The sequence below is a fragment of the Entelurus aequoreus genome, linkage group LG08 (genome assembly GCF_033978785.1).
Source record: "Entelurus aequoreus isolate RoL-2023_Sb linkage group LG08, RoL_Eaeq_v1.1, whole genome shotgun sequence".
NCBI classification, from domain to species: domain Eukaryota; kingdom Metazoa; phylum Chordata; class Actinopteri; order Syngnathiformes; family Syngnathidae; genus Entelurus; species Entelurus aequoreus.
Window position 1 is genome coordinate 1,773,790 of NC_084738.1, and position 72,089 is coordinate 1,845,878.

General features: G+C 39.4%; 3 protein-coding genes across 9 annotated transcripts in view; 2 read left to right on the top strand and 1 right to left on the bottom strand.

The window, feature by feature from the left end:
• The first annotated feature begins 11,018 nt into the window (after window positions 1-11,018).
• Window positions 11,019-17,654, top strand: hcar2 (hydroxycarboxylic acid receptor 2-). Of its 2 annotated transcripts, none has more exons than XM_062055312.1 (2): window positions 11,019-11,394; window positions 13,525-17,654. In XM_062055312.1, exon 2 carries the CDS (start codon window positions 13,539-13,541, stop codon window positions 14,424-14,426), a length of 888 nt encoding a protein of 295 aa, XP_061911296.1. In that variant the 5' UTR covers window positions 11,019-11,394; window positions 13,525-13,538; the 3' UTR covers window positions 14,427-17,654. The 2 variants fall into 2 exon arrangements, with proteins under 2 accessions (XP_061911296.1, XP_061911295.1); XM_062055311.1 differs by having other exon boundaries at window positions 11,021-11,481.
• Window positions 17,655-19,543: 1,889 nt separating this feature from the next.
• Window positions 19,544-41,403, top strand: LOC133655298 (PH and SEC7 domain-containing protein 1). Of its 5 annotated transcripts, XM_062055315.1 has the most exons (18): window positions 19,544-19,745; window positions 20,103-20,219; window positions 20,413-20,566; window positions 26,586-27,038; window positions 31,870-31,990; window positions 32,063-32,282; window positions 35,160-35,744; window positions 35,959-36,039; window positions 36,153-36,265; window positions 36,339-36,397; window positions 36,470-36,559; window positions 36,624-36,667; window positions 36,739-36,896; window positions 36,972-37,042; window positions 38,914-39,059; window positions 39,132-39,276; window positions 39,347-39,493; window positions 40,560-41,403. In XM_062055315.1, the coding sequence occupies exons 4-18, from the start codon at window positions 26,637-26,639 to the stop codon at window positions 40,851-40,853; spliced, it is 2,676 nt and encodes an 891-aa protein (XP_061911299.1). In that variant the 5' UTR covers window positions 19,544-19,745; window positions 20,103-20,219; window positions 20,413-20,566; window positions 26,586-26,636; the 3' UTR covers window positions 40,854-41,403. The 5 variants fall into 5 exon arrangements, with proteins under 5 accessions (XP_061911299.1, XP_061911298.1, XP_061911302.1 ...); XM_062055314.1 differs by lacking the exon at window positions 20,103-20,219; XM_062055318.1 differs by lacking the exon at window positions 20,103-20,219 and having other exon boundaries at window positions 31,870-31,954.
• A 21,788-nt stretch (window positions 41,404-63,191) lies between these two features.
• pax8 (paired box 8) overlaps window positions 63,192-72,089 on the bottom strand; it is a 25,218-nt gene continuing 16,320 nt past the window's right edge. For both annotated transcript variants that reach the window (XM_062054791.1, XM_062054790.1), the window contains exons 7-12: window positions 71,671-71,831; window positions 71,466-71,586; window positions 71,176-71,388; window positions 70,923-71,024; window positions 70,032-70,121; window positions 63,192-63,824 (exon numbers count right to left, since the gene is read on the bottom strand). In XM_062054791.1, the coding sequence (XP_061910775.1) occupies window positions 63,754-63,824; window positions 70,032-70,121; window positions 70,923-71,024; window positions 71,176-71,388; window positions 71,466-71,586; window positions 71,671-71,831 (758 nt within the window). In that variant the 3' untranslated portion in view covers window positions 63,192-63,753. The remainder of the gene's footprint in view (window positions 63,825-70,031; window positions 70,122-70,922; window positions 71,025-71,175; window positions 71,389-71,465; window positions 71,587-71,670; window positions 71,832-72,089) is intronic.

The window sequence follows — 72,089 nt, forward strand, 5'->3', positions numbered from 1 at the left end:
TGCGCATATGAAACTGGTGGGGTTTCGTACCTCCAACAAGGTTGAGAACCACTGCTTGAGAGGTTAAAATAGCATCTAAAAAGCCAGGCAGTCTCTAGCAAGAACGTTACCAGTCCATCAACAACAAGCTGCGTAGTATAATCGTGACATTGTTGCCAACAAAAGTACCGCAGATAAGTTAAGCACTACTTTAGTTGCAATTGTGATTAATCCAAATTAAGCTGATTAAAAGAATAATCAATTGACGACACTAGTTTTAAGTCAAGATACTTACTTACCGTATTTTTCGGAGTATAAGTCGCACCGGCTGAAGATGCATAATAAAGAAGGAAAAAAACATATATAAGTCGCACTGGAGTGTAAGTCCCATTTTTTGGGGAAATTTATTTGATAAAACCCAACCTGCCTGGTATGTGAACGTAACATATTATGGTAAGAGTCATTCAAATAACTATAACATATAGAACATGCTATACGTTTACCAAACAATCTGTCATTCCTAATCGCTAAATCCGATGAAATCTTATACGTCTAGTCTCTTACGTGAATGAGCTAAATAATATTATTTGATATTTTACGGTAATGTGTTAATACTTTCACACATGAGTCGCTCCTGAGTATAAGTCGCACCCCCGGCCAAACTATGAAAAAAACTGCGACTTATAGTCCGAAAAATACGGTATATGTCTGGTAATTATTAGACTTTTGACCTGAGCTACTGTTGCTTTGAATGTTAAAAAGGTCTAGCGACAACAAACATCACAACATGCAATGTCAGAAAGGTTCTTCCTGTAAAAAAACAATAGGATCCTTCAACAAATCGGGACCACAACTCAAACTATAAGCCATGTAAACTGTAAATGGGCTATTTTCTATTGAAGCAGCAATGTTAATATTTGGTTACATGTCCCTCGGAAAGTTTCACTGCAATAAGGCGCTTTTGGTAGCCATCCACAAGCTTCTGGCAAGCGTCTGCTTGAATTTTTGACCACTCCTCCTGACAAAATTGGTGCTGTTCAGCTTAAATTTGTTGGTTTTCTGACATGGACTTGTTTCTTCAGCATTGTCCACACGTTTAAGTCAGGACTTTGGGAAGGCCATTCTAAAAACTTAATTCTAGCCTGATTTAGCCATTCTTTCACCACTTTTGACGTGTGTTTTGGGGTCAACACCCAACTGCGCCCAAGACCCAACCTCCGGGCTGATGATTTTAGGTTGTCCTGAAGAATTTGGAGGTAATCCTCCCTTTTCATTGTCCCATTTACTCTCTGTAAAGCACCAGTTCCATTGGCAGCAAAACAGGCCTAGAGCATAATACTACCACCACCATGCTTGATGGTAGGAATTGGTGTTCCTGGGATTAAATGCTTCACCTTTTCTCCTCCAAACATATTGCTGGGTATTGTGGCTCAATTTTTGTTTCATCTGACATCACATGGACAAAGATAAGACCTTCTGGAAGAAAATTCTGTGGTCAGATGAAACAAAAATTGAGCTACCTATTTCTATATCCTGTATAAAATAGTGATTGTTTTTATTTCAACTGGTCCTAACTAGAGATGTCCGATAATATTGGCCTGCCGATATTATCGGCCGATATATGCGTTAAATGTAATATCGGAAATGATTGGTATCGGTTTTTTTATTATCAGTATCTGTTTTTTTTTATTTTATTTTTTTATTTTTTATTTTTTTTATTAAATCAACATAAAAAACACAAGATACACTTACAATTAGTGCACCAACCCAAAAAACCTCCCTCCCCCATTTACACTCATTCACACAAAAGGGTTGTTTCTTTCTGTTATTAATATTCTGGTTCCTACATTATATATCAATATATATCAATACAGTCTGCAAGGGATACAGTCCGTAAGCACACATGATTGTGCGTGCTGCTGGTCCACTAATAGTACTAACCTTTAACAGTTAATTTTACTAATTTTCATTCATTACTAGTTTCTATTTAACTGTTTTTATATTGTTGTACTTTCTTTTTTATTCAAGAACATGTTTTTAATTTATTTATCTTATTTTACTAATTTTTTAAAAAAGTACCTTATCTTCACCATACCTGGTTGTCCAAATTAGGCATAATAATGTGTTAATTCCACGACTGCATGTATCGGTTGATATCGGTATCGGTAATTAAAGAGTTGGACAATATCGGAATATCGGATATCGGCAAAAAGCCATTATCGGACATCCCTAGTCCTAACCAAACCTTGCTGTTGTGCAATACTAAAAGATTCAAATAGTACAGTATTCGCCGCTAACAGCAAGATGACAACTGGCGCGCTAAACACCACCTAGCAGCTTACTCTGCTAATTGCTAGCTGGCAACTGGAGCGCTAATCGCTGGATATCTTAAATACTACCACAAATATAGAAATATAATGATTTATTTTAAACCAAGGTGCAGTGAGTAGGGTAACCACGCCACTGCCATTTCTTAACTACACGGCAATTTTATGTGTAGTCAAAGACATTTACATTTGTGGAAAAATATATCAAAATTGAGTCTAATCAAGCAAAAATGTCATGACCCCCCTGCAATACCTCTGTGGAGCCCCTGTTACAGTGTTTCCCACAGGACTGCAATCTGGCGGGGTGAAGGGTAAGTGTGACCACACTGTCTAATTTGCATAATTGGCCATATTGCTTGATAATAAAAATCATGAAAGTATTAAGTATGTTTTTTATTTATGTTTTTAGATGGCTTGGAGTGTTACGTCCTTTCATATTAGCGTCCAATAAGATCAGACTTGTTGCTTTTTTTTGTTAATAGACAAACTAGAGGGGTCTGAATACTCGCTAAATATAGCAACCAAGTTGCTAAGTTGGCAACACCGATCCCACGTCTTTATTCTCTGGCAGTCCAGGTGCGTATGAGCGTTAAGAGGTGAGTGAGTTACGATCCCATCTGCTGTATTCATTTGTAACGACCAGCTCTATTCAGACAGTCCCATTATAATGTGTCGATGACACATTATAATGGGACTAGCGCAGAATCTAAAGGTGGCGGTCCAAAAATATGCATGGGAGGCCGCCACACAAAAATGAATTTATGAGAATTTATGCTTTACCTTTCCACAGGGAGGACCTGACAACAATCCGAACAAGCACAGAAGACAGACGTGCACAAAAAGGTACCGTATTTTCCGGGCCATAGGGCGCACCGGATTATAAGGTTCACTGCTGATGAGCGGGTCTAGTCAGGTCTATTTTCATACAAAAGGCGCATGAAAGGGGTTATATTATTATTATTTTTTCTAAATGCAAAACACTTCCTTGTGGTCTACATAACATGTAATGGTGGTTCTTTGGTCAAAATGTTGCATAGATGATGTTTTACAGATCATCTTCAAGTCGCTTTCTGACAGTCGCTTCAGGATGCGCCGTTTTGTGGGCGGTCTTATTTACGTAGCTCACCGTCGGCAGCGTCTTCTCCCCCGTCATCTTTGTTGTAGCGGTGTAGCGTGCAAGGAAGAAGTGTCAAAGGATGGAGCTAACTGTTTTAATGACATTCAGACTACTTAAAACAATAACGGAGCAGCATCTTCTCATCCATGGCTCACTAGTGCAACAACAACGGCGGAAATGTGTCCTGTGAAAAACCGTCCAACTGGAACTCTCTAATAACTAAAGTTCCTTGGGTGAATAATGTAAACTCACTACACCGGTATGTTTTAGCGCTTTCATGGTGAGTTTACTGACAGATATAAGTAACAACTTTACACTACTTTGTATTAGAAATGGCAACAGCGAAGGATGAATGTCCCATAACAAGAAGATAGAGAAAAAGAAGAAGCTTATCGATTATGGCATTGGCACGGACTACAAAGGCTGACCAGCGCAAATTTTCAGGACTTATGCAGATCCCAAATACAGATCAGCATGTACCAGAAGGTAAGAAAAGTTTCTTACAAAACGCCAGATAAAATGTCTTACCTTATACACACACACACACACCATAATAATCATCATCGGCGGTCACTCGAACGAGTATGACGATCCTCCTGGTAGGGGGGTATCCCTTTATGGACGATGCCCGTGCGTGACTTAGTTTAACGTGGGGAGACTGGTGCACAGACAGTCACCAAACGATCCTTGACAGAATCGGGTCAGGGTCCAGTGGCATGGAGTCCAAGACGACCGGGGACCCTTTTCTGCTGCAGCCTTCTTCCGCCATCGCAGCCGTTGTGGTAGTTCCAAGGGCCACCTGGTGTAACAGTAGTAAAGGGGTTAACCTTCTAGTGCCCCAAGACCCCCATAGAGGAGCCTCCACTGCCGGATGCACTTTAACGTCATGCCATAATAATACTCTTATGTTGAAGCACAGTACAATCCATCAAGCGGTGCGGCTTCATAGCTTACCAAAGTCGTACTAAAACATTTTGATAGATTTTTGAGCGCCGTGTGTAATGTTCTATATTTTCAATGGAACATATAAAATGTTGGTGTTGTTTACGTGAGTCATATTGCAGTCTACACGTATCTCTTATGTGTGACTGCCATCAACTGGTCACACTTATCAGTTCCCCATGTACCAAATTAAATAGCTTCGAGGTCGGTAAGCACAACCAAAATTATTCCGTACATTAGGCGCACCGGGTTATAAGGCGCACTGTCGAGTTTTGAGAAAATGAAAGGATTTTAAGTGCGCCTTATAGTCGGGAAAATATGGTAAACAAACTTTTTCAAAGCGACAACAGCATCGTTGGCATGCACTTTATATTTCAACGTACGGGTTCTGGTCCTTCATTTCAACAACCTGCCGAGGGACTGCAAATGGAAATGAGACATTAGCTCCAGTCGCACACATTTACATGTCAAATGTTTATTAATATTAGAGATGTCCGATAATGGCTTTTTTGCCGATATTCCGATATTGTCCAACTCTTAATTACCGATTCCGATATCAACCGATACCGATATATACAGTCGTGGAATTAACACATTATTATGCCTAATTTTGTTGTGATGCCCCGCTGGATGCATTAAACAATGTAACAAGGTTTTCCAAAATAAATCAACTCAAGTTATGGAAAAAAGTGCCAACATGGCACTGACATATTTATTATTGAAGTCACAAAGTGCATTATTTTTTTGAACATGCCTCAAAACAGCAGCTTGGAATTTGGGACATGCTCTCCCGGAGAGAGCATGAGGAGGTTGAGGTGGGCGGGGTTGAGGTGTGGGGGGTAGGAGGTAGCGGGGGTGTATATTGTAGCATCCCGGGAAGAGTTAGTGCTGCAAGGGGTTCTGGGTATTTGTTCTGTTGTGTTTATGTTGTGTTACGGTGCGGATGTTCTCCCGAAATGTGTTTGTCATTCTTGTTTGGTGTGGGTTCACAGTGTGGCGCATATTTGTAACAGGGTTAAAGTTGTTTGTACGGCCACCCTCAGTGTGACCTGTATGGCTGTTGACCAAGTATGCGTTGCATTCACTTGTGTGTGTGAAAAGACGTACACTACCGTTCAAAAGTTTGGGGTCACATTGAAATGTCCTTATTTTTGAAGAAAAAGCACTTTAAACTAGTCTTAACTTTAAAGAAATACACTCTATACATTGCTAATGTGGTAAATGACTATTCTAGCTGCAAATGTCTGGTTTTTGGTGCAATATCTACATAGGTGTATAGAGGCCCATTTCCAGCAACTATCACTCCAGTGTTCTAGTGGTACAATGTGTTTGCTCATTGGCTCAGAAGGCTAATTGAGGATTAGAAAACCCTTGTGCAATCATGTTCACACATCTGAAAACAGTTTAGCTCGTTACAGAAGCTACAAAACTGACCTTCCTTTGAGCAGATTGAGTTTCTGGAGCATCACATTTGTGGGGTCAATCAAACGCTCAAAATGGCCAGAAAAAGAGAACTTTCATCTGAAAGTCGACAGTCTATTCTTGTTCTTAGAAATGAAGGCTATTCCACAAAATTGTTTGGGTGACCCCAAACTTTTGAACGGTAGTGTAGATATTATGTGATTGGGCCGGCACGCAAAGGCAGTGCCTTTAAGGTTTATTGGCGCTCTGTACTTCTTCCTACGTCCGTGTACACAGCGGCGTTTTAAAAAGTCATACATTTTAGTTTTTGAAACCGATACCGATAATTTCCGATATTACACTTTAAAGCATTTATCGGCCGATTATATCGGCAGTCCGATATTATCGGGCATCTCTAATTAATATGCATTGTTTCTTGTGTAAATACATCTATGAATAGTATGAGCCAGTAGCACACCTGCAGCATGTCAATAATGAGCAGGCCTTTGTTGTGCATGAGGGACTAATGACTGGACTGACACTGCACAAAGTCTAATTGGGGTAAAAGGTCACCAGAGATGTCATTCCATAACCTGTGTCACCTGGATTGTGTCAAAAACATGTCAGCCTGGCGTAACACCCTCCAAAGTGTTACGGCAAATTGAATCATGAGTGACTTTTCTGGACGGTTGCATCAGTTGTTTACTGCCAATTTTCCGTCAGGCCCCATTGCTTGGTTGCATCATTGCCAATCGGTGTTGAATGGATGACGGCTTGCCACGACACGTCCCACCACGCGGCGCCTGCTGCGTGCAAACCCCCGACCCCACCCCCGCCTTCCCTTTTATTCTTTCCACCTGCATCGTTTTCCACACTTTCATCCAAGTGTCATTGTTTGAAAGTGTATATTTGTGTTTATCTGCGTGCACAGGCCCAAAAAGACAAGATGGTGGTGATTGCCAGCGTCCCGACGATCTGATTGGATGATGGATGGAGCAGCAGATCCCTGAAGTGCTGAAGTGTTGGTACATCTTCCGCAAGGAGGCAGTAAATCAGGATGTCTGCGCACTGAGATGAACATACGGAGGAATTGCAAAGTTTAGTTCCATTTTTGGTTCATTCATTCAGAAGGTAAGTCTCTTTTTTTCAAATTGTTTACACATAAAAACAACACTTTACATTAGAATATTTGAATATTTAACTCTTGATGTACATTGCAAGACTTTTAAAAACGTAGACTTTTTTTCATTTAAAATTGTATTTAAACTTTATTTTATTATTATTATCATTTTGACATTGTGTGCCTTTTTTAAATTCTAGTCCCTAATTGATTATCATTATTCTATATTTCTTTCTGATTGGTTTCAGTATTATTATATATTTTTTATATTCCTTTACTCATTGTGAGGGTATAAAAATAATACATTTTGCAGAATATATATTTATGAATTTATAAATGTATGTATTTTTTCTTTTTTTTTCTTGCTGCAGCTGTTACATATACTGTAATATTGTACATGGTAATTGGGATTTGTTATATATTGTATATATTATATAAAAATATAATATGATATAACAATATAATATATCAGTATATATTATATACTGTATATATAATATGTCAATATTACATATATGTTATATTTTATATTGCTACTATGCTACTTTATACCTGCATTATCCTTTCCATCCTTACCCTTTCCAACCTTACCCTTTCCATCCTTTGTAACTGAGCCACTATGTGGAACAATTTCCCTTGTGGATCATTAACGTTTGTCTAAGTCTAAGTCTATATAAGTTACCTAATCAAATATTTTATGCAAATACATTAAACCAAATAATTGTAATATTTCAAAAAATAAATTACAGTGTAAACCACAAACTCGGTGCCAATTCTAAACATATATTTTCATTTTTTTAAATGTATATATTTTTTTCTTTTAAATGTAGTGTAATTTTGTTTTTGTTTTCTCAATTTGTAATAATTTATAGGTAATTTGGGAAAAAAATATCCTTTTAGACCCTCAGTCAAGCTTGCTAAAAAAATCATAGCCTGAATAAATTAAATATATATTTGTGATATCATCTTTTGTTGTACATTTTTATGTAATTATTTTATGGCTTTTTAAACAATTTTTAAATGTACTTTTTTTTTTTTTTAAGTAATAATGTCATGTTTATAAAAGGAATGCTTTAAAATGCAATTAAATTGGAAATAACATAAATACATATTGAAAATAATGACATAATTATATGTAAAATAGTTTTATATTTGTATTTTTTAAATAAAAAAAATGTAAAGACTTTTTCATCTAAAGAAACATTTTAATGGTATTTTTTTATCACTTTTAAAATATTGTTTATTCTTATGTCATTTTTGGAACAAAGTTGTTTTGACAGTTTGACACGTTTTTCAAATGGGATAAATGCTAAAAAATCACATTTATAAAATGTATTTATTTTATTTAATATTTTATTTGGTCTATTAAAAAAAAAGTTATTTTAACTCCACATTCAAATTACATGATGGAAAATAATCCCAACACAAAAATACGTTAGTCATTGATTTTTTCCCTAAACTTTTCCTGACTACTTCTTCCTCCGTCAGCCACTAAATGGCCGTCATCCCACCTTGTATTCCAGACTATAGTGACGCACAGTGACTTTATTAAAAAGTGTGTGTGTGTGGCGGCTTACCATCTGGATGTTGCCCTGTGATACACAGATGGTAAATCTTTACTGAGTGTTGACATGGTGGATGCGTAAGAAGACTTGCAAACAATTCATATAAGGACTACACACACAGACCAATGCAGTTGTAGAGAAGGGAGAAGCTAACTTAATTAGAAGAGTTAAAGGTAAGAAGCTTCTCAGAGATGTTTCTGTTACAATTAAAAAAAATAGTTAGTGCACTTTGTTTCAACTTAATCATAACACACGTGAATTAAAAAGGCTGTAAAGAGTTGTGGTGTGTTATGTTTATGATCTAATATGACAAATATTATTGGGATTTTTGGAATGTTATATGCAGATGAATGTTTTAACTTACACAGGACATTTAAGTGGAGGAAGTATGCTGGACAATGACTTGGTTTCAAGACAAAAAAGTAATGAATAATAACACATATCAATAGTAATATCTGAGTATTAGTAATGCAATGCAAGTAACACAATGTCAATCGAAATAACCTGTTCCAGAGTCAAGCTGTCCCCATTGATTTTTTTCCCCAACTTTATATGGTTTTAAAAAACATGTTCACCTTAATAATGGCCATAAAAGTGCCAAAAAAAACCCTCAACATGAATTTGTTGTCCATCAGGTTTTCAACATTAGCTGCAACACAAGTGTGAAATAAAGCACTGCAACATAAGACATATAAAAAATGCCTTTGAAAAGAAGTGATGGCGGCCAGATTCATATTTTTTGATGACTTCAACAACCCGCAATTCAATTGAAGAGACTTTGAATGAACATTTTTATTATAGCTAATTAGTGATTTGATGACATCACAGACTGATCGACACCTTCATTGAATTGATTCTACAAAAATTGGTCAGCAAAAGCAAATATGTTAATTTAACATGCATTGGCATTAAGAGCTGTGGCTGAAGGTGACCCCCTGATGTAGTTTAAAAAAAAAATCTACATAATGGCCTTAAAAGCGTCATGAGTCTACAAAACCCAAAACCAGTGAAGTTGGCACGTTGTGTAAATCGTAAATACAAATAGAATACAATGATGTGCAAATCCTTTTCAATTTATATTCAATTGAATAGACTGCAAAGACAAGATTTTTAATGTTCGAACTGAGAAACTTAATTTTTTTTTTCAATTAATCATTAACTTAGAAAAAGTTGGCACAGAACACTTTTACACTTTGCATCAGTCCATCTTGGATGAGCTCGGGCCCAGCAAAGCTAGCGGCGTTTCTGGGTGTTGTTGATAAATGGCTTTCGCTTTGCATAGTAGAGTTTTAACTTGCACTTACAGATGTAGCGGCGAACTGTAGTTACTGACAGTGGGTTTCTGAAGTGTTCTTGAGCCCTTGTGGTGATATCCTTTACACACTAATGTCGCTTTTTGATGCACTGCCGCCTGAGGGATCGAAGGTCCGTAATATCACCGCTTACGTGCAGTGATTTCTCCAGATTCTCCGAACCTTTTGATGATATTACGGACCTTAGATGGTGAAATCCCTAAATTCCTTGCAATAGCTGGTTGAGAAATGTTGTTCTTAAAGTGTTCGACAATTTGCTCACGCATTTGTTCACAAAGTGGTGACCCTCGCCCCATCCTTGTTTGTGAATGACTGAGCATTTCATGGAAGCTGCTTTTTTATACCCAATCATGGCACCCACTTGTTCCCAATTAGCCTGTTCCACCTGTTAGGGATGTTCCAAATAAGTGTTTGATGAGCATTCCTCAACTTTCTCAATCTTTTTTGCCACTTGTGCCAGCTTTTTTGAAACACGTTGCAGGCATCAAATTCCGAATGAGCTAATATTTGCAAAAAATAACGTTTTCCAGTTCGAATGTTAAGTATCTTGTCTTTGCAGTCAATTCAATTGAATATAAGTTGAAAAGGATTTGCAAATCATTGTATTCTGTTTTTATTTACGATTTACACAACGTGCCAACTTCACTGGTTTTGGGGTTTGTACCACTGCATGCGCTTTAAAGCGTTGGTGTGAAACTCACAACTCTACTGTTGTTTACAATGAACTCCTCATCGGTATTAAAGCTGACTGAGCAGTTTTAACTTCATCGCTATGGCAACAGTGGTTCTGATGCTGTGTTGTTCATTCGCTTCCACTTTCTCATGCACTCCTAATCATTATTAAGGTATGATAATGAAGTTTAGAATGTCCAATGCAGACCCTGGGCAAATTAAGGCCCGGGGGCCACATGCGGCTCGTTAAGCGTTTCAATCTGGACATTCCCAAATAATGTTTTTAGATCTTTAAGATGGAAACTGTAGCTGCCATTATGATGTTTTCAAATGACCGTAAGTCTTAAACTATACGAAGTATTTCAATGGTTGGAATCTGCGCTTTTGCATGATATACTAGTTTTTATGGTAATCAGAATCAGAATCAGAAATTCTTTATTAATCCCTGAGGGGAAATTAAAATTTTCAGCACAATCCCATTCAAGATCGGACAAACATTACAGGGAGACAGAACAGGATCGCTGTCGGGTCTGCCAACTTCCGGCGCCCCTTACAAAAGGGGGGTGAGAAGAAAAAAGAAATCGGTCCAAGCCTGGGCCCTTGGAGAGGGGGTCCAGACTGAGGCCAAGGAAAAAAACAACTCAAAGCCATAGCACACGTAAGAGGGAAACATCCAACATCAAAGAACAAAGGACATTAAAGACATTAAAAGAGCAGAGCTTATGCAACCAGCCACTTCTACATACAGCTATGATTAAAAAGTAAAAGAAAGCTATACACTGTGGTGGCCTCTGCGGTGTTCCACGCCATCGTCTGCTGGGGTGGAGGGAGCACGGCCAGAGACAGGAGCAGACCCAACCAATCAACCAAGAGAGCCGACTCCACTCTCGGCCGCCCACTAACTCGGCCGGTGGCCAGCCCCGCATGGATGAGCGAGGATACGTCTAAGGAGACTGATGTAAGTCACAGCAGCTCGGACGAGGCACCAAGCAGTGTTGGTGGCGAGCGTTTCCACAGAGTGTTTCCAGAGCGGCCAGCCTGAAATGTGAGTGTCAGGGACAGACGCGGAAGGAGGTTTTTACAACAAAGTTCTAAAGCTTAGTGATATATTAGATTGTAGGTGGTTTTTTTTTACCCTTTGCGTTCATATTTTGCTGTTTGTTGCATTTTTGTTGTGTTTTGCTTGATTGTAAAATACGTCGATTGAAAGGGGGTGTGACGTTCATATGTTGTCAATATTCAGTGTTTTATCGTTCATAGTTAAAATTGTAAATCTCACATTCTTTATTTTCATGTACAAACCCCGTTTACATATGAGTTGGGAAATTGTGTTAGATGTAAATATAAACGGAATACAATGATTTACAAATTCTTTTCAACCCATATTCAATTGAATGCACTACAAACACAACATATTTGATGTTGAAACTCATAAACTTTATTTTTTTTTTGCAAATAATTAACTTAAAATTTCATGGCTGCAACACGTGCCAAAGTAGTTGGGAAAGGGCATGTTTACCACTGTGTTACATGGCCTTTCCTTTTAACAACACTCAGTAAACGTTTGGGAACTGAGGAGACACATTTTTGAAGCTTCTCAGGTGGAATTATTTCCTATTCTTGCTTGATGTACAGCTTAAGTTGTTCAACAGTCCGGGGGTCTCCGTTGTGGTATTTTATGCTTCATAATGCGCCACACATTTTCAATGGGAGACAGGTCTGGACTACAGGCAGGCCAGTCTAGTACCCGCACTCTTTTACTATGAAGCCACGTTGATGTAACACGTGGCTTGGCATTGTCTTGCTGAAATAAGCAGGGGCGGCCATGGTAACGTTGCTTGGATGGCAACATATGTTGCTCCAAAACCTGTATGGACCTTTCAGCATTAATGGCGCCTTCACAGATGTGTAAGTTACCCATGTCTTGGGCACTAATACACCCCCATACCATCACAGATGCTGGCTTTTAAACTTTGCGCCTATAACAATCCGGATGGTTCTTTTCCTCTTTGGTCCGGAGGACACGATGTCCACAGTTTCCAAAAACAATTTGAAATGTGGACTCGTCAGACCACAGAACACTTTTCCACTTTGTATCAGTCCATCTTAGATGAGCTCAGGCCCAGCGAAACCGACGGCGTTTCTGGGTGTTGTTGATAAACGGGTTTCGCCTTGCATAGGAGAGTTTTAACTTGCACTTACAGATGTAGCGACCAACTGTAGTTACTGACAGTGGGTTTCTGAAGTGTTCCTGAGCCCATGTGGTGATATCCTTTACACACTGATGTCGCTTGTTGATGCAGTACAGCCTGAGGGATCGAAGGTCACGGGCTTAGCTGCTTACGTGCAGTGATTTCTCCAGATTCTCTGAACCCTTTGATGATATTACGGACCGTAGATGGTGAAATCCCTAAATTCCTTGCAATAGCTGATTGAGAAAGGTTTTTCTTAAACTGTTCAACAATTTGCTCACGCATTTGTTGACAAAGTGGTGACCCTCGCCCCATCCTTGTTTGTGAATGACTGAGCATTTCATGGAATCTACTTATATACCCAATCATGGCACCCACCTGTTCCCAATTAGCCTGTTCACCTGTGGGATGTTCCAAATAAGTGTTTGATGAGTATTCCTCAACTTTATCAGTACTTATTGCCACCTTTCCCAACTTCTTTGTCACGTGTTGCTGCCATCAAATTCGAAAGTTAATGATTACTTGCTAAAGAAAAAATGTTTATCAGTTTGAACATCAAATATGTTGTCTTTGTAGCACATTCAACTGAACATGGGTTGAAAATGATTTGCAAATCATTGTATTCCGTTTATATTTACATATAACACAATTTCCCAACTCATATGGAAACGGGGTTTGTACATTCTGGGTGTCTCAATCAGTAAAAAAATGTAAAATTCCATTCCGTTTTTAAGGCTGTCTGTCATAACGTTTTTAGCATTCAATCAGACATCATTGTGATGTTTTGTATTAGTGCTCCTAAAAATAGAAATATCGGCCCCCGGACACATTTTTGTCTCTAAAATAATTGCCCAGGCCTGGTCTAATGTGTGTGTTTTTTTTTGTGGTGATTTCAGTTCCTCCAGCCGTCATGGGGGCCGTCTTCCTCAACCTGTCTGCGCTTTTCATCGCGCAGCGCCCTGTCAACGACACGCCGCCCGAGAAGACGGTGTACGAGGGCTGCAGGGACATGCCGGCCGTCCTCATCTGGTACCTGGGCCTGCAGTTCATCAACATGTTCCTGGGCATACCGGCCAACATCATGGTGCTGTGGCTCATCCACAAGAACAAGGGCGACTCGTCCACGTCGGACATCTTCATCATGCACCTGGCCGTGCTGGACGTCCTCTTCTGCCTCATCCCTCCCTTGGAGCTGGCCAACATCATCTTCCTCACCACCAGCAGCACCTGGTACGTGCTGCGCTTCTTCTACGGCATGAAGGACTCCTCGCCGCTCTTCCTCTCCTGCATCTGCCTGGACCGCTACGTGGCCGTGGTGCACCCCCTCACCTTCACCCGGCTGAAGGACCGCCAGCACCGGGCGGCCCTCGCCGTGCTGGTGTGGCTGGTCACGCTGGCGTACGCCGCCGCCAAGTGCGTGGGCAACATCGTCAACTTCGAGAAGGTCTTCACGGCCATGATCCTCGCCGCCTTCGCCCTCATGGTGTTCTGTAACATCGCCATCCTGTGGGTGCTGCGGCAGTCCGGGCCCGGCCGAGACGAGATGCACCCGGTGAAGAAGAGGGCCTTCAAGATGGTGCTCATCATCTTAGCCATCATCGTGTTCAACTACTTCCCGCCCGTGGCGCTGTTCCCCTTCCAGCACTACTTCTCGCCCGACGTTTTCCGCTGCTACATCCACTACGTCGCTTTCGGCCTGATGGACTTCAGCAGCAGCATCCAGCCCATGCTCTACCTGTCCAAGGAGAAGATGTCCTGTCCCAGATGTTGCCGGGCCAACTCCACACGCCTTCAGTAGCTTATCCAATGTCTACCTTTTTGTTGTAACAAAGCCTTTTTTTTTAAATGTTTGAAGACACAACCTAATGAAATCCATTACAAGACATGTACAAAACCCAAAACCACTGGAGTTGGCACGTTGTGTAATTCGTAAATAAAAACAGAATACAATGATTTGCAAAGCCTTTTTAACTAATATTCAATTGAATGGACTGCAAAGACAAGATATTTAACGTTCGAACTGAGAAACTTAATTTAGTTTTTGCAAATAATAATTAACTTACAATTTAATGGCAGCAACACATTGCAAGGGGCATTTTTACCACTGTGTTACATGGCCTTTCCTTTTAACAACCCTCCGTAAACATTTGGGAACTGATGAGACCATTTTTTTTAAGCTTTTCCAGGTGGAATTCTTTCCCATTCTTGCTTGATGTACAGCTTAAGTTGTACCGTTGTGGTATTTTAGGCTTCATATTGCACCACACATTTTCAATAAGAGACAGGTTTGGACTACAGGCAGGCCAGTCTAGTACCCGCACTCTTTTACTATGAAGCCACGCTGTTGTAACACGTGGCTTGGCATTGTCTTGCTGAAATAAGCAGGGGCGTCCATGATAACGTTGCTTGGATGGCAACATATGTTGCTCCAAAACTTGTATGTACCTTTCAGCATTAATGGTGCCTTCACAGATATGTAAGTTACCCATGTCTTGGGCACTAATACACCCCCATACCATCACAGATGCTGGCTTTTCAACTTTGCGTCTATAACAGTCCGGATGGTTCTTTTCCTCTTTGGTCCGGAGGACATGACGTCCAGTTTCCAAAAACAATTTGAAATGTGGACTCGTCAGACCACAGAACACTTTTCCACGTTGCATCAGTCCATCTTAGATGAGCTTGGGCCCAGTGAAGCTAATGGTGTTCCTGGGTGTTGTTGATAAATGGCTTTCGCTTCTCATGGTAGACTTTTAACTTACACCTACAGTTGTAGCACTTTTCCATGTTGCATCAGTCCATCGTAGATGAGCTCGGGCCCAGTGAAGCTAATGGTGTTCCTGGGTGTTGTTGATAAATGGCTTTCGCTTCTCATGGTAGACTTTTAACTTACACCTACAGTTGTAGCGACCAACTGTAGTTACTGACTTTGAACTTTGCGTCTATAACAGTCCGGATGATTATTTTCCTCTTTGGTCCGGAGGACATGACGTCCAGTTTCCAAAAACAATTTGAAATGTGGACTCGTCAGACCACAGAACACTTTTCCACGTTGCATCAGTCCATCTTAGATGAGCTCGGGCCCAGCGAAGCTGATGGTGTTCCTGGGTGTTGTTGATAAATGGCTTTCGCTTCTCATAGTAGACTTTTAACTTACACTTACAGTTGTAGCACTTTTCCATGTTGCATCAGTCCATCTTAGATGAGCTCGGGCCCAGCAAAGCTGATGGCGTTTCTGGGTGTTGTTGATAGATGGCTTTCGCTTCTTATAGTAGACTTTTAACTTGCACTTACAGTTGTAGCGACCAACTGTAGTTACTGACAGTGGTTTTCCGAAGTGTTCCTGAGCCCATGTGGTGATATCCTTTACACACTGATGTCGCTTGTTGATGCAGTACAGCCTGAGGGATCGAAGGTCACAGGCTTAGCTGCTTACGTGCAGTGATTTCTCCAGATTCTCTGAACCCTTTGATGATAGTACGGACCGTAGATGGTGAAATCTCTAAATTCCTTGCAATAGCTGGTTGAGAAATGTTGTTCTTAAAGTGTTTGACAATTTGCTCACGCATTTGTTGACAAAGTGGTGACCCCCGCCCCATTCTTGTTTGTGAATGACTGAGCATTTCATGGAAGCTGCTTTTATACCCAATCATGGCACCCACCTGTTCCCCAATTAGCCTGTTCACCTGTGGGATGTTCCAAATAAGTGTTTGATGAGCATTCCTCAACTTTCTCAGTCTTTTTTGCCACTTGTGTCAGCTTTTTTGAAACATGTTGCAGGCATCAAATTCCAAATGAGCTAATATTTGCAAAAAATAACAAATGTTAAGTATCTTGTCTTTGCAGTCTATTCAATTGAATATAGGTTGAAAAGGATTTGCAAATAATTGTATTCTGTTTTTGTTTACCATTTACACAACGTGCCTACTTCACTGATTTTGGGGTTTGTAGATGACCACTTTGTTTTATTTTTTTCCAAAACGGAAGGACACGGTGGCCTTTTTTACGTTTTTCACATTTTATTAGTAAGCATGTAACAAACAAATTAATTTCTGTCGAGAAAAAGCAAAAAGTAATTGGTATAATTGTATTATATTTAAAATTGTATTTTACTTGTAGCCTTTTTCTTTTCGGTGTGATCCTCCTTCATAAAGTTTTGATGTAAGAAATCTTTAATTTGGAACCTGCGTCGATGTGCATAGATGTGTCGTGGGTGTATTGACTGTATGTTTTTTTTTTTTTTAAAGGGAATATTTATCAGTGTGCTTGTGATTTGACACCAAAATTTAATTTTTTTTAAAAAGCCTTATAAAGTTCCAAATATGATACCATGCATCATCATCATCATTTCTTTTTATTCCTTTCATGAAAATGCATCTATACAAGCCACATACAGTTGACACTTTCATTGTTTTTGTGTTTCTTATACATTTCCATGATCAGAAAGGAGCAGATGGAAGAATAATATTCATATATTTATCTGCCCCCTTTTTTAACACAAATTATTTTAGATGACTTTATCACTGTTCCCTCCACCAACACCCGAACTCCAACATACTTTTTTAATTTTCGTTTAAGCATTTTCACAATGACACGTCCAATCAAAATCTAAAATCAGTTTGACATAATTCCAGTTGTCTCTTTTTGTAACTCTTTTTAAATTCAAAGATATTCTTGCAACTTTTTAAGTCTTTCTTTAGAGGATTCTATGCTTTCACACCAGCAACAGACAAGCACATTTGTTTCAAATTTGTTCGCAGTCTTGGATGTTTAAAAATTATACGGCCTTCTGTGGTTCTCATCTTCAGACATGAACACAAATAACTTTTGTAAGTCCTTTGGAAGAACTTTTATTTCTAGCTTTGAACATCACTAATAGAGTATGCAATTCTACAATGTCTTTTAGTTTTAATAATCCTGCCCTAATCCCACATGCATACACAAAATAAACATGTATACCGGTAGTTGACAAACTGATATCAAACCACAAATATTCTATTCTGACACTTTTAGGTATAAATGTGAAATAGAGCAATGAAATAAAGCACTATCAAGTTGCAAATGCTTTGTCTTTTATTTTATTTTATATATATACACCTTTATTTATAAATTTCAACATTTACAAACAGTTGAAAATAATAATCAAAGTAAGTACAAAAAAAGTACAAAAACCGTACAAAACAGCGCCAGGGAGTTATAAATTCAAAGTAACTAAAATAGAATGCAAAATATATACACTACCGTTCAAAAGTTTGGGGTCACATTGAAATGTCCTTATTTTTGAAGGAAAAGCACTGTACTTTTCAATGAAGATAACTTTAAACTAGTCTTAACTTTAAAGAAATACACTCTATACATTGCTAATGTGGTAAATGACTATTCTAGCTGCAAATGTCTGGTTTTTGGTGCAATATCTACATAGGTGTATAGAGGCCCATTTCCAGCAACTATCACTCCAGTGTTCTAATGGTACAATGTGTTTGCTCATTGGCTCAGAAGGCTAATTGATGATTAGAAAACCCTTGTGCAATCATGTTCACACATCTGAAAACAGTTTAGCTCGTTACAGAAGCTACAAAACTGACCTTCCTTTGAGCAGATTGAGTTTCTGGAGCATCACATTTGTGGGGTCAATTAAACGCTCAAAATGGCCAGAAAAAGAGAACTTTCTTCTGAAACTTCACAGTCTATTCTTGTTCTTAGAAATGAAGGCTATTCCACAAAATTGTTTGGGTGACCCCAAACTTTTGAATGGTACTGTATATATATAATAAACAAAGTGCAAAGCCATAGGCTCGCTCAATCTCAGTAAATAACTTAAATTTGGAACACAGCATCATCGTTTTCACAGATTTTTGGTTAGAGGTATAGAGTGTTTTAATGTAGAGTTCTAAATCCTTTTCAAAGGCACAAAAAACAGGTCGGGTATTGAGAAACTTACATTTATGAATATATAACTTAGCCAATAGTATTGTAGCCGAGTGTCCTGGGTTCGCCTGTACCGGGGGTCTGCAACCTGCGGCTCTGCAGCCACATGAGGCTCTTTCATGCCCCTGCCCGGGCTCCCTTTGGCTTGCCTTTGACACAAAAATGTCAATAAATAATGGCTATTTAATTTTAAGTAATTCTATTTTATTTATTTATTCATTTTATTTTAATGTTAGAGATTTCTGTGATATTGTAATATAAAAATAAAACATTTTAATATTTTGTGCCATCTTTTGTTGAATAGCAATTGTATTGTTTTTTTTTAACATTTAATGCTTCATGGACAGATTAATTTGCCTTCGCTGTTGACGAGGTTGGTTGGTGTGTCTTAATATGTTGGGAGGAAATTGCAAACAACAACAAATATCAAACGTTGAAGACACAGCATTTGCGAAGAAATACCCAACTGGAGATGACCGAAAAAGAGCAGTTTTGGAAATGCTGCGGAGAGCTGATCAGAGCAAAAGAAAACTTTCTGAGTCGTTTTCTGTCTAGTGTTTGATTTCATAAATGCTATTTCATAAGTGTAGTGAAACTAAGTGGCGTTATCGTCGTTTTAAGGATCAGACAGAGTTTGCGGCTCTCTGTGGGTTTTAATTGGTGGGAAATGGGCTCTTTGTATGGTGAAGGTTGCTGACCCCTGGCCTATACAGTGTACTTATCTAATAAAATAATGAGGTTGCAAAGGTAATATTCCTTTTCAACAAATGTTTTTTCATACAGTGTAAATCCAAATAGCACCTCTTTAAAACAAAGCACAAATATGTCATGAATATTGTCCAGGATGAAGCGACAGATGCAAAATGCTTTGTCTTTTTTGTCTTTGAAACAAATGCATGACGCGTAAAAGTGACGTCATAAAAGCGACGCCGGTCTGCTTTCATCACTGTGAAGTAGCTCCACAGCGCCCCCTGCTGGCCGCTCCTCAGAGTGAAGCCACGTCGGATAGCTAACCTTTATTGTGCTGCACACTATTAAAACCACGCTGATAAAATGTTGTTCCAATAACAACACAAACTCTATGCGACCACAGTTCTCTACCCTCAGTTGCTAGGCCCTTTATGAACGCGGCCACAGAAGCCAACTGATAGCTTGATATCAGCTGCAAGGACGCCCACATAAATGCTAGGTAATGCTAATATTTTAATCGCGATGCTAAATCATGCTAATGATGCTAAGATTATTATGTCTGTTTTGAATTTGCTTGTGCTTGTTAACTATGTCGCTACCGACGAATAACGCTTACGTTAACATTATTCGTAGCATAATGTTGCGAAATGTAATTTTTTATTAAAAAAAAAAATATATATTGTGCTAGCTAGACGATAGCGTTAGCAGAAATGTCGAAAGTGCTTATCGCGAACATACTGTAAACAATGCGTTTGCTAACAATGCGGAAATAAATAACATTTTTTTAAATTATGTCGAGCAGGCTCATATTTCATTTGTCGTACTTCCTAAAATATGTGCATTGCAATTTAAAAAGCCCCTGTCAAAACAAAGATGAATGACAACATTGAGTGAGTAGACAGCTTCTGGTTGTACCACATCATGACTACGAGTGCTGGAGGAATGAAGCTGAGCCACTCCCCTCACCAGACCTGTGTGTATTTATATATGAATGTGTGTGTGTGTGTGTGTGTGTTCTTGCACGCCTTCAGGCCTGTGGGTGTACACTGAGCTCAGGTGTCTTTGCTCCTGAGTCATTTACCAATCACAACGTTTCCTTTCTTCTTTGAACAGCTTTCACCCTCCTCCTAACTCTTCCCTCCTTCTTTTTTTCCCCCTCCTGGTAGGCAGCGAGACGAGCACACAGATCTTGTCCGCTCTTCGCTATTTGTAAAGGACGCCCCCGGGTCCAGTAAGCTTGCGAGGACCCGATCACCACCCGCTGAAATGCAGCATGGTGCAAAGGAAGCGGATGTGCAGCTAGTTTGCGGTGCCCAGCAGGTAAAGAAAAGACATGGGGCGATTGGTATCCTTCTTTCTCTTTTGACAGCGTGTCTGTGAAGCCATGTCTGTTTTGAACTCCCTCCTCCCATAAGACGAAACGCTTACGAGCCGGCTGATCATGTGTTGTTACTTTTAAGACCCTGCAGGGCGGTAAGTCACACTTCTGAAATATACTTGTAGTTGTCTAATGTGTATCCGCTCTGACATACTGGCTGCAACATTTGATATTAGTAGAAATGAGACTTTCCTTTTGATCACTTTTGCATGTTCCTCTTTTGTTCTGGCTACATTAAATATTTCCCTTAATTGAGCTGTGTTAAATTAAAACTCTTATAGTGTTTTCCTTGGAGCCATGAGCAGAAAATGTAAGTGTTTTAACATTGTGGCTACAGTGGACAGCAACTGCGGTCTCTCATACTCATTTTTAATGTTTTAACCCAGTGGTCCCCAACCACCGGCCCGGGAGGCCGGTACCGGTCCGTGGCGCATTTGCTACCGGGCCGCAGGGAAACATTAAAGTTCAAGTTAAAAAGTTAAAGTACCCATGATTGTCACACACACACTAGGTGTGGCGAAAATATTCTCTGCATTTGACCCATCACCCTTGATCACCCCCTGGGAGGTGAGGGGAGCAGTGAGCAGAATTTTTTGGCGATTTTAACCCCCAATTCCAACCCTAGATGCTGAGTGTCAAGCAGGGAGGTAATGGGTCCCATTTTTATAGTCTTTGAAATAATTTATAAACGACTGCATTTTCTCCAACTTAACTTTTGCCTGTCCCACTAGACCAGGCCTGGGCAATTATTTTGACTCGGGGGCCACATTTGGAGAAAAAAATGTGTCTGGGGGCCGGTATATCTATTTTTAGGAACACTAATACAAAACCTCACAATAATGTCTGATTGAATGCTAAAAACGTTATGACAGACCGCCTTAAAAAACGTAATGGAATTTTAAATTTTTCTATGAACGATAAAACACTGAATATTGACAAAATATGAATGTCACACCCCCTTTCGATCGACATATTTTACAATGAAGTGAAATGCAACAAACAGTGAAACATGAACGTGAAGGGTACAAAATAAACCCACCTGCAATCTGATATATCTGATATTTGCTGAATTTCCCCCAGGGATCAATAAAGTACTTTCTATTCTATTCTATTCTATTCTATATATCACTAAGCTTTAGAACTTTGTTGTGAAAATCTCCTTCCGCGTCTGTGGAAACGATTCCCACCCACACTGCTTGGTGCCTCGTCTGAGCTGCTGTGACTTAGATTACCATAGTAACTAATTAGATGACCGTAGTAACTAATTAGATTACCATAGTAACTGGTATATCATCCATAAGCGCAGATTCCAACCATTGAAATACTTTGTATAGTTGAAGACTTACGGTCATTAGAAAACATGACTGCACATCATAATGGCAGCTACACTTTCCATCTTAAAGATCTAAAAAAAATTATTTGGGAATGTCCGGCGGGCCAGATTGAAAAGCTCAACAGGCCACATGTGGCCCCCGGGCCTTAATTTGCCCAGGTCTGCACTAGACACACCAATAAGCTTGTTTATGGATGTACAATAAAACTCCTAATAGGAAATTGCTATTTGCTATATTTGTTATAACTTTGTGACATGATACAATGCACATAATTGAACATATAAAATATAAATGTGACAGATTGTAGCCAAAGGCTGATTTCCATCTGCATTTCATTGCAAAGAAACAAGCCCAGGGCTCCCACTAATTCAGCGTTATAGTGAGTTGTATTTTTCATGCACTTACTTTTGCTGAACTTATCTGACACAAGTGTAAAGCCGGTCCCTGAAAATAATGCCTACATTAAACCGGTCCGTGGTGCAAAAAAGGTTGGGGACCACTGTTTTAACCTGTGCTGCTAAATAACCAAAACATTACCTTAATATCGCAGTACACCATATTATTTATAAAGACAATATATGTGATACTATTTCCATGTTTGTGTAGGTATACCTAATGTTTCTATCCTTAAGATAAAAAATTTGTTTTTCTCAATAGAGATTTTGACCCCTTTTTTCATCATAAAGAATAGGGAAAGACTAAAATTGGACAAAAACGTATCCTAAGAAAATAATAAAAAATATCAAAATATATATTAAAAAAAATGTGCAGTATAATTTCCCTTTTTTTTACTGTTGTTGTATTCCTCTCTAGGCAACATCTAGACTTCTCTTTTTTCCCCACCCACTGTTACAATATATTTTAGTCTAGCAACCAAAGCACCCAGGCAGGAAGTGAGACGTGAGCGCGCACAGGAAATGCGGTCAAGGTTGGCCCCGGATGGCAGTTGCATGAGCAGAACGGTGACGCTAGACAAGTGTAAATAAGAGGAAGAAACGAAATGTTGCTATGGAGCCAGCCTCGTGTTTTTTTTTTGTTGTTCTATCACAGACCTTGGCGAGAGATACCCTTAGTCTTGTGGTGACAACACACGCGCAAGGGTTGGTCGGAGCGTACGCCGTAGTGATAAGATGATAGAAGAAAACAAACAAACTGCTCACCATGATGCCCACTGCCTCTATTTGTATCTACAACATACACCTCCACATCCACTTTATCTCCCATGCGCAGTGCTTGGACATTCTTGGGTTTTCTATTTAGACAATAATGGCTGTTTATTGATAACAAATCTATACTGCTGTATGCACTGCACATTGACTTCTCTAAAGTTTATCTGACTTTCATTTCTCTAGTAGTGTCCGGTGAGAATATATACCGCATACAAGTCAGCCCCCCCTCCAAGATTTTGCGACGTCGCGATCGCGCCAATTCACACAAATTCAACAACATTGCCACGAATTAGGCGCCCGCAACCTTCTCGCAAATTTTGGCCAATCTGCATCATTTTCGCCCCTCAAATTCGGCTCTGAGCGGTGCTAAAATGCGCACTTGAACTGTCTAATCAAAATATTTGTTTGTTTTTGTGTACACTGCAAAAAGTCAGTGTTCAAAAACAAGAAAAAAAAATACAAAAATTAGGGGTATTTTATTTGAACTAAGCAAAATTATCTGCCAATAGAACAAGAAAATTTGGCTTGTCAAGACTTTCCAAAACAAGTAAAATTAGCTAACCTCAATGAACTCCAAAATACCTGAAAATAAGTATATTCTCACTAATAACAACTGTACTACCTTACAGTATGAGTGTGTATTTTCTATTGTTTCATTGAAAATAAAACAGCAAAGTCCATTTGGCTGTCATCTGTTTTAATATGAGACACAATTGTGTCAAAGTCATGATTTTCTTTTTCATGCTTGAAATAAGAAATTATTACTTTAAAAAAGTTTTATACTTGTGAGTGTTAATGACACAGCTTTGCAACAGTTGATATTCTAGTTTCAAGCATGTTTTACTCAATATAGGTCATACAATCTCAGCAACAAGCTGTAATATCTTACTGAGATCATTTAGGACCAAAACACTTAAAACAAGTAAATCACCTAACATAAAATCTGCTTAGTGAGAAGAATTATCTTATCAGACAGAAAATAAGCAAATATCACCCTTATTTGAAATATTTAATCTTATTTAGATTTCAGTTTTTGCAGTGTAGACAAAGCAGGAACAACGTGTAGCTGATCAAACGACACAATTGTCATGATCCTGCGTAACTCAGACCCACTTTTTGTTTCTGTCTACTGCGCTAAACTTTCTGGGTAATGGAGTATATAAACATTTACTTCCTAGTCTACATCTACGTATTGTTCAACATTCATTTCTCCAGGGAAGGAGATTTAAAGAACACATTTTAATTTGCAATGTTAACCTAGCAAAGAGGCAGCATTTGCATGTTAGAGATGTTAAAGTGTGATGATAATCTCTCATTGTTTCTCTTACCAACAAAAATCAGCGCTATAGATCACTTTTAACAGTTTACAAATACTCTAAACGTGCAGGAGAAAATTTTCTAGCACATTAAAGAATGTTTAAGATGGACGGACACTTTTTAAGTTTAAAATAAACATGGAAAATGTCTGCAACAGACCAGAGAGTCTGTGTTTTTTCTATGATTGTAATTAAACATGACTATTTTTGTTATAATTAAAACAGTACAGTAATTTGACAATGAGCTCTTGAGTATGTGCTTTTACTGCCATCAAGTGTCTATTTTTAAGTCTGCGGTATACAACAAGTAAAACATCAATACAGTATTATTTTTCAAATTTTTAGGTTAATGTTACAAAGGACACTTAAAACATTGGTTAAAAATTCAAAAAAACACACGTTTATTCAATGTTACTATAAAAAAGCCTAAAAACTAGAGATGTCCGATAATATTGGACTGCCGATATTATCGGCCGATAAATGCTTTAAAAAGTAATATCGGAAATTATCGGTATCGGTTTCAAAAAGTAAAATTCATGACTTTTTAAAACGCCGCTGTACGGAGTGGTACATGGACGTAGGGAGAAGAACAGAGCGCCAATAAACCTTAAAGGCTCTGCCTTTGCGTGCCGGCCCAGTCACATAATATCTACGGCTTTTCACACACACAAGTGAATGCAATGCATACTTGGTCAACAGCCATACAGGTCACACTGAGGTTGACCGTATAAACAACTTTAACACTCTTACAAATATGGGCCACACTGTGAACCCACACCAAACAAGAATGACAAACACATTTCGGGAGAACATCCGCACCGTAACACAACATAAACACAACAGAACAAATACCCAGAACCCCTTGCAGCACTAACTCTTCCGGGACGCTACAATATACCCCCCCCCCCCCTCCAACCCCGCCCACCTCAACCTCCTCATGCTCTAAGGGAGAGCATGTCCCAAATTCCAAGCTGCTGTTTTGAGGCATGTTATAAAAAAATAATGCACTTTGTGACTTCAATAATAAATATGGCAGTGCCATGTTGGCATTTTTTTTCCATAACTTGAGTTGATTTATTTTGAAAACCTTGTTACATTGTTTAATGCATCCAGCGGGGCATCACAACAAAATGAGGCATAATAATGTGTTAATTTCACGACTATATATATCGGTATCGGTTGATATCGGAATCAGTAATTAAGAGTTGGACAATATCGGGATATCGGATATCGGAAAAAAAGCCACTATCGGACATCTCTAATTGTAATTAAACATGACTATTTTTTGTTATAATTAAAACAGTACAGTAATTTGGCAATGAGCTCTGAGTATGTGTTTTTACTGCCATCAAGTGTCTATTTTTAAGTCTGCGGTATACAACAAGTAAAACATCAATACAGTATTTTTTTTTCAAATTTTTAGGTTAATGTTACAAGGGACACTTAAAACATTGGTTAAAAATAACAAATAAACACGTTCATTCAAAGTTACTATAAAAAAGCCTAAAAACCTCAACTTTTGTAGCAACTTTCTGAAAAATCTGTTTAGGCATTTTAGGCTGCAAAAATCACAACAACAAAAAACCTGCGAAAAGCCTGAAAGGACTGACAAACGGTTACTGAAGCGTGAGGGGTGCACTCCCCTTCTGTCAGTTTTGTTTCGCAAGAGGATGTGGCATCGACCATACCGCCACTTTTAGCTATAGAAGTGGCATTTGGCAGGTGCTCCTGAAAGACATGCACTTTGCATCAAATGGCTATCTTAACTTGTGGATGCCATGGTTGTGTGAAACATCTTAAAGCTAGGAGTCACATCTAGTTTGTTTTATTTCAAATCTCGGTTGTGTTTATAAAAGATGCAACGTCATCAAAACTGTGCCGGTGTCCAAACATTTTGCTTTGGTGTCAGTTTTGCTTACGTCCGCTTTCCTCGGTTGCGTAACAAGAATGGAAACAGTACATGGCCACTGTTTTATTTCCTCGCCAACATCATCGAAATACTATGAATAGACTTATTGTCTGTCTGTTCCCTTCAGGGAGATTCTCTTGACTTTTTCTATGAGACGTTTGAGGAGCTCATGATTAACCTCTTTAATCAAATCAGGGGTTTTTGAAGTCACATGGTGTTTTCCCTTGTTGCAGATCTGTGAGTGGCACATCTTTGCAACCTAACAAAGCTTTGGGCGTCTATTAATGGAGGAGGAATATCTGGGCTCTCCTTGCGTGGATTTGACGGCGCCTTTGCGTGACTCGTGGAACTCTAAAGATCGCCAGCATTTGAACGGGGAGGCTAATTCCAAGGAGGAGCATGTCGACGAGTGGGAGGAGACGATATGGCTGCCGCGAACACTGAACTGCACAACCGCCGCCGCCGCGCTCTCCTTCGCCACGGTGCAGTGGGAGATCCCTGACGCCGCCGCAGAGAGGCGGCCTTTGGCAGCAGACGGCAGCGCGACCTGCGAGCCCGACTCTGTTACTTCTTGTTTGCCGTTGCCCAAACCTCATGATGATGAGGAGGAGGAAGTGGATCGGAGAGAGGAACAAAATGGCTCTGACTCATCAGTGAACTCCAAGTGTGTGGGAAAAGACTTCGAGGTAGGTTTTGCAGCCCTCGTTGGCCATAACATTAGGTACAAACAGTACCATTTAAAAGTTTGGACACACATGGTCCTGTTGTTGAATGTGTTTTGAAACTTTTGAGTGGGACTGTTCAATTGACTGAAATTGAATACAAAGGTAATGATGCTCAGTTGTGGGGGAGGTATTTGGTTGATACATCTGCTTTATGGTTATTTGTCTGACACAATGTTGACATTTTGTGTTGTTTGCACCAATAGTTGACATCTAAACATGGGACAAAGATTGAAGGGGTGCTCCAAAAAATCGGTTCACATCCAAATTGCGATTTTTATTATATTCTGATTCTAAATTGATTCATAGTTTTTTTTTAATTCCTAAAAAATTTCTATTTTTTTTTATTTTTAAGAATCCCATTTTTGGATTCAACTTTAAACAACTATTATTGTTTCCAAATTGTTTGTTGACTATGAAAAGGCATTCGACCGTATTTTTTGGATTATAAATCGCACCGGAGTATAAGTCGCACCGGCCGAAAATGCATAATAAAGAAGGAAAAAACATATATAAGTTGCACTAGAGTATAAGTCGCACTTTTTGGGGAAATTTATTTGATAAAATCCAACACCAAGAATAGACATTTGAAAGGCAATTTAAAATACATAAAGAATAGTGAACAACATGCTGAATAAGTGTATGTTATATGAGGCATAAATAACCAACTGAGAACGTGCTTGGTATGTTAACATAACATATTATGGTAAGAGTCATTCAAATAACTATAACATATAGAACATGCTATACGTTTACCAAACAATCTGTCACTCCTAATTGCTAAATCCGATGAAATTTTCTTCCTCGGTGTCGCTTCTAAACAACTCTGCCAACTCCAAAGGTAGACAATGCGCCGTAATGTGTTAATAATTTCACACATAAATCGCTCCAGAGTATAAATCGCAACCCCGGACAAACTATGAAAAAAACTGCGATTTATAATCCGAAAAATACGGTAATAGAGTTTTACCCACTTTTTGCTGCACTCAAAAACCAAGCATACATCCCGATCCTCCAAGACCTGTTTATTTGTTTATTCGCACAATATAAACAGTACAAAAGGTAACATTGTTAAAATACATAGACAAGACATGAGAAGTACGTAATAAGAAATAGGTGCAGGTGAGAGAAGAAACCCAAAAAAGGCTTATGCAAGGTTCTCACCTAAAGCAGTAAATTAACAAACAAAATTAAACAAAGTATATGAAAAATAAGACAATAATAAGGAGTTTACCTTGTGTGGATTGAGCCTAGGTGTGTGTGTGCGTGTGAGGAAGTATAGGGCTACATTATAAAGTAGGAACAAATACAGAATGTTGATTCATCAGGCTGGCCTTTAATCTATGTCTAAAGTTAGTGAGTGAAGATGAGGAGTTTGCAATACCTTGGTGAGTATTCCAGAGTAAAGAACCTTTCAATCAATCAATCAATCAATGTTTATTTATACAGCCCTAAATCACAAGTGTCTCAAAGGGCTGTACAAGCCACAACGACATCCTCGGTACAGAGCCCACATACGGGCAAGGAAAACTCACCCCAGTGGGACGTCAATGTGAATGACTATGAGAAACCTTGGAGAGGACCGCATATGTGGGTAACCCCCCCCCCCCTCTAGGGGAGACCGAAAGCAATGGATGTCGAGTGGGTCTGACATAATATTGTGAAAGTCCAACACATCAGCGAAAGTCCAGTCCATAGTGGGGCCAGCAGGAACCATCCCGAGCGGAGACGGGTCAGCAGCGTAGAGATGTCCCCATCCGATGCACAGGCTAGCGGTCCACCCCGGGTTGGGAGCAGAGTAGAAAAGAAAAGAAAAGAAACGGCAGATCAACTGGTCTAAAAAGGGAGTCTATTTAAAGGCTAGAGTATACAAATGAGTTTTAAGATGAGACTTAAATGCTTCTACTGAGGTAGCATCTCTAACTTTTACCGGGAGGGCATTCCATAGTATTGGAGCCCGAACAGAAAACTCTCTATAGCCCGCAGACTTTTTTCTGGCTCTGGGAATCACTAATAAGCCGGAGTTCTTTGAACGCAGATTTCTTGCCGGGACATATTGTACAATACAATCGGCAAGATAGGCAGGAGCTAGACCGTGTAGTATTTTATACATAAGTAATAAAACTTTAAAGTCACATCTTAGGTGCACAGGAAGCCAGTGCAAGTGAGCCAGTATAGGCGTAATATCATCAAACTTTCTTGTTTTTGTCAAAAGTCTAGCAGCCGCATTTTGTACCAACTGTAATCTTTTAATGCTAGACATAGAGAGACCCGAAAATAATACGTTACAGTAATCGAGACGAGATGTAACAAACGCATGGATAATGATCTCAGCGTCGCTTGTGGACAAATTGGAACGAATTTTAGCGATATTACGGAGATGAAAGAAGGCCGTTTTAGTAACACTCTTAATGTGTGACTCAAACGAGAGAGTTGGGTCGAAGATAATACCCAGATTCTTTACCGAGTCGCCTTGTTTAATTGTTTGGTTGTCAAATGTTAAGGTGGTATTATTAAATAGATGTCGGTGTTGAGCAGGACCGATAATCAGCATTTCCGTTTTCTTAGCGTTGAGTTGCAAAAAGTTAGCGGACATCCATTGTTTAATTTCATTAAGACACGCCTTTGTGTTTGATGGAAAACTGGCTAAGAGTGATACGGCCAAAGATAGGATGGAGATAGTCAGTTTGTCTGGTATTATAATCATGAACTTGCGAATTGGTCTTAAAATAATCTTTGAAAGGCGTGGGAAGCGTATTAGCGTGGTACGTACATTTATAGATTAAAGAAGAGGACTGAACTGTGTTGATATCATAGATAGATAGTACATTTAGTTTCCTAAACAAAGGAACAGATGGAGCCTAATAGTTAGAGGAGGTAGCTATTCTTACAAATGTATTTTGCATAATGAAAAATGTTTTTAAATTTGATGGATACGTTCTAGCCCAGACAATATTAGAATATATAAGATATGGATAAGTTAAACTGTAATAAAGAGTGCCACTTCAACATTGAGATTGCACCGAGATAGCAATAAGATCAACATTAAAAGAAGAGCCAGACAAGCTGACAACGTCTCGCCCAAACTCTTCACAGCCTGTCTCCAAGATGCTATTATCAACAGTATCAACTGGGAAGGAAAGGGAGTCAACATCAATGGCGAACACCTTTCTCACCTGATTTTTGCTGATGATATAATATTAGTGACACACACTTCACAAGAACTGAATGTTATGCTGAATGAAATCCACCTCAAAAGCAAGCGGGTGGGCCTAAACATGAAAATACCAAAGTAATGTTGAATAAGTACTCTACAAGGGAGCCAATCGTTGTAGATGGGATCATTTTTGAAGAAGTTGACAGCTATATCTCGGTAAGATGGGAACAAACAATGGAGATCTGCTGCCAAAGATAAAAAGGATAGGACTCGGATGGGCTGCTTTTGGGAAAGTGGACAAGATCATGAAGAACCCACAAATAAGTATGACAATTAAAAGACAGGTATCTAACGAGTACATACTCCCTGTAATGATATATGGCTGTGAGACATTGGCCTCCACGTCAAGCCAAACTGAACTCATAGCTGTGGCACACAGAAAGATGGAGAGAATCATGCTTGACATCACTCTAAAGCTAACATCTGGGTTCGACGACAAACAGGAGTCTCTGACATAAATGTTGCCATCAAGACATCCAAACACAGATGGGCAGGAGATGTAGCCAGGCAACAAGATAATCGGTGGACACTCAGAATGACCGAATGGACTCCTCGTGATCAGAGAAGACCAAGAGGACGACCAAAAACAAGACGGAGAGATGACATGACATACAAAGGCCTCACTTGGCAGAGACTGGGTCAAGATAGACGTCAATGGTTGGAGTCTAGGGAGGGGTTCCTCAAAGAGGGAAATTAACCCTTATGAAGATGATGATGAACTATTAACGATAATATTACTATTATCATTAAATGTATTTTTCTTTTTTGTATGATATTTAAATGTGTAAAAATAGTGTATAGTATTTGTATGTATTCTCAATTGCTTTGTGAATTTTGCATTTGATTGAATTTTGTGAAATATTCTAAAGGGATTGTTTGGAGTTGCTCTATTTTCTTTTATTAGATTAACATTCTGTGACTTCTATAAATAAAATATTAAAAATACATTTTCAAAAGACGTTTTTTTAGGCCAACACTTGGGCATAAAGGTCGAACATCAGCAGCCAAGAGAAGCTATTGTAACCTGTAACCCGTTTTAAAAAGGTTTTATTATAATTGATACACCAAATAATATATTATGAGAATCATGTTGAATCGAAAAATCGCTTCGGAATCGAATCTTCACCCCCAGAATCGGAATCGAATCTGCCCATAGATTCACACCTTAAAAAATTAGCATTTTTTCCCCCCAATTTTCCAGTTACGGCTCAAGAATGTGTCTGTTGTGATACATTGTGGTTGTGTACACTTTTCTGCATCCGGCAAAAGTTGTTTCTAACTAATGTTTTGTTTCCTGTAGCTTGCAGCTGCAAACCACAGCAATAAACATGTGGTTAAATTCATATATCTCTAAGCTGAGCATCATTATCTTTTTAAAGACTCTTTTGCTACATCTCTTGCATGAGGTAATGAAAGGTCTGCTGTTTGTAAATGTGCACAGCCATCTCATTTTTTTTATATCCGTGCAGAATTGAGGGTGGGATGAATGTAGGGTAAATGGCGTAGATGATGTGAGTCTCATATTGCACCCACAGTCACATGTTGTGCATGATCGATGACCCGCGTTGCAATTTTTAGCCATGTGATGCTGCAGTCGGACCAGAGCCGATGACACAACAAAGGAAACATTCAACACATCAGCCCCGCCTGAGCAGCCACGACGGTACGCATCGTGCAAAGGATTATTTCATAATTGCATGTATGTGTCGTGCATTTCTGTTACCTGGCTGGTTAGACATGCAAGGGTGATTTGCATCCGTTTCTGGTCCAGCCGCCGCGCTGAAGTCTGATTCCGAGGAAGAGGGGGAAGACTGCATCACATCCAATGCGGTTGCAATAGTGGATTTACGCCCAGAAGAACCACGGGATGATGCGCTGATGACTGGATGTGCCGATTCAGCAGGAGACAACCAAACTTCATTTCAAGGCGGAAAGATGGCGGAAAGGAGCAAAAAGTGTCCTGATGAGTGCGTCACCAACCCTGTTAACGTGTGAGTGTTTCATCATTGTTTGTTTATCTTTTCGCCTCTTTTTTTCACCAATTTATTGGCTGATGTCACAGAACTTTGCAACGTTTGTTGCAGTACCAGATAGACTAAGTGTAAAATTATTAGTGCAACCTAGGCAAAGCAAGTTTATTTAGAGGACACCATTTATTCAAAGTGCTTTACAGAGGCATACAATTACAAGAAGGAAAATCAATTCATCAAAAAAACGAGAAATTAATTTAAATAAAAGCAAAGAGTACAGATAGGATACTTTCAGTTGCCATATGCACAGAAGTATTTTTAACCTGGATTTGAACGTTGCCAAAGTTGAGGCCTGTCACATCTTCTGGAAGACTCCCAGATTTTAGCAGCGTAAAACTGAAATATAGCTTCACCATGTTTCGTCCTGACTCTGAGAACCCCATGCTGAGTTTATCAGAGTCCAAGATGGTTCATATCGGTTAGGTTATAGTTTTATTTGTCCCACAATGGGGAAATTACGTTGTGCAAGTTTTTACATACAGTAACAGAAGTAAAACTGATAAAAATAAATAAAAGCTTAAATAAAACAAAAACTCTTAACATAGCCCTAACATGTCAAAGATGTACATTGACACTGGATTATTTTATTTTTCATTATTTTCTGAGCGACATTAAGACAGTGCAGAGACCTAATATGGTCGTATTATTATTTGTTCTTGTCAGGACTTGAGCAGCAGCATTTTGGATGTACTGCAGCTTTTTTACAGCTTGTTTACAGAGCCCAGTGAGCAGGCCATTACAGATCAGCAGTCAAGCCTGCTGTTGACAAATGCATCTGTTAGATATCTAAGTCTAGTTTAGACACTACTACTTTGATTTGGGCAAAGTTTTTTACAGGGGTAAAAAGCTGCTGATGTTGACTTAAAGTGGCTGTTAAAGTTGAGTCCATTATTACTACTGTATTAGATTTGTAACCTGATTATTAATAGTCAGAGAGCGTCTCAAGGTGACTGATAACACGTTTTGATTCTGTGAGCCACAGACCATGATTTCAGTTTTGCTGACGAAAATTGTTTTGCATCCACACACTGGTCTGTTTAATGCAATGACAAAGTAAATCTACAGGCCAACAGCGTTCACCTGTGGTCAGTGACATTTAGATCTGGGTGACAACTGCATACTTGTGGTAGGACACACTGTAGCCACATATTAGCTAGCCTGATGGCAGGATGTAGAAAATGGGAACAATAGGGGTTCCACAATTGACCCCTGAGAAACCCTATAGGTCATAGCTATTTGGACACAATTACCAAATTCAATAAAGTACGTCGTTTCTCTAATATGGAGTTTTACTCTAGCCACCAAACATACAGCAAGGAATCTCCCACTGTGTTGAGCTCTTGTCTTAGTGTCCCAACCTTACCAATAATGCTCTAGTTACAGCCGAGTTGTTTATTTACGTAAACTGCAACGATGACGGTGTGTTAACTGGAAGCTGACGATAGTTGTAGAAGAGCTGTTATTTTTTAAACGCTAACAATGCGTAGTGAATGATAAAGTAAAAAAGGAAAACATAATTCTCTTTATTAAAATGTATACAAGTGCATTGTACAACACAGCATCAACACAACCAATGTTGTGATAAAGGTAAGGAGCAAACTACATTAATACAGCTGAACATTCTATTGTCAGTATGGCAAGTAGAACATGCATGACTTTCAAATTAACAGCTAAGTAGCGAAGGCAACATTTTAGAGGGTCATATATTTTCCCTACATTTAAAACACTTCCTTGAGGTATACATAACATGTCCAGGTGGTTCGTTGGTCCAAATGTTGCATAGATTATGTTTTACTGACCGCGTTCAAGTCCCTTTCTGACCGTCTCTTAAGGATGCACCATTTATGGCGGTCTTATTTACGTGGCTCCACTTCGACAGCGTCTTCTCCCTGCCCTCTTTGTTGTAGTTTTTAGCGCTTCCATATGGAGCCTACTGACAGATATAAGTTGGAACTATACGCTACTTTGTTTTAGAAATAACACCAGCGGCGGATGCACGTATGTCTGCCCCACAATAGAATAGAATAGAATAGAATGGACTTTATTGTCATTATTTTTACATATAACGAGATTAAGGACTCCAACTTAAGGTGGGAACAAATATGGGGTAAAAATAAATTACACAAGAGGAATAAAGAAAAAAACTAAGAATTGAAATAAACAGACTACTATCCAATAAAAATAATAAGCAATCCTGTACAATATACAAAACACTATACAAATACAAAATACTGTACAATATACGAATACAGGAATAAGATAGAGAAAAAGAAGTAGCTTATTGACTGCAATTTCGGACTACAATGGCAGATTCACACATTTCTACAATATATGGAGATATCCGCAGACGTCACATTTGGGAAAAACGTCACAATTGGCTTAAATACCAAACTGCTCGTTTGGAGGAAGTATGAATGAAGGCAAGATTGTTTTATAAATATCTACACCACGCCGCCATTGTTTGATTTTACATTTTCGGGACTTATGCTCATCCCAAATACACAAAAACAGGTACAAATAGTTAAGAAAAGTAGTTTTTGCATATTAGGTCCCCTGTGAAGCGCATGCTGAGCTAAGATGTTATACTTTTTTTTTCTTTTTTAATTTAAAAAAAAGTTTTGATTAAAAGCAATTATGTCATTATGTGGGAAAAACTGCATTCATTGTCTATAATCACAGATGTGAATGTTTTTTTTGTATTCAGAGACCCCGGCGGTTATTTGCTTTTGTAGACCACGTACCCAGCGTGTATAGTCGACTCTGTGGTTAATTGAATAGAGGCGTTAATTGGAATTTTTGCCTTTATGATGATTATAACATGCAATGTATGTGTTTTAGGGAGGTCCCTACACCACCACAAAAAACTGACAATAAGGGACCAACTTGTGAGCTTACTAAGGACGTACGTCCTGCGGTAGCCACAAGTCAAAGAGCTTCAGTTCCTGGAGGTGATTATGCCGAGATATTAGAAACATCTGTAGAGATACAGACAGAACCAAGTAAGTCCTCACAGAACTTCGGACTGCCAGAGCAGACCCAAACAAACAATACAGCTTACTGTGAAGGCTCAGTCCACGTGGGACAGCTGCATGGATTATTTGAGGAAAAGGTTTCAATTCTGCCTGTGGACTCTGAAGCGCAGCAGGAGGAGAACCGAACAGCTCAGCAAGCATCATCTTTGCCCCAGCACAAAGGTCCTGCAGAGGCCAAAACGTCACACGAGGCCCAGGAGGTCAAAGGCGTTCTTAATGGATCCGTAACGGTACTTATGGCAAGCGAGGAGACAAGCAGAAGGTCAGAGGAAGCGACGCCTTACATGAATGGCGGCGACGTGGACAGAGAGAGGGTGTGTTGCCTCGCCCAACGCCTATTTAAGCTGGATGGGATCCAGCGAGTGGATGTGGTGAAGCACCTTGACAAAGAGTAAGAGCATAATTATGTATTTTTTTTAATTGTACAGGCAGTGCTTAGGAAAACGTTCCATTTTTAAATGCAATACAAGTGTAAACATCAGTTCCAGTATGCAGCTGTAAGGAGAGCCTGAATGCAAAACTAAGAAAAACTGATAATAAACTGTCATGGTTTTATTCTAGCTGTTTTCTTATGTTTAATATTACCTCCTCTCGCATTTCTGTAGTAATGCCTTCAGTCATGCGGTTGGAGAGGAATACCTCAAGTTCTTTGATTTCACCGGGCAAACTCTGGATCAAGCCCTGAGGTCAGCATTATGGAGGCTGAGCTTCACTAGACACACTCATGGGCGCCTCCCACTAGACACACTCATGGGCGCCTCCTAAATACACTTATTTTACTTTTATGTGCATCTCTCAGGTCTTTTTTAAAAGTGGTCATCCTGCTAGGAGAGACCCAGGAGAGGGAGCGGGTGCTGCAGCACTTCGCCGGCCGCTTCCATCAGTGCAACCCGGACTCCTTCTTCTCGCGAGGTGGACTTCGCTCTCGCCTCTGAGCTTTACTTTGTAGGCACACACTCATTCTTTCACTCTTTTCCCTCCTTAGAGTCTGTGTTGGCTCTCACGTGCGCTCTCATGCTCCTCAACACAGACTTGCATGGACAGGTGAGGGAGCGTGCGCCAGCTGAATAACCTCTGACCTCTGGCGCTAAGAGTAACTGTGATTGTTTTTGACAGAATGTTGGAAAAGCCATGTCCTCTTCCAAGTTTGTGTCCAACCTAGATGGGATGAACAATGGAGAGAACTTCAGCAAAGATCAACTGAAAGTAAGAAATTCTTGATTTATTTTATAAAGATTGTTCAATTAAATGTTACGTATTTGCATTTTAGTGTCTGTACAACTCCATCAAGAGCGAGCCATTGCAGTGGGCGGTGTGAGTATTTATCATTGTCATTATCAAATTTGCACAAGCCACACTCTCACACACGCGTAATTGTCGAATAGTGACGAGGAGGAGCTGACGTTGGCGTTGACCGGGGAGGACGCACCCTTGCGGTCTAAGAGCAACCCCTTCCAGGACGTTCCCCATGACAAGGCGGCGCCGGTAGTCAAGCAGGGCTTCCTTCAGAGGAAGATCCATGCCGACATCGACGGGAAGCGCAGTAAGAAACACATACACAGTGCGCTGCTAACCAAATTTGAGCAAGCATTTATTGTATGAATCTGTGTTGTTACAGCCCCTTGGGGTAAAAGGCGCTGGAAGACATTCTACGGCGTGTTGAAAGGAATGGTCCTTTACTTGCAGAAGGTTGGTCTGTCGGAGTTTTGATATATATATATATATATATATATATATTATATATATATATATATATATATATATATATATATATATATATATATATATATATATATATATATATATATATATATGCATGCGATTATTCCCAGACCTTTATCACGGATACACGCAGATTAATCACGCAATTTATTTTGAGGGAACAAGCACCTTTACTCTTTTGTTTGACTTCTTTTATGTTACTCTAAACTATGAAAGCAATTAATTTTTCTGTGATTAATCAGGGTTAATCCATGTTCAGAAGTGGGATTAATCTGATTAATGAAAAAAAAATATATATATATATATATATACACTACCGTTCAAAAGTTTGGGGTCACATTGAAATGTCCTTATTTTTAAAGGAAAAGCATTGTACTTTTCAATGAAGATAACTTTAAACTAGTCTTAACTTTAAAGAAATACACTCTATACATTGCTAATGTGGTAAATGACTATTCTGGCTGCAAATGTCTGGTTTTTGGTGCAATATCTACGTAGGTGTATAGAGGCCCCTTTCCAGCAACTATCACTCCAGTGTTCTAATGGTACAATGTGTTTGCTCATTGGCTCAGAAGGCTAATTGATGATTAGAAAACCCTTGTGCAATCTTGTTCACACATCTGAAAACAGTTTAGCTCGTTACAGAAGCTACAAAACTGACCTTCCTTTGAGCAGATTGAGTTTCTGGAGCATCACATTTGTGGGGTCAATTAAACGCTCAAAATGGCCAGAAAAAGAGAACTTTCATCTGAAACTCGACAGTCTATTCTTGTTCTTAGAAATGAAGGCTATTCCACAAAATTGTTTGGGTGACCCCAAACTTTTGAACGGTAGTGTATATATATAGGTTATATATTCGCACTGCGGGGGTGTGGCTTGTGTGTGCTGTGTTTGTGTGGTGGGAACAGCGGAGTGCTTGGAGAGATCGCTCAAAGTAAAACGAAGGCGAGGTGGAAAGAGAGAAAAGCGCCCAAAGAAGATGAGAGAAGCTATCCAAGGTTTTGCCATCATTTAAACCTGAAAAAGACAAAGACATTGTGGCGAAATGTTTGTCGCTGTCAAGTGGAGCTAGCATTTCACAATAGCATTACAACAATAATGCAACACATTACCAGAAAGCATCCTGCATATTTAAAAAAACGCAAACAACCAGAAACAAGGTAGACGTCTATTTTGGCAGCTTCTTATTTAATTTGCATATTGAATGGTTTATTCATACACATGGAAGCATTTGAGGACTTGTTAGCATTTACACTTACTAGAAATACCAATGTTGCATGCATTTATAACAGGAAAGATAAAGGTCATTAGAACAATGTTTGTTTAAACTGTGTCCCTAAAAGACGCATTTAAGTTATATTGTGTGTTTTACTCGATTACTCGACGACTAATATGATCAATAGCTGCAGCCTTAATGTAAACAGAATAGACCTTGCATGCCATACACCTACTCAGTGGCCTAGTGGTTAGAGTGTCCGCCCTGAGATGGGTAGGTTGTGAGTTCAAACCCCGGCCGAGTCATACCAAAGACTATAAAAATGGGACCCATTACCTCCCTGCTTGGCACTCAGCATCAAGGGTTAGAATTGGGGGTTAAATCACCAAAAATGATTCCCGGGCGCAGCCACTGCTGCTGCTCACTGCTCCCCTCACCTCCCAGGGGGTGATCAAGGGTGATGGGTCAAATGCAGAGAATAATTTCGCCACACCTAGTGAGTGTGTGACAATCATTGGTACTTTAACTTTTTAACTTTAGTAAGCCATTAGATGTACCTAATGTTATGGCTGGTGAGTGAACATGTTGGTGATGAACATGCGTGTGTGTGTGTTGGTGTCAGGATCACAGTAGGAAGGAGCAGCAGGCTAACGAGGAGGTGGTGAGTGTACATCACTCGCTGGCCGAGCCAGCGGTCGACTACACAAAGAAGCCGTATGTGTTCCGTCTGCAGACGGCCGACTGGAGGGTTTTCCTTTTTCAAGCTTCGTAAGTTGCGGGATTCTCTGTGGGAGAAATTTGTGTACGTGATGCTTTTAGCGTTGTCTCTTTCCGTCTTAGATCCAAAATGGAGATGATGTCGTGGATCAACCGCGTTAACCTGGTATCCGCTCTCCACTCCTCTCCTCCGTTCCCTGCTGCCGTCGGCTCCCAGAGGAGGTTTTGCAGGCCGATCCTGCCCGCCTCGCAATCCGCTCACACTCTGGTACATTTACTCTTTTTATCTTTCTCAAGTTTAAAACGCATGCCCTGCCATGACACCGTTGCCTGTGCAGGAGCGCCAGCTGCAGTCTCACACCAGAATGCTGGAGTCCTTCAAAGCTGACCTATCGCATCTCCAGGAGAACCTGCCGGAGGGCAGAAAGGGCAGAGGAAAGGAGATGGAGGAGCATCGTACCAGAGCGGAGTACCTGCAGCACGAGGTAGCGCCATTCCATGATTGCCGCACTTGTGAAGCTGTAGTCTAGTGGTGTGCAATATAAACAATATAAATTAGGCTAACAATACAGTTTTAATACTATCATGTTGATGACACATGTTCTGCAAATTTCACAGCGACAAACGAACAAAAGCGTCGTCAACGCAATGCTGCGTCCTCATTAGTGAGCTAGCGGGAAATGTCTCGAAATTTTGCAGCTTCTAAATCTCACAAGTAGCATTATCACTGGTGGACTGCAGTACAAGTAATAGCTAAATATGTTACTCCACACACTGTAGGAGGATACAAAAAAGCATAGCTAGGTAACCGCTAAGTTATATTTTTTCAATGTAAACGGGGGTGGGTGGATCCATACAAATATCGAATGCAACGATACCAAGTATAATATCAGTATATGGCTGGTACTTTTATATTTTTTATCATCAGAAAATTTTATTTTTGTTGTTTTTCTTAGTTTTTACAAACTCAGGAAATAGAGCCAATAGTATTTTTTGTTTCTGTTTAGTTATTTTGCACTTTTAACTTTATCATACATTTTCTATGAATTGATATTGTGACATTGCCATCTTGTGTTTTTTGTCAGATTACAGTTGTGATCAAAACACTTTTAATTGAATAATCCTGAATATTTTAAATGTGAACATTGTTATGGCCAATTCTGCACTGTACTTGGTATCGTATGGATAGATACCCAAATTTGTAGTATTGTCCGCTCTACCATCTAAGCCACGCTGCCCTATGCAAATGTGAAGTATTGAAACAACAGATGAATGAGAGCGTAGTGTATTTTAACAGAAAGTAATAGCTATGAACAGTAAATTAATAATAGTTTTGAGAAAATAAAACTGGAAATGATGTAATATGTTACGGCAGTAGCTAAATTATGAGCCCTGTAACCCAGTTTGAAATAGTTCCAGTATCATATTTAAATGCCAAATAATATATTGTGTTATGTATTGTTATTGCAAGAGGCTGCGATATATATCACAATATAGATTATATCACCCATCCTTACTGCATCGGTGACCTAATTTTTTGTTGCCTCGCAGATCTGTCGGTACGAGAGCTACTCATGTGTGCTGCTGGCCTGGAAGAGCGTCCAGAAGACTAGCGACGGCGGCGCTTTGATCACCGCCGCCCTCGGCGTGTTTGACAAAGCCATGTGCGCGTCCCCTCTGGTTGAGAAGGACGATGAGGAACAATGCCGTCTGACCAAATCACACTCCAGCCCCTCCCTGGAGCTGGAGATGACGCCGCCCAGCACCATCAAAGTCAAGCGCAACATTTCAGAAAGGTGGACTTACCGTAGGACCGTCACGCCTCGGCTGAATAAGGACGCATGACAGCAATTTTGCAAGTAATTCCTGAAATGCTTTGATAGCTAATCCCGACCACACCTTTTTGTGTTTACCTCGTGCACTTTGACAAACACAATTAATCTCAGGAATTCCCGAATTCTCTCAGGATGTGGAAGAACCTGATATTTCATTTGTTGAGTGACCAAAAATATGTGGACCTGATAGACACCTTTTTTATTGTCACTTTGTGCTGTGTAGAAATAGTCAAACATGCCTACCTGGTTTGTGACCACTAGGGGACGCTGGAGTACCGGACACCTTGAAGCCAATAAGGTCGTTATTGCACTTTGTCATTTTTTTAAATAAGTGTGTTATTCCTATGAAGGGTTTATTTTGTACATGTTTTAAATGTGTCCAGTACTAAAGGTGTGTTTCATTTTTTTAATATTAATTTTAAACACCAAACAAGTCAGAATATCTGCTGTGGAAAGGCTCCAGCCTCAAAATGTGTCAAAAGAAATACCGTACAATGAAGGACTGATCTTTATTTCACGTAAGATTTTTTTCACCAATAAATTAAAAGGCTCTTGTAATATCTTGTAAATATTGTATGATTTCTTCTGTGTTTTAGTTTTTGTCATTTAAATTGTTAATGTTGGATATTTTTTGTATGTTTGATCAATCTCTCGGTGTTCCTACTGGTTTGATCGGTGAGTATATTTCTAGCATTGACAACAAACAAATGACCTGAACTTTGACCCTTTGTTTTTTGTTTTTTTTTGTAGGGTGCAACATTGCAGAGCTCCACCCTTCACTTACCTCACATCCAATTGCTGCTCCATTTCTCGCCGGCCATCACTCGTCTTGAGTGGAGGTACGTAACATTCCCCCCACCACCATTTTCCTGTCACAATCCAAATTATATAGTCACAATTAGGCGACTTATATCGAGTACCAAGTCATAAGAATCAGAATGTGTGTTGTCCATCTGTAAAGGTGTTAATGATTTATTAAATACCTCACAAGCAACCCTAGAAGTGTGTGTGTGTGTGTGCATGTGCACAGGCCCATTTTGTTCCCTTTCACCCCGACATGTCGGGTCGCTGCCGACCTCGAGCGCTCAACAATAAGAACAGGATGTCTCGGATAAAGGCCCCCGCTGCCCCTAACACAAACCCCCCCCCCCCCCTCCACCCCACCCGTCCCCTTCCAGACCCCAACTTCTTACACACATTCCTGGCAGTAGAATGCAATGCGACAATAGGAAACGCAATGAAGAGCAAAAAGACAATCAGGCGGACACCCCGTCTAGTCTGGCGGTCCCGAATGAGATCAAGGCAGCAACTGTACAGTGGTGTGCTTTCTTGTGAGACGTTTTTTTTTTTTTTTTTTTTTTTGATGACGGCTGTGTGGACACGAGGCGATGACTTGATGAGCTGCGGGCCTTCGTTAACGTGATAATGCTCGACTTTTCCTGTCCGCTCAATGGAGGCCGTCTCCATTCAGTCAGTGCCATAACAACAGCTCATTAAGATAAAGTCAGATTGTGCAGATGAAGGTGACTGATGGTTCGCATGACTGACAGGTGCCCAGGGCCATCAATCCACCTGAAGGGGTGTCAACGTTGAAAGGTGACGCCTGCATCCCCACACGACAAAACATTCCATCATGAGGAAGGTGGCCATTAGTGTCCTGTTTGCTTTATCTGAGATGAAATGTATGCTAACGTGTCCAATAGCCTGCTTTTAGAGAGCCGGCAAATAGTGATTCTGGGGCTGCATTGGCTGCTGGGTTCAGAGGGCATCCTTCCCTAGGAATTGTCCTGCGTTTTTTTGTTCCGTGTGCGCCTCTCCATTCTTGGGGATGTGGAAGCTTTGTGAGCCTCAGTCAGGCCTGGTTGGGTATATAAAAAGGCTAGAGCTCAAGTTAGGATCATTAGGGGCTTGTCTGCCAAGCATTTTGCAAGACAAAGAACTAGAATAACACTCAGTGGAGCGCAGACCTCCATCAAGGTTGAACTGTTAAAAACAAATTTGTTTTTCCTCCTGTGTTAAAAGCCCACTTCTTGGCTAGACATAAGATGACCGACCAACCGTACTTGTCTTTTTTTTTTTGGTCTGGGATGCAGGGAATGTATCCATCGTGACTGAAACGGCAAAATAAATTGCTGTGTTAAAATTTGAAAAAATGTAGAACACTTTTTGTATTTTGTTTGTTTATTTTGTTTCTCATGAAATACAGGGTTTAGGCAAATGGATCCATTTTCACTTAAACCCAGAACCGAAAGTACATTTTCACAAAAGTCACAAATTCATCTTGCGACATAAAGTAGTGCCTCAATTTACAAGCTTAAATTGGTTCTGTAACAAGAGCTCTTAACTCAAATCAACAACGCCTATTGAAATTAATTCAAATCCATTTAATCGCTGCCTGGCCCCACCAAATCAGAAAAACAAAACATTTGGATTGTATGAAAAATAATACAATGAATAGAATGTAATACAAACAATATTACACTACATTTACACTGCGGGCCAAAGTGGATGTTTTTAAAAATCTGATTTTTTCCTGCTGACTGTTTACACTGCAAATTAAATGTGATCTTTATCGGACTCCAGTATAAACACGAACAGGCCCCAATGTGGCATCAATGTGGCCTCGATGTCACTTGCATGCGCAGTGCGATAAGTGAAAACAAAGGAAGTTGACCGGATTCCGTAAATGAACAAGTCAATACTAGTACTACAAAATAAAGTAAGTCGCCACATCTTAAACATGAGTGTTTTTTTAACGTGAAAATAAAGTATGTATATATAGGGACAAGCGGTAGAAAATGGATGGATGGATATATGTATAAATATATATATAGTGTAATATATTTAGGAGGATTTTAATCTTTCTATGTCTGCCTCACAATACGAAGGTCCTGAGTTCAATCCCGGGCTCGAATTCTTTCTGTGTGGAGTTTGCATGTTCTCCCCGTGACTGCGTGGGTTCCCTCCGGGTACTCCGGCTTCCTCCCACCTCCAAAAACATGCACCTGGGAATAGGTTGATTGGCAACACTAAATTGGCCCTAGTGTGTGATTGTGAGCGTGAATGTTGTCTGTCTATCTGTGTTGGCCCTGCGATGAGGTGGCGACTCGTCCAGGGTGTACCCCGTCGTCCGCCTGAATACAGCTGAGATAGGCTCCAGCAATCTCCGCAACCCCGAAAGGGACAAGCGGTAGAAAATGGATGGATGGATATGGCTGGTAAGTAGCGGAAACACTGACATCAAAGTGGATCTACATTAGCTTTATTTTTCTACTCACTTACGTAAACAACTTAAGCAGTGTACTTAATATGTAAACAAATACGTCCGAGCGTCTGAAGTCACATTTGAAAAGTTTAGATTCCAATCGATTCAGACTACCTCCTGATGTGGCCAAAATGTGATGTGAAAAGATCAGGTTTGACTGGCAAAAGAAAATCAGATCAATTTGATTTGGTGTGCAGCGTAAACAGGGCCATCATTTACAGCATTCACCTTGGAGAGTGGACTATTACATTATCTCTTTCTAGCTGCTTCTCTGTCAAACACAATGAGCCTCTTAACCATATTTTTAAAGATAAATATCCACTGTTTAGATATTATTTAATGTCCTTGGCTGGCATTAGACTCATTATGCTTGTGTATGGTGCAGATGGCAGTGATATGCTCCAACATCTTCACATAGCCTACATGCTCTGTCATGTTTTTGATGATTTCTTTCTTCAATTCAATGATTATATCATCCACTTTTTCTTTCATCTTTCTATGTTGATCTCTACCTATAAGCTAAAGCTAGCGAGTCAGACCAGATGTTTTGGGCGGATCTTACGGGGTTCACTGTGACATTTGCTACACCAACTAATGGTGGGGATTAGAGATGTCCGATAAATGCTTTAAAATGTAATAGCGGAAATAATCGGTATCGTTATTTTTTATTATCGGTATCGTTTTTTAAAATGTATTATTATTTTTTATTTATTAAATCAAAATAAAAAACACAAGATACACTTACAATTAGTGCACCAACCCAAAAAACCTCCCTCACCCATTTACACTCATTCACACAAAAGGGTTGTTTCTTTCTGTTATTAATATTCTGGTTCCTACATTATATATCAATATATATCAATACAGTCTGCAAGGGATACAGTCCGTAAGCACACATGATTGTGCGTGCTGCTGGTCCACTAATAGTACTAACCTTTAACAGTTAATTTTACTCATTTTCATTCATTACTAGTTTCTATGTAACTGTTTTTTTATTGTTTTACTTTCTTTTTTATTCAAGAAAATGTTTTTAATTTATCTTATTTTATTTTATAAATTTTTTTGAAAATGACCTTATCTTCACCATACCTGGTTGTCCAAATAAGGCATAATTTATCTTATTTTATAATTTTTTTTAAAAAGGACCTTATCTTCACCATACCTGGTTGTCCAAATTAGGCATAATAATGTGTTAATTCCACGACTGTATATATCGGTATCGGTTTATATTGGTATCGGTCTATATCGGTATCGGTAATTAAGAGTTGGACAATATCGGAATATCGGATATCGTCAAAAAAGCCATTATCGGACATCCCTAGTGGGGATGCTTGTAACTCAGATATTTGCTTGCAACTTTAACCTCTAAAGGCCTTAGTGGCCACATGCGTGGACAGCACCTTTTAGCTCTTATTTCCAAAATTGTGTACACTACTGAATTAGGGTCTTATGCCGACATATGGACACTTATACTGCTATCTGGTGGTGTCAGAAGAGTAAAACATACAATGGAATTTGGAAAAAAAAAGTGTAAAAATAAAAATTAGCATGTCACTACACATGAAGTACACGGTTGTTACTTATGGACTAAGTACATCATATAAAAATATGATCTTTAGTTTTTATTGTAATTAGGGTCCAAAAAGCCCAAATAGCAAAGAGAAATAACAAAATCATGTAAACAAACAGCTTGGGCCTTAAGAGGTTAAAGTCAAGAGACAGCTTTGATCTCAAAACACTCTAAAAGCTGACATTGGAACTGTGCCATTTTTTAATCCTAGGGTGCAGGGAATGCTTACATCTTGACTCATACGGCAAAAAGGTAGAATACATTTTCACAAAAGAAAAAAAAACATGTTTTTTTTGTTTGTACATTCATAAATTAGCAGGCTACTTCCTGGTTAGTTTGCCATTTTTGGTTCTGTGATGCAAGGAACCTGTCCACTGTAACACAAAGCAACAAAAAGAAAAATGTTATTTTCACAAAAGTTAAAAAAATGGACCAACACGTTTTTGTTTGTCCATTCACTTGTGAGCAAGTTACTTCTTAGTTTGAGTTTCAGTTTATTTCGAACATGCAAGCATACAACATGATACATCACAATTTTCAGTTTCTCTTTTCAATATGTTCGAAAAGGAGTAGGAAGAAGCAGAGCTTATTTAATCCTACCCCTTCTTTTACATAACAATTGCTAAAACTTTTGTTCACTTCCTGTTCTCAATTTATTCACAATATACTCCATAAGTAATCACAATAAAAATAAATAAATAAATAATGATTGGTGAAGTAAGTCGTATTTCATTTGATGAGATATGTAATATTATTTTGCGAATGAAAGAATGGATGGATGAAATACATTCAGAATTTTTATCATGGTTCTTCTTCTTTGTACTTTGTAAACACTTTTAAGTTTGAAAGAGTTTCTTCAAGTGGATCATATTAGTGCATTGTTTGATTGCTTTGCTTAATCCAAAGTTTATGGAGACTAGTGATACAAAATGACGGGACCATACCACTTTTGATTCCGGATGCGAGAATCCGTCATTTCTAACTACAAAAGCAAAAAGAGGAAATCCTTAAAAAAAAAAAAAATCCAGCAAGATTTTTCTTTTTTTTCCCATTCACATGTTATCAGGCTACTTCTTTGTTCATCATTCTGCTTGATGTTAGGAAGAGATAGGTTTTTCCTAAATGATTGAGCCTATGTAGTTTTTGTGTAATCGTGCAAACTAACAAATAATTGACGTAATAATATATCTCATGTTAACAGTCTTAGAGGAGGTAAATACTCCCAAACACATAAGGTCACTCTCGTCTCTTTTCCCGACCCACTCACTGCACATTGGACAAAAAACGCCGCATCGATAAACACCGCCGACAAAAACATTTTTTTCTTCTTGGCTCAACGGCGCTCCGGACGCCCGTTGTCCATCTGCTGCTGACGCCTCGCACGCTCCACTTGTTACTTCATGTCTCCCACTCTTCCACTTCAAAAACTCTTTGCTTCATCCACCCCTCGCTCTTGACCAAGCACCATGACGCCGTGCAAAGCCCTTGAAATCTCTCAGCGGTCCACTCAGTCCCGCGTAGCAACAAAAGTCTCCTGAGGACTTTCAAGATAGAGGACGTGGTGTCATTTTTGCGATGTAGGGGTTAAACGTTGTAGCTGCCTGCAATGATAGCATTGGCATTTCTCATGTAGTCTGGCGTAATCAAAGAACAACATTAGCTTCTAGAATAGTTATTTTTTATTTCATTCTCAGTGTATTCTATCGATCTCAACTGTACTGTTTGGTTTGTCTCAGAAAGACTGTTTGGTTTGTCCCTTTTAAGACTGTCTGGTTTGTCTTTCCAACACAATCCAAACAATCCAGTTCCGATCAATTGAATGCCCTGAGATTACGATGACCTGGATGAATTAGAACATTCATAGACACTTTTTATTTTACTATTTGTCTCAGACCAAATAATAAAATCATCCGTTCCGCAGCCTCTGTAGCAGAACCTCCAGGTTCTGTAACAGCTTCTTCCTTCAGGCTGTAAAACTCTTGAACGCATTAAAATAATCCCCTCAATTCCCCCCCAAAATGGATTAACTCGCTGGAATATAAAGACAATATAACATACATCCATAAACGTGGATGCATATGCAAAAGTGCAATATATTTATCTGTACAGTAATCTATTTATTTATATCTGCACCTTATTGTTTTTTTATCCTGCACTACCATGAGCTAATGCAACAAAATTTCGTTCTTATCTGTACTGTAAAGTTCAAATTTGAATGACAATAAAAAGGAAGTCTAAGTCTAAACAAATATCCATCATTTGTGAGTTTTTACTGGTAAAAAGAAGATCAAAAGAGATATATATTTTTCTGACAACAAGCATCCTCTGCATGTGACATTTGTATTTGGTCTACACTTGTCCCTCGCCACATGACGCTTAGATGTGTTATTGTTGTTTATTGAGTATGTCATAGTCAGTTCCATATCATACATGTAGTATGTAATATACATACCGTATTTTTTGGACTATAAGTCGCAGTTTTTTTCATAGTTTGGCCGGTGGTGCGACTTATACTCAGGAGCGACTTATGTGTGAAATTATTAACACATTAGCGTAAAATATCAAATAATATTTATCTCATTCACGTAAGAGACTAGACGTATAAGATTTCATGGGATTTAGCGATTAGGAGTGACAGATTGTTTGGTAAACGTATAGCATGTTTTATATGTTATAGTTATTTGAATGACTCTTACCATAATATGTTACGTTAACATACCAGGCACGTTCTCAGTTGGTTATTTATGCGTCATATAACGTACACTTATTCAGCCTGTTGTTCACTATTCTTTATTTATTTTAAATTGCCTTTCAAATGTCTATTCTTGGTGTTGGGTTGTATCAAATAAATTTCCCCCAAAAATGCGACTTATACTCCAGTGCGACTTATATATGTTTTTTTCCTTCTTTATTATGCATTTTTGGCCGGTGCGACTTATACTCCGAAAAATACGGTATGTCATAGTCAGTTCCATATCATACATGTAGTATATAATATATAGTCTTGTGCTCAATGGCAATATTATTATTTCAATAAAAAGACAAATAATTTTGTATTAAGAAAACAAAATTAAATAAACATTTTTCAAAAGGGTAATGGGAAGAAGTATAAACTTTTTGTATCCCCCCCTTTTTTACATAGTTACTTTAACTAATATCTACTTTCCTCTGTACCACACTCTATTGTGGATTTTTTTAAGCATACTGTACGATTTTTTTGGCCTAAATTTGGCTGCATTGACTACAAATATAAATGCTGTGGTTTGTAGAGCGCATTGTTCAGTATCGTGGCCACTGATTGGATCATGCAGCATTACTACAGTCGTCCCTCGTTTATTCATTCATTCCTTTTTTTATTTATCTCCTTCATTGATGTGCATCTTTGATTAATAGACAATTAAACCTCAGCAACTAAACACACATTTACACACCAATGCCTGAGAAGGAACAGGATGAAGAAAATCGTATATTTTCCTGCCCCCTACAACATAATACGTAGTCTTACTTAATGGATAGCATACAAACCAAACAAATACATCCAAATATAATGAAAATAAACAAAAAACACACAAAAAAACACAACAAGTGCAAAACTTCATGAAGTACAAACCGAACAAAAAAAAGTAATATACACCTCACGGGATGATACAAAACAAATACAAAACCAGACAAAAAAATAAGTAAAATAATAAATATAAAGCAAAATGTAAACACTTATGGCTGTCCATATGATATTATTGTTCTGTCTTTATATATTTTTTTCAATTGGAATATATTTTTACAGTCTTTTATTTCATTGTAAAGACAATTCCACAGTTTAACCCCCACCACTGATATGCACATTTGTTTTAAAGTTGTCCTTGAATACTGATGTTGGAAATGACCTTTTCTTCTATGCTCTTCATTCTCAGAAGTGATGACAAACATTTTTTGTAAATTTGCTGGTAATGTTTTACTTTTAGCCTTACACATAACACATAATGTCTGTAACTTTACTAGCTCCTGTAGTTTCAATAAACCAGAATTAATAAATAATATGTTAGTGTGTTCTAGATAATCTACTTTATGAATAATCCTTATAGCTCTTTTCTGTAGTTGATACAATGCCTTTATGTTACTCTTATGTATTCCCCCACAGTTCCACACAGTAGTTGATATATGGCAATATAAGTGCACAATACAATATATGCATTGCCCTATAACCTAACACATATTTGACCTTATTTAATATAAAAATACTCTTAGACATCTTTTTCCGTACATGTGCAATATGAGATTTCCATGTCAGACCGTCATCCAGTATCACTCCTAAAAATCTAAGTTCAGAAACCCTTTCAATATCAATTCCATCTATTGACAGTTTGATCGTTTCCTCCCTTTTCCTCTTACAAAAAAATCATGAACTTTGTTTTTTTTTTACATTTAGTGATAATTTATTGACATCAAACCATCTCTTAAGTTTAATCATTTAAGTTTATCGTGGCTAATTGGTTCCAAGCCTGACTGTAGTCAACAATTTGCCGCGAAGTAGGATTATTACTAAAAAATCAAATATTTTCACAGTTATTTAAAGTACGAGAAATTGTTAAATCTTCTGAATATGTTTTTAAACATAATAGGATCCCTCTAACATGAAATAACACCCATATAGTCAGATTTACACTCGTTTCATTATTCTTATAACATCAGAACAATCTGACTACTGACTTCACTGCAAAAAGTCAGTGTTTAAAAACAAGAAAAAAAAAACAAGAATTAGGGGTATTTTACTTGACCTAAGCAAAATTATCTGCCAATAGAACAAGAAAATTTGGCTTGTCAGGACTTTCCAAAACAAGTAAAATTAGCTAACCTCAATGAACCCAAAAATACCTTAAAGTAAGTATATTCTCACTAATAACAACTGTACTACTATATGAGTACGTATTTTCTATTGTTTAATTGAAAATAAATGGAAAATAAGTCCATTTGGCTGTCAACTGTTTTAATTATGAGACACAAATGGGTCAAAGTCATGATTTTTTTTTTTCATGCTTGAAATAAGAAATTATTACTTTGGAAAAAGTAGTTTTATACCTGTGAGTGTTGATGACACAGCTTTGCATTAGATTATATTCTAGTTTCAAGCATGTTTTACTCAATATAGGTCATACAATCTCAGCAACAAGCTGTAATATCTTACTGAGATCATTTAGGACCAAAACAAGTAAAACACTGTAACATAAAATCTGCTTAGTGAGAAGAATTATCTTATCAGACAGAAAATAAGCAAATATCACCCTTATTTGAGATATTTAATCTTACTTAGATTTCAGTTTTTGCAGTGTTGGTTTTATCTTTTTTTTTCTCATTTATTTTATAGCAAACCGTAAAGCCCTTTTAGCCAATTAGAAGTTGGAAGAAAGTAATTTATGGAAAAGCCACAGTAGTAAATTAAAGAAAAATATTGACGTACTGTACTAACTTAAACTAACCAAAAGCTCCTTCTGCCTTTCAGTCGCTAACAAACTTTGCGTAAGTTTTTTTTTGTAGCAAGGGAAGTGTGTCATTGATAGAATTAATGCAAGTTGCTAGCCTGAGGGCATCTTAACACAAGACCTCCTCTTGCACCCCTCCTCAGACAAATACTCCTCAGGCCTTAAGAGGCAGGACACAAGAAAGCAATAGCTAGCGCAGTGAAAAGAATGTTTGTCAACTTCTCCGCTTCTTTTATCTCAATTTCATCAAGCTTACAGTGTTCAAACCCACCAGCTATTCCACCTGTTTTCTCCGTGGTAATCGTTAACCCGACCATCGCTGTGTGGCGGCGGTGAATAAGCTGTTTGTGACTCACCACCCCCTATAGTCCCCTCGGGTCAGCCCTCTCCCTCCCTCGGGGCGGTACCTGATACCCGGGCTGATATTATCCACCTAGGCTGTGTATGGTGTTCAGTGTGTGTGTGTGCTTTGAAAGGTGCGTTTTTCTTGATGTCTGCCAGTCAAATAGTAGCTTCCTGCCTCCAGGGCCCGTGTGCTGTTTAATAGGCCGCTGTGACAACAGGGCACCTGTGTTCCCCTCCATCCCTCCGTCCTTAAACTGCCTCTGTTTGGAAACTTGACTGGAACGTTTGTTCCAGGTGTATTGTGGTTAAAGGTGCAGGAGATCAGAGAGCTTCTTGAAATTTGAAGAAGTCACGATAGACGTCAATACCTCACAAGACCTTAACCGTCGTTACTTTTTATAAATTCAGCTAGACTGTCTTGTTTTTGCATTTTACTCAACAACTGTTGCACTCTTAAGTCTTTTTTTACTCTAAACTTGCGAAACATTTGAAATTAGGCGTGATTTCATAGACAAAGAGATGTTGATGCGTTGTTACTAGGGACTGCCAATATTATCGGCCGATAAATGCTTTAAAATGTAATATCGAAAATGATCGGTATCGGTTTCAAAATGATCGGTAACGGTTTCAAAAAGTAAAATTTATGACTTTTTAAAACGCCGCCGTGTACATGTACAGAGCGCCAATAAACCTTAAAGGCCTACTGAAATGAAATGTTTTTATTTAAACGGGGATAGCAGATCTATTCTATGTGTCATACTTGATCATTTCGCGATATTGCCATATTTTTGCTGAAAAGATTTAGTATAAAACAACGACGATAAAGATCGCAACTTTTGGTATCTGATAAAAAAAAAGGCTTGCCCCTACCGGAAGTAGCGTGACGTAGTCAATTGAACATACCCGCAAAGTTCCCTATTGTTTACAATGATGGCCGCCAGAAGTTAGAGAAATTCGGACAGAGAAAGCGACGATTTCCCCATTAATTTGAGCGAGGATGAAAGATTTGTGGATGAGGAAAATGCAAGGGAAGGACTAGTGGGGAGTGGAAGCGATTCAGATAGGGAAGATGCTGTGAGAGCCAGGGGTGACCTGATATTCAGCTGGGAATGACTACAACAGTAAATAAACACAAGACATATACAGGTATATACTCTATTAGCCACAACACAACAAGGCTTATATTTAATATGCCACAAATGAATCCCGCATAACAAACACCTAGGTGTTTGTTATGCTAGCTCCTAGCTCCTAGCTACTAGCTCGAGCTAGTTATAGCAAGCGATCAAATGTTTGGAAGCGCAGCTACGTACTCACGGTATCACGTCTGTGTATCCAAATCAAAGTCCTCCTGGTAAGAGTCTCTGTTGTTCGAGTTCTTCGATCTTGACTGCATCTTTCGGGAATGTAAACAAACACCGGCTGTGTTGTGTTGCTGACTTCCCTCGCAAAATATCCTTTTCGCACCGACAACTTTCTTCTTTGCTTGCTCAGCTTCTTTCTCCATAATGCAATGAACAAATTGCAACAGATTCACCAACACAGATGTCCAAAATACTGTGGAATAATGAGATGAAAACAGAGCTATTTCGTATTGGCTTCAATGGGGAAGCCATACCTCTGTTAAACTGGCTACGTCACGCACATACATCATCATACCGAGACGTTTTCAAGCGGAAGTGTGGCGGGAAATTTAAAATTGCACTTTATAAGTTAACCCGGCCGTATTGGCATGTGTTGCAATGTTAAGATTTCATCATTGATATATAAACTATCAGACTGCGTGGTCGGTAGTAGTGGGTTTCAGTAGGCCTTTAAAGGCACTGCCTTTGCGTGCCGGCCCAGTCACATAATATCTACGGCTTTTCACCCACGCAAGTGAATGCAACGCATACTTGGTCAACAGCCATACAGGTCACACTGATGGTAGCCGTATAAACAACTTTAACACTGTTACAAATACGCGCCACACTGTGAACCCACACCAAACAAGAATGACAAACACATTTCGGGACGACATAAACACAACAGAACAAATACCCAGAACCCCTTGCAGCACTAACTCTTCCAGGACGCTACAATATACACCCCCCGCTAATCCCTACCCCCCACCTCAATAAAAGAAGTATACCTCACTTCTCTTTTGTAAGGTCAATCTATACAGCATCTACATCAACAATATGATTTGCCCGAGTGGCTGGACAGAACAAAAATAAATACAAATAAAAAAATAAGTGTAGGTAAATTTGTTTTTTTTGTGTGTTTTGCTCCAAAGTCGCATTCTCAAGTTATATTTTTGAGTCACATTCTTAAGTTGTTTTTTGTTTTAAAGTGATGTCACGATGGATGTCAGAGAACTTACGTGTAGTCACTTAAAAAAAACAAGTTAGGGTAGAATTGAGTTTTTAACGTTTCACTCTGACCAGCAGACCTAAGTTATATTTTAAAGTAACGTCCTAAAGTTGCTTTTACGTTTTACTTCTATGTCACAAAACTCGTAGAAGTGACACAGAAGTCAGAGAACTTAACTTGCGTGTACTTAAAGTTTAGGTCAACTTTTGTGTTTTCACGTTTTACTCCAAAGTCGCTCTCTAAAATGTTTTTACTTCTTACTCTTGAGTCACACTCTTAATTTATATTCTTAAATTACATACCAAAGCGTTACTTTTAAGTCACACAAAGCTCAATAGAACTTATATCACAATAGGCGTCAAGAGAACTTACATGTAGTTACTTAAAAAAAACATGTTAGGGTAAAAACAGAAAAACACGTTGGGGTAGAATGTAGGTACTAAATTGGTACTCTTAAGTTACATTGTGAAGTAACATTCTAAAGTTATGTTTTACTCCTAAGCAGTGTTGGGACTAATGTGTTACAAAGTAATGCATTAATGTAACGCCATTATTTTCTTTGGTAACTAGTAATCTTAACGCGTTATTTTTTATATTCAGTAACTCAGTTACCGTTACTACATGATGCGTTATTGCGTTATTCTATGTTATTTTTTATGTAGTATCGGCTAGAAACAGAATATCTGAGTGTGTTTTATTGGAGCGCTGCGGTGTCGTCCTTCTGTGTCACAAGGAAAAGAAAAGGCATGCTTTGTGTGGGTGGGGGCCGGGTGGGGGCTCCCAGACCGTAGTTGAGGGGCGCAGGGGAGACGTTCCTCCAGGGCCCATGTACTTCGGGGCTAACAACCTTCACTTTACCCGGAAGTGGGTCTTTACAGCTGAGGGTGAATGACGAGGCCGGCGGTTTGGTGCAACTTTGTGACTTTATGGGACACAGCCATCCACCAAGCTAGAGCACCTGCACACACTCACTGTCGCCGTTCCCTCACCTTCTCTCGCCCACTCACTCACTGACGTCACTCACCTCACATGCTGTCATATCTTAAAGGGCCACACACACACACACACATACGCTACTCTCATAACAACTAACAAGACATCATGGCGAAGCCAGAAGTCGAGTTTCTTAACATGGAGACATTCTCAATACTTTTCTTTTGTCGAGCACAAAGAAAATAACATTTTAGTTAAATGTAAGTTGTGTCTTGGATCAAAGATCCTATCTACTTAAAGTTAAAGTTAAAGGCCTACTGAAACCCACTACTACCGACCACGCAGTCTGATAGTTTATATATCAATGATGAAATCTTAACATTGCAACACATGCCAATACGGCCGGGTTAACTTATAAAGTGCAATTTTAAATTTCCCGCGAAACTTCCGGTTGAAAACGTCTAGATATGATGACGTATACGCGTGACGTCAATGGTTGAAACGGAAGTATTCGGACACCATTGTATCCAATACAAAAAGCTCTGTTTTCATCGCAAAATTCCACAGTATTCTGGACATCTGTGTTGGTGAATCTTTTGCAATTTGTTTAATGAACAATGAAGACTGCAAAGAAGAAAGTTGTAGGTGGGATCGGTGTATTAGCGGCTGGCTGCAGCAACACAACCAGGAGGACTTTGACTTGGATAGCAGACGCGCTATCCGACGCTAGCCGCCAACCGCATCGATGATCGGGTGAAGTCCTTCGTCGCTCCGTCGATCGCTGGAACGCAGGTGAGCACGGGTGTTGATGAGCAGATGAGGGCTGGCTGGCGTAGGTGGATAGCTAATGTTTTCAGCATAGCTCTGTAAGGTCTCGTAGCTAAGTTAGCTTCAATGGCGTCGTTAGCAACAGCATTGTTAAGCTTCGCCAGGCTGGAAAGCATTAACCGTGTAGTTACAGGTCCATGGTTTAATAGTATTGTTGATCTTCTGTCTATCCTCCCAGTCAGGGTTTTTTTGTTGTTGTTTCTATCTGCAGTTAAGCCCGATGCTATCACGTTAGCTCCGTAGCTAAAGTGCTTCGCCGATGTATTGTCGTGGAGATAAAAGTAACTGTGAATGTCCATTTCGCGTTCTCGACTCTCATTTTCAAGAGGATATAGTATCCGAGGTGGTTTAAAATACAAATCCGTGATCCACAATAGAAAAAGGAGAAAGTGTGGAATCCAATGAACCCTTGTACCTAAGTTACGGTCAGAGCGAAAAAAGATACGTCCTGCACTGCACTCTAGTCCTTCACTCTCACGTTCCTCATCCACGAATCTTTCATCCTCGCTCAAATTAATGGGGTAATCGTCGCTTTCTCGGTCCGAATCGCTCTCGCTGCTGGTGTAAACAATGGGGAAATGTGAGGAGCCTTTCAACCTGCGACGTCACGCTACTTCCGGTACAGGCAAGGCTTTTTTTATCAGCGACCAAAAGCTGCGAACTTTATCATCGATGTTCTCTACTAAATCCTTTCAGCAAAAATATGGCAATATCGCGAAATGATCAAGTATGACACATAGAATGGATCTGCTATCCCCGTTTAAATAAAAAAAAAAATTTCAGTAGGCCTTTAAAGTGCCATTATGTTGCAGCTATTTAAAATAGTTTTGTCAATTTGTTCTGGCCTGAAATAAATTGGCCCTTTGAAACATATCTTTGTCTTTGTGTGTTGTATGTAGACCACATTGCTTTCTGAGTTCAGTGATGCAAATGCATGTCAAGTTGATCAACAGATTGTATTATTCTCCAGTGCATTAACAGTACTGAAATGAAGGCTAAAAGGGCATTAATGGGAGCCTTAAAAAAAAGAAGAAGGAAAAAAGTTACTTTTCACAGTAACGCATTACTTTTTGGTGTAAGTAACTGAGTTACTTTTGAAATAAAGTAACTAGTAACTGTAACTAGTTACTGGTTTTCAGTAACTAACCCAACAATGCTCCTAAGTCATAAAACGTGTAAAGGGTATAGATGTCACAGAACTTAAAGGCCTACTGAAATGAATTTTTTTTATTTAAACGGGGATAGCAGATCCATTCTATGTGTCATACTTGATCATTTCGCGATATTGCCATATTTTTGCTGAAAGGATTTAGTAGAGAACATCGATGATAAAGTTCGCAACTTTTGGTCGCTGATAAAAAAAGCCTTGCCTGTACCGGAAGTAGCGTGACGTCGCAGGTTGAAAGGCTCCTCACATTTCCCCATTGTTTACACCAGCAGCGAGAGCGATTCGGACCGAGAAAGCGACGATTACCCCATTAATTTGAGCCAGGATGAAAGATTTGTGGATGAGGAACGTGAGAGTGAAGGACTAGAGTGCAGTGCAAGACGTATCTTTTTTCGCTCTTGATTTATTTATTTATTATTTATTTATCGTAACTAAGTTACAAGGGCGCATTGGATTCCACACTCTCTCTTTTTTCTATTGTGGATCACGGATTTGTATTTTAAACCACCTCGGATACTATATCCTCTTGAAAATGAGAGTCGAGAACGCGAAATGGACATTCACAGTGACTTTTATCTCCACGACAATACATCGGTGAAGCACTTTAGCTACGGAGCTAACGTGATAGCATCGTGCTTAAATGCAGATAGAAACAAAAGAAATAAGCCCCTGACTGTAAGGATAGACAGCAGATCAACAATACTACTATCAGGAGACACCGAACCAAACACTGGACCTGTAACCACACGGTTAATGCTGTGCCGCCTGTCGAAGCCTAGCAATGCTGTTGCTAACGACGCCATTGAAGCTAACTTAGCTCCAGGACCTCGTCAGAGCTATGATAAAAACATTATCTCTCCACCTACGCCAGCCCTCATCTGCTCGTCAACACCCGTGCTCACCTGCGTTCCAGCGATCGACGGCGCGACGAAGGACTTCACCCGATCATCGATGCGGTCGGCGGCTAGCGTCGGATAGCGCGTCTGCTATCAAACTCAAAGTCCTCCTGGTTGTGTTGCTGCAGCCAGCCGCTAATACACCGATCCCACCTACAGCTTTCTTCTTTGCTGTCTCCATTGTTCATGACACAAATTGCAAAAGATTCACCAACACAGATGTCCAGAATACTGTGGAATTTTGCGATGAAAACAGAGCTTTTTGTATTGAGATACAATGTGTCCGAATACTTCCGTAGCAACCATTGACGTCACGCGCAAACGTCATCATACATAGACGTTTTCAACCGGAAGTTTCGCGGGAAATTTAAAATTGCACTTTATAAGTTAACCCGGCCGTATTGGCATGTGTTGCAATGTTAAGATTTCATCATTGATATATAAACTATCAGACTGCGTGGTCGGTAGTAGTGGGTTTCAGTAGGCCTTTAAAGGCCTACTGAAATGAATTGTTTTTATTTAAACGGGGATAGCAGATCTATTCTATGTGTCATACTTGATCATTTCGCGATATTGCCATATTTTTGCTGAAAGGATTTAGTATAGAACAACGACGATAAAGATTGCAACTTTTGGTATCTGATAAAAAAAAGGCTTGCCCCTACCGGAAGTAGCGTGACGTAGTCAGTTGAACATATACGCAAAGTTCCCTATTGTTTACAATGATGGCCGCATGAAGTGAGAGAGATTCGGACCGAGAAAGCGACAATTTGCCCATTAATTTGAGCGAGGATGAAAGATTTGTGGATGAGTAAAGTGCAAGTGAAGGACTAGTGGGGAGTTGAAGCTATTCAGATAGGGAAGATGCTGTGAGAGCCGGGGGTGACCTGATATTCAGCTGGGAATGACTACAACAGTAAATAAACACAAGACATGTATATACTCTATTAGCCACAACACAACCAGGCTTATATTTAATATGCCACAAATTAATCCTGCATAAAAACACCTGCGTGTTTGTTACGCTAGCTCCTAGCTCCTCTGCTAGCTCCTAGCTCCATAGAACACGCCAATACAATTCAAACACCTGATCAACACACACAATCACTCAGCCCAAAAGACCGTTCACCTAACCCAAGGTTCATAAAGCTTATATATTTTAAAAAAGTTACGTACATACGCAAAAAAAAGTTGCGCACATACGGTCAAGCGATCAAATGTTTAGAAGCCAAAGCTGCATACTCACAGTAGCACGTCTGCGTCTTTGTCATCCAAATCAAAGTAATCCTGGTAAGAGTCTGTGTTGTCCCAGTTCTCTACAGGCGTCTGTGTATCGAAGTCAAAAGTCCTCCTGGTTAGAGTCTCTGTTATCCGAGTTCTTCCATCTTGACTGCATCTTTCGGGAATGTAAACAAAGAAGCGCCGGCTGTGTACTGTTGTTGCTGACTACGTTCGAAAAATACGTCCATTTCGCACCGACAACTTTCTTCTTTGCTTGCTCAGCTTCCTTCTCCATAATGCAATGAACATGATTGCAACAGATTCACGAACACAGATGTCCAGAATACTGTGGAATTATGAAATGAAAACAGAGCTTTTTCGTATTGGCTTCAATGTGGAAGGCATACCCGTGTTCCCCGGTCTACGTCACGCGCATACGTCATCCTCAGAGGCGTTTCGAACCGGAAGTTTAGCGGCAAATTTAAAATGTCACTTTATAAGTTAACCCGGCCGTATTGGCATGTGTTATAATGTTAAGATTTCATCATTGATATATAAACTATCAGACTGCGTGGTCGGTAGTAGTGGGTTTCAGTAGGCCTTTAAGTGTAGTGAATAATTTTTTTAAATTATTTTAAAATTGCGCTGCAAAGTTATCTTCTGAAGTCACATTCCTTTTACCATTTTACTTACATGATAAACATAATCTAGGTCTTCTAACGCGGTCACAAAAAAACCTGAACCGGTCTCATCCGGGGTTCATGACGACGACTTGCTCCGCGGCTCATTTGCGCGTGCAAATTGTGTCAGCGTACATAATACTTATTTTCTGGGCCCGAATTGCTCAGTCCGGTGTGTCTCAGTTCCCGGACGTAAGTGGCGAACTTTCCAGATGACTGGCGCGGGACAACCGGACCACCCTTTAGCACCCCCGCACCCCCACTGATTGCCACACACTCCTCGCTGCGTTTTTGCCAGCTCGTTCTCCGGGGGCCCTCGTTGTGTCTTTTGAGTTCTTCCCCCATAATGGTGATGGACACATGCCTTCTGCTCTTTGCGCGCACACACACACACACACACATATGGACGCAGTGTAAGCATGGCTCTGTGATAAATGTAGTGAGTCCCAGCCAGTCGTCCCCCTCCTTGTCCTGCCAGCTTTGTCTGCCCTCAGCTGTTCCGGCCCGGTGCCTATATTGTGCTGGCGGGCTCATTACCAGAAGCACTGTGGCCCAAAGCCTCCGCACTAATAGGCCTACAGAGGGAGGACGACTTGTGCCTGTGTGGCTTTATGTGCTATAACTATAACTTTATGTCTTTTAACTTTTTTGCTATTAACTGTGCCGATGTTTGATGACATCTGGCAACCTTTTTTTTGCAACTATTAGAAGTGTGAGATAGTCTTGAACGCTACCCTGCATGTGTGAATGCATAAAGTTGCATGTTTCTCTGCATGCATGAGGAGGATGCAAAGAGCGAGCGTCCAGTCCGACCTTTCAAAGTCTTATGTACATTTATTAGAACTGTAGCAGAAATTCGGCCTGTGCAAAGACAACGCTGTAGATTGGATGTCGGGCTGTAAGGTAGCAGGTGGGCCCGGCACCGCCGAAGCGTAGTATCCCTCGTTAGCGCAGCAGCAGTAATGATGCCGCAAAAAGAGGGACGCAGACCTTGCACATAAAAGTACCTGGAGCAGAAAATAAAAAGACGCCATTAGGCAGACGCGCGTTTGCTGGGTCGCTGCTTTCGTCCTTTAAAAATTGCTGACAGAAATGACCATTATGTAGCAATCATCACCCTTAATAATAATAATAATTGGAGAGATTCAGTCAAAATCCACACAGATGAGCTGCAATCACACCAGGGACCTTTTTGCTTGCTAAACGAAAACTTGTGTTGTAGACACATTTTTTTTTTGCCTCCAAGGCGTGCGAACAGACAAATTTTAGGTTCCCACATTCAGCATCCTTAAGAAATATGTTAAAAAATGTGAGATTGTAGGCACACTTAACCCTCTCAAAATACACATTTTGGTTAAAAAAACAAAATATTATTTTTCTGTCCTAAACTGACTTTTTCTGATTTTTTTTTTTTTAATGAAGCATTTTCAAGCACAAAAATGGCTAAATAAACCAAAAAAAAAATCAATACGACACTAGTATTGGCTACTAGATGAGACTAGAGTGCACTGTTTAGTATCGTGTCCACTGATTAGCTCAGCCTCAGACTGCATTACTGTGTTGGATTAAAAGAGTTAAAAGATGACTAAAGTGTGTTACTTCATGTCTAGAGGGCTCCCATAGTTTTAAAAAACGTATTTAGAAGGCCGTGAACATTTTTTTTTATGCTCTAACTATGTTGCGGTATTTAATTTATCGCGGCCATGTTTGGAACCAATTAACAGAGATAAACAAGGGAATAATAATGACGTACAAAATTGAATATATTTCTGCCATACTAATAATACATATACTTGTGTTGTAAACACATTTCTTTTGCCTCCAAGGGGTGCGAACAGACACATTTTAGGTTCCCACATCCAGCATCCTTAAGAAATATGTAAAAATATGTGAGATTGTAGGCACACTTAACCCTCTCAAAATATACATTTTGGTAAAAAAAAAAAAAATAAGCCACCAAAAACATTATTTTTCTGTCCTAAACTGATTTTTTCTTTTTAATGAAGTATTTTCAAGCACAAAAATGGCTAAATAAACCAAAAAAAAAAATCAATACGACACTAGTATTGGCTCCTAGATGAGACCAGAGTGCACTGTTTAGTATCGTGTCCACTGATTGGCTCAGCCTCAGACTGCATTACTGTGTTGGATTAAAAGAGTTTAAAGATGACTAAAGTGTGTTACTTCATGTCTAGAGGGCTCCCATAGTTTTAGAAAACGTATTTAGAAGGCCGTGAACATTTTTTTTATGCTCTAACTATGTTGCGGTATTTAATTTATCGCGGCCATGTTTGGAACCAATTAACAGAGATAAACAAGGGAATAATAATGATGTACAAAATTGAATATATTTCTGCCATACTAATAATACATATACTTGTGTTGTAAACACATTTTTTTTTGCCTCCAAGGGGTGCGAACAGACACATTTTAGGTTCCCACATCCAGCATCCCTAAGAAATATGTAAAAATATGTGAGATTGTAGGCACACTTAACCCTCTCAAAATACACATTTTGGTTAAAAAAAAAAAAAATCCAACAAAAATATTATTTTTCTGTCCTGAACTGACTTTTTCTGATTTTTTTTTTTTTAATGAAGTATTTTCAAGCACAAAAATGGCTAAATAAACCACAAAAAAAATCAATACGACACTAGTATTGGCTACTAGATGAGACTAGAGTGCACTGTTTAGTATCGTGTCCACTGATTGGCTCAGCCTCTGACTGCTTTACTGTGTTGGATTAAAACAGTTTAAAGATGACTAAAGTGTGTTACTTCATGTCTAGAGGGCTCCCATAGTTTTAGAAAACGTATTTAGAAGGCCGTGAACATTTTTTTTATGTTCTAACTATGTTGCGGTATTTAATTTATCGCGGCCATGTTTGGAACCAATTAACAGAGATAAACAAGGGAATAATAATGATGTACACAATGGAATATATTTCTGCCATACTAATAATACATATACTTGTGTTGTAAACACATTTTTATGGCCTCCAAGGGGTGCGAACAGACACATTTTAGGTTCCCACATTCAGCATCCTTAAGAAATATGCAAAAATATGTGAGATTGTAGGCACACTTAACCCTCTCAAAATATACATTTTGGTTAAAAAATAAAATAATCCAACAAAAATATTATTTTTCTGTCCTAAACTGACTTTTTCTTTTTAATGAAGTATTTTCAAGCACAAAAATGGTTAAATAAACCAAAAAAAAAATCAATACGACACTATTATTGGCTCCTAGATGAGACCAGAGTGCACTGTTTAGTATCGTGTCCACTGATTGGCTCAGCCTCAGACTGCATTACTGTGTTGGATTAAAAGAGTTTAAAGATGACTAAAGTGTGTTACTTCATGTCTAGAGGGCTCCCATAGTTTTAGAAAACGTATTTAGAAGGCCGTGAACATTTTTTTTTATGCGCAGCTATGTTGCGTTAATATGTTTGGAACCAATTAACAGAGATAAACAAGGGAATAATAATGATGTACAAAATTGAATATATTTCTGCCATACTAATAATACATATTTAATTAACCACACAACAGGAAGTTCACCTTTGCCATGCTTTAATTAAAAATAATTCTTTAGAAATTCCCTATGTACAGTACATCTGCAATAATATTAACAACAGCATATGAATAAAAATAGTCACAATTTTTACCCACCATCAGTACATCAGCATGATGACAAACTAAACAAAAGTACGGAGGAGCCCCTCTTCCTTACATCCCCTCGTAGCTCATTCAACATTTACAGTATGTACAGTATTCTGCCAGACAAATAACATGGCTGTTGGAAATCAAGCAGACAAATCAAGATTCTTAATTAAAAACAACAAAGCTTTGTAAACAAGCATAGTTCATTAAAGAGATGTTGCATATCCTTTGTCAGATGTGCGAGGAGGGGGGAAAAAAAGAAAAGTCTTTGGCCAAAAAACAGAGTTAAGAACTCGGTACTGGAAAGATGCACCTTGTGAGACGTAAGGCTGGTGATGTGTAAACGTGCGCTCAGGTCTGCTGATGAGTTACCCTGCATGGGCTACTGGATCCAATAAATAATCAGCTGTCAGTCTGCCAGGATGTAAAGAAAAACCAAAAAAATATTGGTTGCTGGTTCGTCTGCAAGGTCACTCGCTATCCGGGTCACGAAGGGCCGTCCAGAAGGGGACTAGAGGTGGTCGTAGGCGGCCGCCGAAGGGTGAGCGGTGCGGGATGCTGTGCTGTAATAATAGGGTGTACCTGAAGGGGGCGGAGAGAAAAATAAAAAGCGTCGGAATTAGTAGTAGCCTTTTTAAAACACATTTTGTCACATTTTAGAATCTTTGTGGAGAGTACAACAGAATTGTGTGCAATATTCAGTGCAGTTTAAAAGTAAGATAAGAAAAACACAAAAAGCTATGTAATTTGTTCTTTATTTTTATCATGCCGCTGCTGCTTCTTTGAAGTGTGTCGGTACAACCACACAATTAAGCAGGGGTTTGTACAATAAATAGTACTAATTAATGATCATAAAACCTGTCATAGCCACTTGTCGTTAATACAGTGACCGATGAGTTATACTACCGTATTTTCCGCACTATAAGGCGCACCGGATTATAAGGCGCACCTTCAATGAATGGCCTATTTTAAAACTTTGTTCATATATAAGGCGCACCGCATTATAAGGCGCATAGAATAGACTAGGGGTGTGGGAAAAAATCGATTCGAATTCGAATCGCGATTCTCACGTTGTGCGATTCAGAATCGATTCTTATTTTTAAAAAATGTATTTTATTTTATTTTTTTATTTTTTCTTAATTTTTCCCCACCTTTTTTTTTTTTTTTTAAATTAATCAATCCAACAAAACAATACACAGCAATACCATAACAATGCAATCCAATTCCAAAAGCAAACCCGACCCAGCAACACTCAGAACTGCAATAAACAAAGCAATTGAGAGGAGACACAAACACGACACAGAACAAACCAAAAAGTAGTGAAACAAAAATGAATATTATCAACAACAGTATCAATATTAGTTACACTTTCAACATAGCAGTGATTAAAAATCCCTCATTGACATTATCATTAGACATTTATAAAAATAAAAGAACAATAGTGTCACAGTGGCTTACACTTGCATCGCATTTCATAAGCTTGACAACACACTGTGTCCAATATTTTCACAAAGATAAAATAAGTCATATTTTTGGTTCATTTAATAGTTAAAACAAATGTACATTATTGCAATCAGTTGATAAAACATTGTCCTTTACAATTATAAAAGCTTTTTACAAAAATCTACTACTCTGCTTGCATGTCAGCAGACTGGGGTAGATCCTGCTGAAATCCTATGTATTGAATGAATAGAGAATCCTTTTGAATCGGGAAAATATCGTTTATGATTCGAGAATCGCGTTGAATCGAAAAAAATCGATTCTGAATCAAATCGTGACCCCAAGAATCGATATTGAATCGAATCGTGGGACACCCAAAGATTCGCAGCCCGAGAATAGACGCTACAGTAGAGGCTGGGGTTACGTTATGCATCCCGTAGTTGCGAGACCTGTTGTGGCTCAATATTGGCCCATATATAAGGCGCGCCGGATTATAAGGCGCACTGTCAGCTTTTGAGAAAATTGGCGGTTTTTAGGTGCGCCTTATAGTGCGGAAAATACGGTAATCATACATTTTAAAACAGCGTTGTTCCCGCTGCATGCACACGCAATGAAAACCACTTAAAACTCTCGCACCTATACAAGGCACCCGTGACTAAATTGGTGTATTGACAAAATAGCTTAACTTTGCACTATTTCCATTTATTTACGCAATATTAAATACAAAATAATTAAATAGAATAAATCATGAACAAGAAGAAGCAGAAAGGAAAAGCTTCTGCTTGGCACTCAGCCTCAAGGGTTGGGATTGGGGGTTAAATCACCAAAAATGATTCCCGGGCGCGGCCACTGCTGCTGCTCACTGCTCCCCTCACCTCCCAGGGGGCGATCAAGGGTGACGGGTCAAATGCAGAGAATAATTTCGCCACACCTAGTGTGTGTGTGACAATCATGGGTACACAAATACAACAATAGACTCAAAAATTGACATTGTAAGTTTACAGTAAGTTACTTACTAATAATTGCATCACTTTTACAGTAACAGTAGATTTTAATTATTCATTATTTTCCTGTGAAAAAATACTGTTACATGTTTACAGTGTAGAAGTCTATTACATGTTTCTATTTTATAACATACAAAAATAAAAATAAAAATACAACAAAGGCCTCAGCTTACTTAAAGTCACACCTTTTAATCAGCATTTTTCTAAATACAGAAAGATATTGTTTTCTTCCACTGTCAAGTCAACGCCTGTAAATTGATTGTGCGTTGCAGTAACTGCTGCAGGAGAGCAGAGGGACAATACAAATATGCCTTACTTTAAAAAAAAAAGAAAAAAAAAGGCCTTTTTTAATGAATAAAAAATGATATATTGTACACCAATATAACTTTGCTCGATCTGAAGTGAGTCTATTGTTCCTGTGCATGGAGCTTGCACCGGAACAATAGTTCAAAGCAACCGGGGGGGTTACACACTAGTAATACCCAGCATGTTCTGCACATGCATATAAATTCCCCTAATTTTATGGGTGGTTTAAAAAAACATTTTAATCAAAGTAATAAATCTAAAAAAAAAAAAAAAAAGATACCTCCTTAAACGCCAACTACTTTTTAAAAAACCCTCTGCATTGTTCCCGCTGCACATGAGGAACTTCACAGGAACAGTCGGAAAATAGTCAAATTATCCATAAAGATATATTAACTTATTGTACATTTTTACCTATGTAATTCTCATTGTTGCATGTTAATAATAGGTCAATTATAAGCTGCTTTTAAATGCTGCACAGGAACAGAAATGTTGTGTAGTTGTGAAATACTGAGGTCATATGCAGAATATAGTAACATGGACATTTTACCCCTTGACTATCATAAAAGGATGCATGTTATTTAAATGCTGTGAACTTAACGTGAGAGTGTTCACTGTGTACATCTTCCTGGTGCATGAACAGGCACAGAAACAAGGAAATTGCCCAGTTTTCTATATTTTAGTGCTGTCAATGAATTACACTTTTATGTGCAAGATTGTTGTGTGCAGACAAAAGTTGTTTGTGTCAGATGTCTCCCACCTGCTGATAGTTTAGGCCGGGGGTCAGCAACCCGCGGCTCTCGAGTGCCGCCCTAGTGGCTCCCTGGAGCATTTTAAAAAAAGGTTTGAAAATGGAAAAAGATGGGGGGAAAAAATAATATATTTTGTTTTAATATATTTTTTGTTTGAGGACAAACATGACACAAACCTTCCCAAGTGTTAGAAAGCCCACTGTTTAATATGTTTGTGTGTATGCTTTACTAATTGGTGAACATCGTTTTGTCCTACTAATTTCGGCGGTTCTTGAACGCACCATAGTGTGGACTGTGACGCAACAGTTTGTTTACATGTAAAATCTTCCACTCCTTTGTCTCATTTTGTCCACCACACACTTTATGCTGTGCGTGAATGCACAAAGGTGCGCTTTGTTGATGTTATTGACTTGTTGGAGTGCTAATCAGGCATGTTTGGTCAGTGCATGACTGCAAGCTAATCAATGCTAACATGCTATTTAGGCTAGGTGTATGTACATATTGCATCATTATGCCTCATTTGTAGGTATATTTGAGCTCATTTAATATCCTTGACTTTTATCCTCTTTGTATATAATTTAGTTGTGCATGTCTCATGACACATTATCTGTATGTAATATTGGCTGCATTTCTGATAGTTGTTCCAGACCACAGCAAAGATTGTAATAAATCCATTAGAAGAAGACAGCCTGCCGTTTCCTTTAACTTGGACACACACATCTACACCTTTGGCCATTAAAAGACAGTAATTTCCAGGAGTTATCTCACCTTCTGAGTAGCCTCTGATTTACTAATGGTTTCTAATGTTGTAAAAATGTGTACAATAAATATAAAATGTCAACATTTCTGTCAGTCAAGATTTGCTTCAGCCTGCGACACACAGTCATTTTGATAGTAGGCTATTATAGCTAGGATAGTCACTTACATCATGTGTTGCCTTCATTTTGAGTAGAGATGTCCGATATTCTGATATTGTCCAACTCTTAATTACCGATTCCGATATCAACCGATACTGATATATGCAGTCGTGGAATTAACACGTTATTATGTCTAATTTTGTTGCGATGCCCCGCTGGATGCATTAAACAATGTAACAAGGTTTTCCAAAATAAATCAACTCAAGTTATGGAAAAAAAATGCCAACATGGCACTGCCATATTTATTATTGAAGTCACAAAGTGCATTATTTTTTTTAACATGCCTCAAAACAGCAGCTTGGAATTTGGGACATGCTCTCCCTGAGAGAGCATGAGGAGGTTGAGGTTGGGGGGGGCGGGGTTGAGGTAGGGGGGGTAGGGGTTAGCGGGTGTCTATATTGTAGCGTCCCGGAAGAGTTAGTGCTGCAAGGGGTTCTGGGTATTTGTTCTGTTGTGTTTATGTTGTGTTACGGTGCGGATGTTCTCCCAAAATGTGTTTGTCATTCTTGTTTGGTGTGGGTTCACAGTGTGGCGCATATTTGTTACAGTGTTAAAGTTGTTTATACGGTCACCCTCAGTGTGACCTGTATGGCTGTTGACCAAATATGCTTGCATTTATCGGCCGATGATATCGGCAGTCCGATATTATCGGACATCTCTAATTATAAGACTTATATATGGCTTTTAATTTTTTGCGGCTCCAGACATTTGTTTTTTGTATTTTTTTGGTCCAATATGACTTTTTCATCGTTTTGGGTTGCCCACCCCTGGTTTAGGCTGACACTTAGCCTTTGTCAGAGCTTTAATTACACTTTTGAAATTAGATTATTCATGATTAATCACTGGTTATTATATTACTCACTTGCATAATTTAAGTGAAATTAAAAACTTATTGCAATAATGGAGAAAAATGCAATTTTTTTTGTCAGATTGTCCATACAGTCAAAATGATCTCCGTATATGTATGATTACCGTATTTATCGGACTATAAGTCGCAGTTTTTTTTCATAGTTTGGCCGGGGGTGCGACTTATACTCAGGAGCGACTTATATGTGAAATTATTAACACATTACCGTAAAATATCAAATAATATAATTTAGCTCATTCACGTAAGAGACTAGACGTATAAGATTTCATGGGATTTAGCGATTAGGAGTGACAGATTGTTTGGTAAACGTATAGCATGTTCTATATGTTATAGTTATTTGAATGACTCTTACCATAATATGTTACGTTAACATACCAGGCACGTTCTCAGTTGGTTATTTATGCCTCATATAACGTACACTTATTCAGCCTGTTGTTCACTATTCTTTATTTATTTTAAATTGCCTTTCAAATGTCTATTCTTGGTGTTGGGTTTTATCAATTAAATGTCCCCAAAAAATGTGACTTACACTCCAGTGCGACTTATATATGTTTTTTCCCTTCTTTATTATGCATTTTCGTCCGGTGCGACTTATACACCGGAGCGACTTATACTCCGAAAAATACGGGTAATGGGGTCATTTTTTGTGATTAATCACATGTAGGGATGTCCGATAATGGCTTTTTGCCGATATCCGATATTCCGATATTGTCCAACTCTTTAATTACCGATACCGATATCAACCGATACCGATATCAACCGATATATACAGTCGTGGAATTAACACATTATTATGCCTAATTTGGACAACCAGGTATGGTGAAGATAAGGTACTTTTAAAAAAAATTAATAAAATAAAATAAAATAAATAAATAAAAAACATTTTCTTGAATAAAAAAGAAAGTAAAACAATATAAAAACAGTTACATAGAAACTAATAATTAATGAAAATGAGTAAAATTAACTGTTAAAGGTTAGTACTATTAGTGGACCAGCAGCACGCACAATCATGTGTGCTTACGGACTGTATCCCTTGCAGACTGTATTGATATATATTGATATATAATGTAGGAACCAGAATATTAATAACAGAAAGAAACAACCCTTTTGTGTGAATGAGTGTAAATGGGGGAGGGAGGTTTTTGGGTTGGTGCACTAATTGTAAGTGTATCTTGTGTTTTTTATGTTGATTTAATAAAAAATAAAAAAAACCCAAAAAAAACCAGATACCGATAATAAAAAAAACGATACCGATAATTTCCGATATTACATTTTAACGCATTTATCGGGCCGATATTATCGTTATCGGACATCTCTAATCACATGAGTTAACTGGTTACTTTTGACACCCCTGCAATATTTAGAACAACTTATTGGGAATTGGCTGAGAGGACTCTGGCATCGGGACTCGTGTCGTCATTGGAATTGTGACCCGCTGCGGCGTGCTGGCGTACAGGTCGAGACCGCCGTGCGCGGTTGCCGACAAACAGGCCGCCATCGCTCACCCAGTATGCTGGAGTTGGTGAACCTCCAGGCGTCGCTGTAGGAGGCGTAGGGCGAGTGGCTGTAGGACTGCGCCGAGTAGTCGCCGCCGGCTGCAAGAGAAGAAAAACGCTCACGTCATCCTGGCCCGTAGTGAGCCGTTTGTGCCGCCGTTAGCTCATCATTCACCGGCAGTTTAGCCCGGCCTGTAAAGCATTAATCTGCAGTGCAGGTGTGGAAGGGCCCAAATCCTCCCGACTCAGCGGTGCATGCACGCCCGCCCCACCCCCCCGGCCCCCCCTCCCATTTTGAAATTCCCTCTCCTCCTGCACTTCCTTCACTTTTTTTACATTCCAATATCTAATTGGTAATTATGTCGGCTGGAATGAATCCCCCGTGCCCCCCCTGACATCTTTCCGTCGATCCTTACCCTCCCCTCCCTTATAGGAGGTAATTGTGTATCAACGCTCCCTCGCAGCGAGCCCACCAGAAAAAATAATAAATCAGACCCTCTCATTTCGCGCTTCGAAGGGCAGACTTCAAATATATATAAAAAAAAAAACAGCACATCACACACACACACACACAGTGTGGCATCCTGACGTACACACACACACACACACACACACACACACACACACACATTACAAAGACCTCCCTCCTGGGCCCCCTGGTTCCCATGGCGATGTGTGGTCAGAGGTGTCTGGGTGGGGGGGGATGTGGGCAGCAGGGCGGAACCCCCAAGCCTGTTCCTTGTACCCCCTGGGCCCACACACACACACACACACACACACACACACACACACACACACACACACACACACACACACACACACACAAACACACACACATGCCACACCAAGCTTCCCATTCTCTTTGCTTATAAAACTCCTTTTTGCGCACCACAGGTGTACCTGCGACAACGCCGGTGATGGCCGACGAGGAGTATCCTGACTGGGCGGGCGGCGGGATGTGAGGTGGGTACCCAGGCAGGGTGGAGCTCACCATGTCTCGCCCTGCACACACACACACACACACACAACACACAAGACCAAAATGTTGATTTGTGTCCATACACTGACTGGACACATTAGGAAGCGTGTACCTAATGAATTGTCCATTGACGTAAGCCGTTTGATTGATGGACATGGTTGAAATGGGCGTTACCTGACATGATGGACTGGCTACCGAACTGGCCGTACACAGGTGCATGATGGGAGAATGAGTTGTAGGAGTTGGGGTAATGGTTGCTGCAGCTGCTGCCGACAGAAAGGGGTTTCTGCAGCTCCACGAACGCCATGTTCGGAGAGGAGGGACTCGTGCTGGTGACCTCGGGGGACATTTCCTGCTTTAGACAGAGCGGCAGGGACTGGAGGGGCTCTGGACCGAGGGCGCGTGGAGATGGGTGTGAAGTGAAACCGGTGGGAAGTCTAAAAACAAGGCGCGATAAGACTCACCGGGCACCATGGCGTAGGTCTGATGCGCCGTCAGATTGCGTCCGATGGCGGAGCTCGAGGCCACCAGGCCGGTTTTGGCCTCCTCCAGGCTGCCGCTGATGAGCGAGAGCGGGTACAAAGTCTAAGGGGGGGCGGAAGGACGCGAGGTTAGCCATTATTACAACACCAACAACGCTGACCTGAGAGAGTTCACAACTCCTCCCACCTGTTCCGTCTTGTTGGCGGAGCCGAAGGAGTCGGGCGGGTAGTGCGGACGCTCGAAGCTGCAATCCACGTGCTGCGAGAAGTGGTCGAGGCGCATGGTTTTCCTCGGAACGCCGCCGCTGCCCTGAGAGTCCACGCTGTGTCGACAACTGTCCTGGTCACCTGAGAGAAAGAGAACTCCACTTAAGACTTGATGGACGCCAACGTCTCGCAACTCAGCTGGAAATGCTACAATTTGCACTAGAGCTGTCCGATAATATCGGACTGCCGATATCATCGGCCGATAAATGCTTTAAAATGTATGTATCAGTTTCAAAAAGTAAAATGCATGACTTTTTAAAATGCCGCTAAGTACACGGACGTAGGGAGAAGTACAGAGCGCCAATAAACCTTAAAGGCACTGCCTTTGCGTGCCGGCCC

Coding starts and splice junctions, on each gene's coding strand:
- hcar2 (XM_062055312.1), top strand. CDS start 13,539: ATGGGGGCCGTCTTCCTCAACCTGTCTGCGCTTTTCATCGCGCAGCGC.
- LOC133655298 (XM_062055315.1), top strand. CDS start 26,637: ATGGAGGAGGAATATCTGGGCTCTCCTTGCGTGGATTTGACGGCGCCT. Junction 32,283..35,159: donor GTCACCAACCCTGTTAACGT/GTGAGTGTTTCA, acceptor TATGTGTTTTAG/GGAGGTCCCTACACCACCAC. Junction 36,897..36,971: donor CGACATCGACGGGAAGCGCA/GTAAGAAACACA, acceptor GTGTTGTTACAG/CCCCTTGGGGTAAAAGGCGC.